This window comes from Hyperoodon ampullatus, assembly GCF_949752795.1.
Source record: "Hyperoodon ampullatus genome assembly, chromosome: 1".
Lineage (NCBI taxonomy): Eukaryota > Metazoa > Chordata > Mammalia > Artiodactyla > Ziphiidae > Hyperoodon > Hyperoodon ampullatus.
Window position 1 is genome coordinate 41,655,829 of NC_136914.1, and position 72,089 is coordinate 41,727,917.

General features: G+C 40.3%; 2 protein-coding genes across 2 annotated transcripts; one reads left to right on the forward strand and one right to left on the reverse strand.

Annotated features, from left to right (window-relative positions):
* Positions 1-12,031: 12,031 nt before the first annotated feature.
* On the reverse strand, positions 12,032-12,496 carry LOC307057341 (peptidyl-prolyl cis-trans isomerase A-like; the record flags this gene model as incomplete). Its single annotated transcript, XM_079710510.1, has 1 exon — positions 12,032-12,496. One exon carries the CDS (start codon positions 12,494-12,496, stop codon positions 12,032-12,034), a length of 465 nt encoding a protein of 154 aa, XP_079566636.1.
* A 41,782-nt stretch (positions 12,497-54,278) lies between these two features.
* On the forward strand, positions 54,279-62,106 carry CCNG2 (cyclin G2; the record flags this gene model as incomplete). Its single annotated transcript, XM_079713435.1, has 8 exons — positions 54,279-54,333; positions 54,434-54,571; positions 55,229-55,366; positions 57,048-57,298; positions 57,496-57,574; positions 57,678-57,776; positions 60,290-60,495; positions 61,983-62,106. The coding sequence occupies exons 2-8, from the start codon at positions 54,434-54,436 to the stop codon at positions 62,104-62,106; spliced, it is 1,035 nt and encodes a 344-aa protein (XP_079569561.1). The 5' UTR covers positions 54,279-54,333.
* Positions 62,107-72,089: the final 9,983 nt, after the last annotated feature.

The window sequence follows — 72,089 nt, forward strand, 5'->3', positions numbered from 1 at the left end:
CTGTCGACAAAGAAGTAGAAACATAAAATTCTATTTACAATAAACATAATTATTCATTCATAGACTTATTAATGTAAATAGTACTATGACTTTTCATTTAATATTATGGTTAGCTAAGACAGAGATGAAGAAAAAGCATTGTATCTGAAGATTACATTTTTTTTCACTTTCATAATTTTAATTGGCTTTTTAATTTTGAGATTAAATTTGAAATCAGTATTATTCAATTTTCTAAGTTTTTCTTTTTCTTATGAGAAACATTTTTGTATATAATTTTGTAAATACAACATTTTTGAATTCAGTTAGATGGGACAACTCAGTTCTTCAGAGTTACCTGGGTTCTTATAAAATGTTATTTACTATCATTCCATAGCTTCTTTTGTCAAGCCTCTATTCTAAATAAGACCCTCAGAGAAGCTCCTGGGAAGAATTATTTCCTGGGATGAAGTATCTTGGCCAGAGCAACATCTTTCCAGGTTGTATTTGCTGGTAAGTCAATGAAATTATGTCTTTTCAGTAGAGTCTCTCTTTCTTCCACGAGTAGACATTTTAAAAAGAGAATTTTAAGTAACTTTCAAATTCTTTGAGACTCAGAGTGCAATCAATTCTCAAAGGCACATTTAAACACGACATGGTACATTGTATGGTACAGACCGATGCTGGCGTCAGTTGATTTTGCCAGCCACGGTTACTAGTAAAAGCTGGAGTTATGTGAGACTCTATCTGACTCAGTAAACAAATAGCCAAATGTTTACTGAGCATCAGCTGTCTACAAGGCCTCGGACTGAATTGAAATATCAAGCTGACCACAAAACCAGGAGAAAATGTTACAAAAACACGTATGCCTTTTGGAAAATATGCAGTAATGGTAATTTTATGGGAAAATTGGGAACAACTCTACAAATATTTTGTGCAGCAAAATTAGAAATTTCTGTATACGTCTGGAATGAAATCATCCAGGAAGTCATAGAGCTCTTAATTTGGAGGACATTTTTGATCTGGTCCTACATTGGTTTAGGCTTGTACTTACTATTCTTCAGGATTGGAGTAGACCAGATGAAAGGAAGCAAATGCCCCAAAATTCACAGGCTAGTCTACCATTTTCCAGTGGTCTGGTGTGAAATTTTTCTGACATAAGTAAAACAAATACTTCCTATTGCTTTTCTAATAGCTAGAAACTTGGCCTTATGCTTTACTAGATTGCACAGTTTGGGAGATTCCCAAATTATTTCTTCCCTTAGGGAAAAATCAAAGCACTATCATCATCAGGAAACTCTGTCTCTTGTCAGCTATTTTGTGCTTTTATTCTCATTTCCTTATTCTCCTTATATAGTCATACTGAACTTACAGTTGTATATCTCATCACACTTTTCATATATATTCTTAGGAAATACTTAGAGTTCCCATTTTCTTAAGTATTCTTAAACACTCTTTTATTCTAAGATCCTGCTGAGAGCTTAGTGGATCTGTCTCACTGCCCAGACCTCTGTTTACTGCCCTTGTTTATTGCCCTGCACAGGTTCACTGTGCAGCAGGATGTCTATCACCTCTCCAAAAATATGCTGTGCTCTTCTCCTAGATTTGTGTCAGGTTCCAATATATGTGGAGAGAATCACCTGAAAGGTCTGCATAATGATGGCCTTATTTAGGATGCTGGCTAGGCTGTTGAAACAACAGACTCAAAAATACAGACACCAGGGGCTTCCCTAGTGGTGCAGTAGTTGAGAGTCCGCCTGCCGATGCAGGGGACACGGGTTCGTGCCCCAGTCCGCGAAGATCCCACATGCCGCAGAGCGTCTGGGCCCGTGAGCCATGGCCACTGAGCCTGTGTGTCCGGAGCCTGTGCTCCGCAGCGGAAGAGGCCACAATAGTGAGAGGCCCGCGTACCGCAAAAAAAAAAAAAAGACACCAAAGTGGTGGCCCTATAGTATAGAGCCTTGTCTATCTTGTTGTTTTCCCATCCTTAGGGAGTTGGCTTCATTTTTGTGTCTGAGAATAGCTAGCTCACCACCACTCCTGATGCCAGCCCGTTTGGAGGGAAAGGAGGGAAGGAAGCACCTAACCCAGAAGTTGCATACAACACTTCTGCTTACATTCTATTTCCTATGCAGTCTTTAGCTATATTTGGATCCAGGTTAAAGTATTATTAGTAGTATGGGAAATAAAGGGTATTGAGAAGACAATTAGCAAACTCTGCCCCACACTAATATGTTCTAGATCTCTTAAAATATTGTTTTTTAAAAAGCAACAGCTAGCATTTGGTGTTTTGGCTGATGCATAACTTCCATCTTAGTTCCCTTGATATTCTTACTAGTATTTGGAGCAGGGGCTGGGGGGTGGAGGTAGTAAGAAAAAAGTAAAGAAAAACTTTTTGATTTGATCTTAGTCCACTGTGCCATGGTCATACCTATGCTGACTTCCCTGTAAAAAGTGTAACCTCTGTACTGCCACAAAGAGCCAGATTATCACTCTTTAGTCACCATACTTTGAATGTACATTAACTCTATAACATATTAAAGATATAACCAATGCAAGTAAGACTATGAAGCTGAATGTGCCCCTTTGCTAATGTAGCTAAAATCTCCATACATTTGAATGCCCTCCACTTTACTTTTTGTAGGTATAGAGTCTTCCTGTTCAGGGTCCTCATCATCCTAGCTGCATGCCCTGTTGACCCTCAACCTTCTGCTTCTTCAATGCCCACCAGGCTGAGCTTCAACACTCTACTTGCATCCCACAGGAAGCCTGAAGTCTTTAGCGCGTTCCACAGGATGTGTACTTCCTTCCTTAACTACTCAAAAAACTGCGGCTGATGAGTACACCATGTCTCCATTAGGGATCTCTGCTGAAGGGAACAGAAATTCCCTCAACTCAGCATTATCAGTATAGGTGGAAAGGATATTTATTGGGAAGTAGAAAGTCATCCAACGGCTACTCTTCCTGGGATCAGATGATCTCTCATCTCTGCTTCTCTGCATGTGTCCACTTGCTCCTCCTCCTCTATCCCATCCATTTCTGATGTCTCCAAAGCTTTTTGAGGTTCACTCTCCCACAGTTCTCACCTGAGGCTTTGATTTGTCACAGCCTAATGTCTGCACCGTTGTTCCCACTGCTGAGAACTCCTCTGTACAATACGAACAGCTTCAATCTCTGTATTTTGGTTCAACTTCTGAAATGAGAACATCTAAGTGACTCAGCCTGAATCAGGTGTTTACTCCTGTTTTCCTGGTTGTGGCTAAGAAAGTGGAGTCACCTGAAACAGTCATGACCAAAGCAAAGAAGGCAGATTCTCTGAGAATGGGTGGAAAGATGACCAATATACCTAGAAAGACATAATCTTTTTAATATTTTTAACCCAAGTCCAAAATTGGGCTGAACAGAGTCAGTCCTGTGATGATGTGAGAGTTAAACATCTGGTTAGTTGTGAAATATCATCTGACCAAATACTGTACCATAACTGGTACCAGGGGGTGATCCTTCAAAGGATACTATAGGTCAACTTCTCCCCTGACCAGATAACTTGCTGCCTGTTGCCTTCATGCACTCATGTTCAAGAATTGGCAGCTGTAGACCCTTCTAAATTGGTATCAACTTCTGGAAATGTGGAGCACTTAAATCCCTGGATTATTTCTTATTTTGGATATTGCTTCTTCATATCTCCTTTTGAAATCTTCCATGTTTTCCACCATGTTCCTTTAAATTATCTATGGGTACCATTTAGAAACACAAAAGTATATATTACAAATTTATCTACAGCAGGAATAGATTGAGGTTTCTGTGGGGCTTGAAGTTTATATAGTTTGAGACTTTTTTTGAAGAAAAAATATAAAATTATCAAGACAAAATTAAGTATGAAATTGATTCTCTATTTCAAATGACAAAAAACCCCCACAACAGGTATCTTTTAAATAAATGGTTCTTAAATTTCACTGGGCATAAAATATGGTAATTTTATTAAAATACAGATTTCTAGACAAAGATGCCCATTCTCACTATTTTTTTTTTCACAGTACGCGGGCCTCTCACTGCTGTGGCCTCTCCCATTGTGGAGCACAGGCTCCGGACGTGCAGACTCAGCGGCCATGGCTCATGGGCCCAGCCGCTCTGCGGCATGTGGGATCCTCCCGGACTGGGGCATGAACCTGCGTCCCCTGCATTGGCAGGTGGACTCTCAACCACTGCGCCACCAGGGAAGCCCCATTCTCACTTTTTTTCTCATTTTTATTCAACATAGTACTGGAAATCCTAGACAGAGCAATTAGGTAAGCAAAAGAAATAAAAGGCATCCAAATCAGAAAGGAAGAAGTAAGATGGTCTCTGTTTGCAGATGACATAATATTACATATAGAAAACCCTGAAGACTCCATCAAAAAACCTGCTAGAACTGATAAATAAATTCAGTAAAGTTGCAGGATACAAAATCAATATACAAAAGTCAGTTGCATTTCTATATATTAAAAATGAACTCTTGGAAAGAGAAATTAACTATCCCATTTATGATAGCATCAAAAAGAACAAGATATTTAGGAATAAATTTAAACAAGGAGTGAAAGAGCTATACACTGAAAACTGTAAAACACTGATGAAAGAAATTGAAGAGGACACAAAGAAGTGGAAAGATACTTTGTGTTCATGGATTGAAATAATTAATATTGTTTAAATATCCGTACTACTCAGAGTGATCTACAAATTCAATGCAATCCCTATTGAAATTCCAATGGCATTTTTCACAGAAATAGAATAAAGAGTATAAAATTTGTATGGAACCACAAAAGACCCCAAAGAGCCAAAGCAATTCCGAGAAAAAAAGACAAAGCTTGGAGGCCTCAGCTGATTTCAAACTACATTACAAAGCTATAGTAATTAAAACAACATGGTATTGGCATAAAAACAGACACACAGATGAATGGAACAGAATGGAAAGCCCATAAATAAACCCATGCATATTTGGTTAATTAATTTTTTAAAAAATTCTATTTATTTTTGGCTGTATTGGGTTTTTGTTGCTGTGTGTGGGCTTTCTCTAGCTGTGGCAAGTGGGTGCTGCTCTTCCTTGCAGTGCACAGGCTTCTCATTGTGGTGGCTTCTCTTGTTGTGGAGCACAGGCCCTAGGCACGTGGGCTTCAGTAGTTGTGACGTGCAGGCTCAGTAGTTGTGGCTCACGGGCTTAGCTGCTCCGTGGCATGTGGGATCTTCCTGGACCAGGGCTCAAACCCATGTCTTCGGCACTGGCAGGTGTATTCCTAACCACTGCGCCAGCAAGGAAGTCCCAGGTTAATTAATTTTTGACAAAGGCACCAAGAATTTATAATGGGAAAAGAATATTTCTTTAATAAATGGTGTTGGGAAAACCGGATAGCCACATGCAAAAGAGTGAAACTGGACCCGTATGTTAAACCACACACAAAAACCAACTCAAAATGGATTAAAGACTTGAATGTAAGACCTGAAACTGTAAAACTCTTAGAAGAAAACATAGGGGGGGAACTCCTTGCCGTTGGTCTTGGCAATGATTTTTTGAATTTGACACCAAAAGCAAAGGCAAAAAAAGCAAAAATAAACAAGTGGGACTACATCAAACTAAAAAGTTTCTGCACAGCAAGAGAAACCACCAGCAAGATGAAAAGGCAACCTACAGAATGGAAGAAAATATTTGCAAAACACATATCCATAAGGGATTACTATCCAACATATACAAAGAACTCAGTTCAATGTCAAAAAAACCCCAAATAGTCCAATTAAAAAATGGGCAAAGGGCCCAAATAGATATTTTTCCAAAGAAGAACTACAAATGACCCACAGGTACATGAAAAGGTGTTCAGCATCACTAATCATTTGGGAAATGCAAATCAAAACCACAATGAGATATCACCTCACACCTGTTAGGATATCTATTATCAAAAAGATGAGATAAAAAATGCTGGTGAGGATGTGGAGAAAAGGGAACACTTGTACACTGTTGGTGGGAATGTAGTTTGGTACAGCCACTATAGAAAGCAAAAATGGAGGTTCCTCAAGAAATTAAAAATAGAACTTCCATATCCAGCAATCCTACTTCTGGGTATGTATGCAAAGGAAACAACATCATTATCCTGAAGAGATATGAGTACTCCCATGTTCATTACAGCAATATTCACAATAACTACGGTATGGAAACAACCTAAGTGTCCATAAAGAGATGGTGGATAAGGAAAATGTGATGCGCACGCGCACACACACACACACACACACACACAGTGGAATACTATTCAGCCTTTAAAAAAGAAGGAAATCCTGCCTTTTGTGACAACATGGATGAACCTGGAGGGAATTATGCTAAGTGATATAAATCAGATAAAGACAAATACTGCATAGTATCACTTATTTGTGGAATCTAAAACATAATTAGAACCCATAGAAACAGAGAGTAGAATGGTGGTTGCCAGGGGCTGCAGTATGGGGAAATTGGGGAGAGTTTGGTAAAAGGGTACAAACTTTCAGTTATAAGATGAATAAGGCTTGAGGATCTAGTGTATAACATGGTCACTATGGTTGATAATACTGTATTGTGTAATTAAAATTTGACGAGATAGTAGAACTTAAATGTTTTCACCTCTCCTCTGCCCCCAGAAAAAAGGTAAATATGTGAGGTGATGGATGTGCTAATTAACTTGAGTGTAAGAATCTTTTCACAATGTACACATATATCAAATCACGTTGTGCACTTTTAATATATTACAATTTTATTTGTCAGTTATACCTCAATTAAGCTAGAAAAAACCCCACACATGTTAAAAATGATGGAGAGTGCTACTCACTTGCTACACTGAGAGACAAAAAACAGAAAACAGGTTCCTGGGTCCACTCCTGACTTACTAAATCAGAATTTCTGAGGTGAGATCCTCAAAATTTCTGAGGTGAGGATACATGTTAGCACCTGCATCCTCAGGTAGTCTGAAAACCATGTTTTGAGATGAATGAAATGACTACTGTAGTGAATTAAATAAGATTTTAATGATATATTTTTGTGTGTGCATTTACTAGGAATTTCAGTTATTATTGCTGTATGAAAGAAAGAATACAAATTTTGTATACAAGGTTTAATGGGAATTCATCATAAGTTTACATTTTTATTTAGCTGTTTTATAACCAGAAAGAATAAACCAATGAAGAGAAGGAAAATCAAAAGCTGAAAAAGATAATAATGAATATCATAATATTTCCAGGATATTTACATTATTTGGAGGAGAAAATGCCCCAAGGATGTCATTTTTCCATATCAAAATAAGAAGTAAACATATGAATACTAAATGTAACTTTTAAAAAATGAGACTAATTTTTAAAAATTACTCCAAATATTACTATGATGATTGTATTTTATGAAATAAGTGTTTCACAATGTGGTTATGTACCTGTATAATGCATACACACACAGAGAGCAATTTACTAACAGTATAAATAAACTTTGGTTAATCTCATGAGTTAAGAACACTTTTGTGAGTGAATTAATGGTCTTATCACATTAACTGATTTTTAATATGTGTAAAGTTCAAAACATATATATCTGAAGAGATCACCTACATATTTATTATTATATTATATCTGATAGAAAAATATCAGTTAATGGAGTTTACTGAATTAAATTGCAGAACTAATTTGACCGCCTAAACTGTAGTACTCAAGCACAATCTCTGTAGAATTCACATTTACAATTAAAACATTCTCGTGTTAAGGAAAAAAATATAGCCTGACTTTATAGCTTTAGGGAGACACAATACTGTTAAGTAAATTTAGGGGACTTTCAGAGGTAGCAAAATGAGATGGGGAAAACTATAGAATTATCACACTTTTCTGATAATTAGAGCTCAAACTCTTGGGACATAGCTGCATAATTTCTACCCTGAAGACTGGTTCCTTCCTGGCCCTCGAAAATAAAGGGCAGAGCTATCAGTTGGGAATCAGATTCTAAGAAGGTGGTGGGGCGTAGGGCAGCCAAGGATACAGAGTTCTCTAGAACGGAGCTTTCTTATTTATTTTAGACAGAAAACTTTCTACCTCCAAATGGAAAAAAAAGAAAAAAATCTTTCTTACTTTATAAAAAATGTTTCTCTCTGCCAGAACATTAGGAGACAACTGAGCCATCCAAGCCCTGAGGCTCTGTGGCTCATTTGCAAAGTTCACCTTCTTAATCTGCTCTCCGTGCCTCCCTGGTCCTGGGCCAGACCCAGGTTCTCAGTCCTGCCTTTGTGCTAAGGACAAAAGCGAGTTCGGAGCCTAGGCTGCTTTCTCCAGTGAAACTGTCTACCTACTCCAGGTAAGTCAGGGTGTCCCAGGAGAATCCTTGGAACACAAAAAGCATATTGTGCCCAATGAATGCAGCCCTGTTGCAGGCCTGCTTCAGAACCTGTCATTAGACAATACCATAGCTCTCTGCTGCCTGGAAAAGTTCCTGCATGAGTTTTAAAGCTGTAATGTGATTTACAACCTTATTAATTTCAATTGCAAACTTGAGCACATACAGAGTGCTCTATTTAAACAATGAATAAGCCTGCGCTACACTGAGTGGGGCTGTGTCTGTTTGCACAGTTGCACTTTGCCATAGTGTCGTCAAGTTCCACTCTAGGCTTTCAAACAAAAATTTCCAAAGGTAGTGCCTCTGCTTGCAGAGCCTATTTGGACAGTACCCATATATATGCCACTGTCGCTTTTAAAATTGGTTTCCAATAGAGTTTGAGGCCCTGGATCTAGAGTAACCTGATTTGTCTTCTAAGACAGAAACTGAAGCACGAGGCAGCCTTCATACAGAGAAGGGTTTCTCAGCTTCAGCACTACTGATGTTTTGGGCTGAGTAGTTCTTTGTGAAAGAGTTGTCGTGTGCATTGAAGGATGTTTAGCAGTCTCTGGTTTCCTTGAGGCCCCAAGCATGCTAAATGTAGCCCAGGCAAGCAGTCAACAATAGTTTTATTTCCACCTTCAAGCAGTAAGAGCTGACCTCTGGCCCCTTCCCTTCAATGGAGGGCTTTGAGCCCATTTTCCCTTTAGGAGCTCTAACCAATCACTGCCAACTTCCATCCTGAGCTCTCAGCAGGCCAGGAACTTCAACTTGCTGCTTTACATTTCTGCCTTTTATTCCATTCTGTGAACTACCCCATATCCTTCTAATGAATTCATTTTACACTATTGATTTCTTCCCCAATTCAGTAAATAGCAGCCCTATTCTTCCAGTTGCTCAGACCAGAAACTTCGGAGACATCTTTGACTCTTTTTTTTTTTTCTTTCCACATCCTGTGTCACTCAGTGTCCCGGCAGGATACAGATAGCACACTAAAAGTGGTATCTGAGAAAAATTCAATGGATTATTTACAAATGTGTGGTCAGGTTAAGGGAAGGTAATAAGAAATGGTGAAGCACCCAAGGGGGAGTCACAGTGAGAAGCCACTACCCAAGGCTGGCAGGAGGCAGGGGTGAGAAGGGTTTACCGGAACCAGCAAGAGCTGTGGTCATAGAAGGTGGCTGCCAAACTGTAGCCTGGCAGGGCAGGCACCAGGAGAATAAATATTTCTGTCTTGCTCTCCTCCTGCCCTCCAATTTCCTTTCAGTTCATTTCACTGTCTGAACCCAACCAAAGGAGGACAGGAGATTCCAGATGTGTGGTCTGCGGAGGTCAGGTTTCCAGTCCCCAGGAAGGAGTAGGGTGGATCTGAAGGGGCAATCAGAATCCCTGTGTGCCCTCATCAGCAAATCTGTCAGCTCTGCCTTGAAATACATCCAGAATCCAACTCTAGCTCTCTACTTCCCTTATTACCTTCCTAGTCCAAGCCGCTGTTTCTCACCTGGACAACTGTATCAGCTTCTATTCCTTTACCAGCTTAATTTTCTTACAGCATTTATGACCCCCTAAAATATTATGCATGGTTTGTTTATTTGCTTATTGTCTGTCTCTCTCCACTAGAGTGTAAATTCCATGAAATCACAAACTTAATCTGTTTTTTTAACTGCTATGAAATTCCTTATACATGGTAGGCAGTCAATGAATATTTAATTAATTAATTAATACTTAAGTTGATCTGATTTGATTTCTGTTCCTTATTATTTCCAAAGAACTTTAGATGATTTCAGGGTGTACACCCCTGAATGTAATGTAAAAACAAAATGTAATCTCATTTTGTTTTTAAAAAATTTTTTGTGTGTGTGCATGTAAAAAAGAATGGGAGTATATTCAAAAATTTTAGAAGTGATTACCATTAGAGAGTAGGATTTGGGGTAGTTTTCATTTTCTTTTTTGATTTTAACACTTCTGAAATTTTCTACAATGGCTACATATGATCCTTGTAATAAGATAAAAGTACCTTTATTTTATTTTAAAATTAAAAAAATTATTTTTGATTTACAATGTTTTGTTAATTTCTTCTGTAGTGCCTTTATTTTAAAGTACTGACTAGCATCAACCAGATCTTCTAGAGAAACTTGGCAATTCTTTTTCATCCCTTGGCTCCCCGTCCCTGTTCCGACAGTGACACTGCCAAACCTTTCCCACTCTTTGTAAGCAGTCATGCTGGATCCATTTCCCTCGGTATCTATCCTGCTCTGTGCTGTAGGAAGCTGATCCATGAGATTGTAAGAATCTGGCCCCCTGGCCCTCTAGCTTCCAGCTTGGTTCAGCTAATGGCTTTACCTGAAATCTAGAGGGCAAGAGGAGAGTGAGGTCAGACCACTTATTCCCCCAGCTCCCTCCTTACCAGTTCCTGCAGGTTGGCTATGTCCCTTTACCTAAAGGCCACAGCTCCTGCCAAGTGGTCCTCTCCAAACAGCTTTCTCTAGGTCCCAGCAACTGCTCTCTCCTCTCTCTTCTCCAGGCCCAGGGATGGTAATAGTTTTCCCAACTACTAGCCCTGGGGTAATGCACCATCCCTTTCTCTTCCTAATCCTTGCTCACAACTCTATAAACTCTCCTCAAATTACCCAGTTCAAGAATTTCATATCTTTTCTTCCAAGGTCCCAACTAAGCACTCAACTCCATCTTCTTCCATCATTCTCAGCAAATGACCTTGCCTCATTCTTTATTTTTTACTGAGAAGGTCTTCTTGTATCAGCTTTCTTCTCATTCCTCAGATGGCCATTCATCATCACGTTACTAAAAGTAGTCTGTATAATGGCCTGCTCTCATGCCTAATATTGCCTCTCAGAACACATAGCATATCTTGCTCATAGCAGGGCTCTACCCTGTCTTCCTCTTGCCTCTGAGAACATTTTCCCTTCATTGGCTCTTCTTCTTTCTTCCATAATTTAACTCTGGATGTTCCCAATGTGTCAAACTTTGGTTTTGCCCCATGACATAATTTTTTTAAAGAAGAAAGTTTATCGATTTTTACTACTTTAATTACCTTTATTTGGATAATTTTTTAAATGTATACTTGCTGTCTTATTCATTTAACTAAACTTCAATCCTTTATCTCTTCAATCAGATTAGATATTTTCCATGGATTTCCAATTGTCTCCTCCTCCTCAAATCCAGTATCATTTTATTCCCCTCAATTAGATTTTCTCCCATTGTCTGTATTTTTTCCAATGGAATCTACATTTCTTGAGCTCAAGAGTGTAAAACACTGAAGTTATTTTTTAATGCCTCCATTTTCTGTGCCCCTCAACTGCAATTACTTTGTGAATTCTATAATTTTTTTTCTTAAACTCATTTCTCAGAGTTACTTCTTTCCATTCTCATTGTTGTAATCAAAAAAATTTTTTTAACTATAGGCCAAGATTATTTCAATAGTCCCCTAACTTGTCTTCAAGTTCCAGGTTCCCCCATTCCTACAGAAGGATTAAGATTTCTAGAATATTACTAATATCATGTGGTTCTAGAATGTGGCTCCCATTAATAATATTCAGTAATTACAACATTAACCACTAATATATACTGAGTATTTGCTCTGTGCTGACTGTTACACTAAGTTCTTTTTTACATGGATTAATTATTTTAATCCTCAGAAGAGTCCTGTAAATATTCAATTGTACAACTGGAAGATTTTTTTTTTCCTACAAGTCAAATTTATTAGATTTGTCCACAGTCAGCAATGGCGATATTCTTGCTGGTCTTGCCATTCCTGGGCCGCAAGCACTCTATGACTCCCAAAATATTCATGTCCTCTCTCACCTTGCCAAAGACCACATGCTTGCCATCCAACTGCTCAGTCTTGGCAGTGCAGATGAAAACCTGGTAATCGTTTGTGTTGGATCCAGCACTTGCCATGGACAAGGTGCCAGAACTGGTATGACTCAGGATGAAAGTCTCATCAAATTTCTCCCCAGAGATGGACTTGCCACCAGTGCCATTATGGCGTGTGAAGTCATCACCCTGACACATAAATCCCGGAATAATTCTGTGAAAACAGGAAGCTTTACAACCAAATCCTTTCTCCCCGGTGCTCAGAGCACAAAAGTTTTCTGCTGTCTTTGGAAATTTGTCTGCAAACAGCTCATAAGAGATGTGGCCCAAGGGCCCACCATCCATGGCCATCATCTCTGAGGTGGTGGTGTCTTCAAGGCCAGAAGAATTTTAGAACATTTAGGAAACTCCCGGATTACCCAGCTACTGGTGGTTCTGGAATGCAAACTCCACATGAAACCAGAAGTCATGCTCTTAGTCTTTTCTTCCATGCTATCCAAATCCCTCAACATGACTTCCAATATGCTCTGCAAATTGCCCCCACCCTTCTGATCCAATATCAGCCTTTGTTTCTCTCTACATTATACTGAGGGTGAGTTCACTAATGCACCATACACACATCATGTTCATTGCAGGTTTTTTTGCCTTGACTTTTGCACCTATATCTTTTTTCCTGTTGTCAGATCAAATTCTCTTTTTGAGTTAAGGTCTGGCTCCAGACCACAATGAAGTCTTCACGAATGCTACAGTACACATGGATCTTTCTTTTCTCAGAGCCTCTAAGACCACTTATTGTCTGTACCATTACTTTCATATTCAATCAGGAAGTCCTTTGATTTATATTTAACTGCTATCTGTACAATTGCTATTTATTCACCCCAGAAAAAAAGTACTGAGCACTTATTATTTTCCAGGCACTGTGTAAATGCTGAGAATACAAAGGTGGGTAAGATTCAGTCTCTGAAAGAGTTTTATCCAGGGAGGCAACATGTATGCAAACTAAAATATTACAATACACTCTGATAAGTGATAATATTGGAAGGATATATTGCATAATGGTTTAGTACATGAGTTTTGGAATTGCCCAGGTCTGGGTACATTTTCCAGCTCTGCTCTTCAATAGCTAAATGAGAATTACACAACCTAAGCTTCTGTTTCCTCATTTGCAAAATGGAGATACTAATTGTAGTAGCCACTTATTAAGGTTTTTAAGAATTATATAAAGAATTTTATGAAGTATATAAGGTATATAAAGTATAAAGCATATAAAGTATAAGGTAATTAGAACAGTGCTTGAAAGTTTATAACTACTTATCCCTATCCCCCCCAAAAAGGAATTTGCATGTATTCTATACATTTTCTTCTGTGGGAATAGAGAAGATGGAGAGAATAACTGTGCCAGGGTTGTCAGGAAAAGCTCAGGAAAAAGGATAGAATTTGAATAGGGTCTTGAAGGATGAGAAGGAATTTGCCCGGTTATTCTGATTTGGTTAGACTGTAGGAAAAATGTAGAGAAAGTCTTGTGAAAAGAATCTGGAAAAGTCTTGTGAAAGGAATCTGGGAAGATAACACAGGCAGATTGTAAAGGGCATTATGTCTATGCAAAGGTATTTGTACACCACCTTCTTGACTAGCAATTCCCAAAGGCTTTGGTGTTGTGCCAGAGATTTCCAAAACCATAGGCTCACCAAATAATATTTGTCTATTAAAAAAGCATAGTGACTCAGACATGTCAACATATTTTAAGGTATTTCTGAAGTTATAGTTACTCTTTGGCACTTTATGCTCTATTAATTAGTGAATCCTAAAAGAATTACTATAGACCCTATGCTAGTTATTAATTTATTGTCTCTCAGCTCCAAATTCACCCTTCATAGCCTGCTCCATGAAAATGGATCTGAATCTCTTAAATATTTTCCCTTTGCCTCTGGCACAATGTTAAGCTTTGTAGAGAGCCCTAGAGAGACATTTCAGGAGAAAGAAGCATGAGTCACTCTGGCTATTCCACTGAGAATGAATTGTGGAGGAAGGACTGATTGTATTTGTAGAAGACCAGTTCATTTGTTTATTTATCCTTTGATTTAACAAAGATTTATGAGAATCTACTCACTGTCAGACAATGAGGATTGTTGGATAAAGAAGACACAGTCCCTGTCTCAAGAAGCTCAGAGGGGAAAAGAGTTGAGTACATTAATGACAATAAGAGATCTGTAAGATCAAGAGAAGCCCCAGAACCTGTGAGAGCTGGAGGGACAGCTAATCACACTGAGAAGAGAGAACCATATTCTAGGGGAAACTTTTGAATCAAATCTTGAAAGAAAATAAAACATTCAGGTGCATAAAGGGACGAAATATGGTCTAGCTGAATTGAACTACACTGTGTAGGGTGTGAGAACATTGACCAAGCAGATGAGCGTTGGGATGGGTGCCTGGTGGGTTGGTGACAGATGAAGTTAGAGAAGTTGGACCCAGATTATGGAAAGTCTACTAGGCTATTTGATATTTAGATTGTTTCTATATTTAAAAACTTTTTATTTGGAAACAGTCTCAAGTCTAGAGAAAAGTTGAAAGAACAGAACAAAAAACTTTTCTTCCCCGAATCATTTGCGAATAAGTTGCCAACATGATGCTTAATCCTCTTGTCTCCCTAAATGCCTTAGTGTGTGTTATCCAGAAATGAGGACATTTTCCATAATACAACCACCAAAATTAGGAAAGTAATGTTGATCCTCTACTACCCTCTAATCCTCAGAACTTATTCATGTTTCAGTAGTTGTTCCAATAATTTTTTTTATAGTAAAGGATCTAGTCCAGAGTAAATCATTGTGCTTAGTTGTCATGTCTCTTTAGTTTCCTTCAATCTGGAACAGTTCCTCACCCTTCCCTTGATTTTCATTTCCTTGATCCTTTTGAAGATTACAAGTTAGTTATTCTGTAAAATGCTCCTCCGTGTAGGTTTGTTAGATCTTTCCTCATAACTGGATTCAAGTCATGTGTCTTTGGTACGTGTATTCCAGAAACAATGCTGTGTTCTTCTCATTGTATCCTATCAGATGACGCATGATTTCAATTTGTCCCATCAATGGTGATGTTAACTTAGATCACTTTACTAAGGTGGTGTCTGCCAGGTTTTTCCAGTGCATGGTTACATCTTTTCCCCCTTATAAATAGTAAATATTTTGTAGGGAGATACTTAAAGACTATTTAAATAGTCATTCCTTTTCAAGCAGTCAATTCATCCATTTGTTTATATCATTTGAATGATTATGACTCATTCTATTTTAGTCAATGACTTATGTGTCCTTTAGAAATGTTCCCATTACTCTTTGAACCCACCCTTACTTTCTGGCACAAGATGCTCCAGCTTTATTGTACATTCCCTGCCCCATCACTGGAATCATCTATTTCTCTGAAGAGCCCTGGTTCCTTTTAGTGGAGAAGAATATTTAGAAACGAACATCTATGCACTAGTGGGCTCCTTGCTGTAGTGGTGACACTGCTCCCAAACCCTGAGAACAGACATATGTACATATACATACATGTGTTTATATCTGTGTTTGTTTTTATTTTTTATATCTATTTTGTTATATTGACAGCCATGAGTTTACACCAATATCCCCAATTCTAAGCCAATATCTCATTCTTATTTTCTCCCTTTATATAACTGTAACTTGTTTCTGTAGAAGTGAGAAACCTGGCTCCCTTAGCCTCAATATATTTACTTACTTGACCAATCCCCTATATGTAACTGTTTCCCCTAATGGCCACCACACTCTCACCTCTGCAAATGCCCTCCTCACCTTGATTGGGCTATGACACCCTGCTCTGGGCTACCCCTCTACCCTTCCACAGAGGCTCTTCTCTTACTGCTGGGGCTCCTGCATCCTGAGTTGCATCAATCCCCTGCAGAGACACTTTTCTCCAGTGGTGTTCTGCCATCCCACATAGGCTACCGTGGCTCTTCCCCCACTCACCTACGGGGACACCTGCTTTGCAGAGCCCCAATCTAATGGGTTTGGGGTTGAATTGCTCAAGAAGTGAACAACTGAATGGAAGGGAGAAAGAAGGAAAGGGGAAGAGAAAGAGAAGAGCATTCCTATCTTTTAACAAATATATTATCAATAACATTCCCTTTTTGTACTTGAATCTCTATCATTAATTCAAATTATTTTCTGGGATAGATTCCCAGAAATGAAATTACTGGGTCAAGTGTTATAAAGGAAATAACTTGTTTTAATTTTTTACTCCCACCAGCAGTACATGACAGTGTCTATTTTATCCTAGACAGCTTTGGGTATTAGATTTAGTTTTAAAAGAATTTTTTGTTAACTTTATATGAAAATAATGTAGTGTTTTATTTTCTTTGCTAGTGAAGTTGAACATTTTTCCATTTGTTTATTTAGTCATTTTTAGCTTCTCTTTCATAAATTATCATTTTCATGTCCATTTTAGAATTTTAGTATTTTTCTTAGGTCAGTATATTTATTAATGATATTAACGCTTAGTCATATTCATTGCAAGAAAGATTAGTTTTTAAACCATAACTGGCCTCCTCTGGCCACCTTCTACATTTGTACTTGTCTTTCTCTGCTGCCAACCAATTTCTTCTCAGGTAAATGCAAACCAAGGGTTATATTACTCTAAGAAAACATAAAATTGGAAATATAAACAGCCTGTCATAAAGCCATTCAAATGTATAGTGTACTTCTTGAAAACAAACTCTTATCCTTAGATCATTTTTATCTTTTTTACTCGCTATTAGTTTGAAAGATTTATCTAATTCTCTCAGTTTTTTTCACTTCATGTAATTTGAGGCTACGGTAGTAATGCTGTATTACTGATGAAGTGAATTTTTCATCTTATATATCTTTTATCTCTAATATTGCTTTTTAATCTTAAAGTATATTTTAATGTAGTGGCATCAGCTTTTGGGGGGTTGGTATTTGCATGCTATAACATTTTCAACCTTTTATTTTCAATCTCTTAGTATCCTTATGTTTTAGGTGTGTCTCCTGTTGTGAGTCAGGATCCTGGCAGGAAATAAAAAGGCAGTGCACTCAAAATGTTAACTGAAGAGAGTTTAATGAAGAAATTCTTTATAAAGGTGTGGGCAGCATTAAGGGAACCAATAAAATATGGTGAAATACTCAGGTACTAGAAACAGGGGAAAACGTGTATACCCTAGCACTGAACAGTCAAAGAAAGGAAATAGTGTTACTGGAACCCAATGTAAACTGCTGCTGGGAGAGGGGGCACCTGCAGGACCAGTGGTCTTAAGTAGAGATAACACAACCACTGAAAAACTCAGGCCCAGCAGGGAGGGAAACTAGGGGAACTGATATCCCTATTTTCTCCTCCTGCCTTGTGATCTATTGCCCCTATCTGCTATTGGCCAAACCCAACCAGAAGTTAGAAAGCAAAAGATCTCATGGGATGCAGAGCTTAGACTTGGGCCCAGAGCCAGGCAGAGAAGAGTAGGGAAGAGCCAGCACACATGTAAACAGCTCATAGATGGATTTTATTGTTGTTATCCAGTCTGATAGGTTTTTTTTTTTTAATGGAGCATTTAGCCCATTTACTTACATTTGTTAGATTACTAGGGTAATTTAGTTCTAAGATATTATTTTATGTCTCCTGTTATATATTTTTTTCTCCTGTCATGACTATTTTTGATTATCTGAGTAATTTTTCTTGTTTTATTCATTCCATTTCTATTATTTTAGTGGTTACTTTAGAAATTTATCATGTAGTATCTTTAACTTCTCCTAAATAAGAGGAGGATCTTTGAAACACTTTTGCTCTTGATTATTCCTTCCTGATTTATGTGCAATTGTTGGGTATTTTTAACCCAATAAGATATTATTGCTATTGTTTTATATGTAAATATATTTATATATGATATAAATATATATTTATAATCTATAGTCAATATTTATTTAGATTTACCTACTTTCTTTGCTCCCCATTCATCCTTGCATCTTAGACTTTCCATCTCAAATCACTTTCCTTCTTTCAATCTTTTGGAACATCCTCTGTTGAGATCTATTGGTGATAAACTCTTTCTGCATTTTCTTGTTTTTGAAAATGTCTTTGTTTCATCCTCATTAATGAATGATATTTTTTCCAGGTATATAATTTTAGGATGACATCTTTGAAGATATCTACTGCCTTAGGGCTTTCATATATTTGTTGAGAAGTCTGATGTCAGCATAATTGTTACTCCTTGGAAGGATAGACTTTTAAATATTTTCTTTGTTTCTGGATTGCTGCACTATGTGTCTAGGTGTGGATTTCCTCTTATATATCCTGCTTGGGATTCATGGATAATTCTAAAACTGTCAGCTGATATCTTTTTCATTGGTTCATAAAAATTATCAGATCTTTTCTCTTCAAATATTGCTTCTACCTCATTCTCTCTCTCCTCTCGTTTTTCAACTCTAGTAGGTATTAAACCTTTTCCTCTACTCTCCATGTTGTTTAATCTCTACTTCATATTTGCTGTCACTTTGACTCTCTGTGCTGTAATCTACATAATTTCCTCAGATCTATAGTCCAGTTCATGAGTTTTTTTCTTTAATGTGGCTAATCTGCTGTTTAGCTTGTCAATTGAGTTTCAAATTTTATTTCTTATATTTTTATTATTAGAAATTCTTGCTGGTTCTTTTTCATATCTGCATGGTCAATTTTAGAGTCATTTCTTCCCAATTCATATTTTTAAACCTTTATTCCTTTGGACATATTAAGCATAGTTATTTTATTTTCTGTGTTTCATAATTCCAATATCTGAAGGTTTGTGAGTCTGGTTCTTCTGTTGGTTATTTTTGCTGGCTCTTGCGTAAAATGCCTTCTTTCTTTATGAATTTTATGTATTTTGTGATTCTTGTACTGCTATTCTTTGAAACTTTATCTGGTGAAAAACTTTGAAAACTGAGTTGAAAAAATGCTCTTCCAGAAAGAATTTGCCTATGCTTCTGGATGGTGGATTGTAGGTTCCAAACATGGCAACCACAATATCCCCCATTCCACATGTGTTTCTTACAATGTGGCTTTGACAATCCTCCCATGGGGAAGCAGGGTCTTTGTTCCTGCTCCTTGAATCTGGGAGGGCTCGTAACTCTATGTGACTTTCAAGGATGGGAGATAAAAGGCAATACAGTTTAACCCTACTTCTCTTCAGATAGTTTGGGCTTGGAAGCAGCCACCATGCTGTAAGAAAGCCCATGCAGCCACATAGAAATGTCATATGTAGGTATTCTCACCAATAGCCTCAGCTGAAGTCCTAGACAACAGCCTGTATCAAACACCAGACCTGTGGGTAAACTAGCTTACAGGTAATTATAGCTTCCAACCCCTGAGTCACCTCCCGGTCTTCAAGTCTTCTCAGATAGCCACCAGATACCTTGGAGCAAAGATAACTTGTCCCTGTTTTGCACTTTCCAAATTCTTGACCCACATAATCCATGAGTATAATAACATTCCTGCAGTTTTATGATGCCGAGTTGGAGGGAGTGTGGATTTTTGTCCAGCAGTCAATAACCAGAACACTTCTGCCAGATACCTGGGGGCAAGACCAACCTAAGAGTACTTTAAATTAAATTCTAAGCTTTAGGGGTTTGGGGGCAACAAAAGTAGCATAAATTCAGGCTACAAACCTGCTTGAGGCTGGTTTGTAACTGTGAATGATTAGGAGGAATATTTTTCCCTCGACCTAATGCCATGGTTCAAGAGTGACAGTTTTCCTTGCGGTCCCATGATTTGGTGGCATGAGTAGGGGACAGGCTTATTTCTAGCTTACCTTTATACTGAGTGTTTATCCCTTTGGTTTTGGGGAGCTCTAATTAGATTCCTCACTTTGGGTACGTTTTGGGTTTCATCTCCTGTTCTCTGGTCCCTGCAAATTAAAGAAAAACAAAAATGAAAACAAAAAAATCTTAAGGTGATTAAGGTCACTGGATTTTGACAAGTACCCTCAAAGTGAAACCAGTTTCACTGCCACACAAAGACCAAAACCAAGTTAAAATGGGAACCAAGGTTCCCATTTTAACTTGGTTTTGGTCTTTGTGTATATCTTTTTTTCCCCTCTCAGCTCGTTGATGCATTTGAAAAGGTGCTTTGCATATTATAAATGGAATTTTGGGGGTTTTCAGCAGGTGGCTTGGTCAGGACCCTGTTATGGGCTGAATTTCAGGACCCCCTAAAATTTATATGTTGAAGTCCTAACTTCCAGTACCTCAAATGTGACTATATTTAAAGATAGGTGACTTTAAACAGGTGACTACATTTGAATGAGGTTGTTGGAGTGGGCTCTAATCAAATATGACTAGGTCCTTTTAAGAAGAAATTAGGACACGGACATGTACAGAGGCAAAATGATGTGAAGACAGAGGGAGAAGAAGGCTATCCACAAGCCAAGGAGAGAGGCCTCAAGAGAAACAAAGCTGCTAACACTTGATCTTGGACTTCCAGCCTCCAGGACTACGAGAAAATAATTTTCTGTTGTTTAAGCCATCCAGTCTGTGGGACTTTGTATGACAGCCCTAGCAAACTGGAAACCCTCGCCCCATTCATTTATTTGCTTAATCAATAGTTGAAAGTACCATTAATACCAGTTTATTAAGGGACTGGCTATTCAGTCTGTATTCCTTGCAACTTCTACGTTTTTCCTGACTTCTGCTGTCTCCCTTTTGACCATTTCATGGTTCTTCAACACTCACAAACAACATGAGAGGAACACAGAGACAATAAAACCCCAGTTCTTCTGTTGTACCTCCTAGCTAACATCCCAGGTTATTAGTGTGATATTGGAGGGAAGGAAACTGTAGGCTAAGTAGAGTCTTTGCATAACTCTATATATTATTCTGTATGACCCTAAACATTTTAATAATATAGCCTCTTGCTTTAATGGTTATAAATGTTCATAGATCAACATAAACATAGGGGCTTCCCTGGTGGTGCAGTGGTTAAGAATCCACCTGCTAATGCAGGGGACACGGGTTCGAGCCCTGGTCCAGGAAGATCCCACATGCCGCAGAGCAACTAAGCCCGTGCACCACAACTACTGAGCTTGTGCTCTAGAGCCCGTGAGCCACAACTACTGAGCCCATATGCCACAACTACTGAAGCCCACATGCCTAGGGCCTGTGCTCCACAACCAGAGAAGCCACCACAATGAGAAGCCCGTGCACCGAAACGAAGAGTAGCCCCCGCTCTCAACAACTAAAGAAAACCTGCGTGCAGCAGCGAAGACCCAGTGCAGCCAAAAATTAAATAAATGAATAAATAAATAAATTTTAAAATGTATATACATAGATCAATATTCAACCTACAATACATGGCATGTTGCCCAAGGCTTGTAAAGATTTCAAGCTACTCAAACAACATAACAACTTAAAGCTGCAACAGGAAAACCATCAGGGTGTTTATATTCGGTAATTTTATTATTAAGATATTTTATATTAAAAAAAACACCAATTAGTCCATCTAATTTTTGGAATTTTAGTTCCAAAAATAAAACTTAGACAACTTGAAGGAATCATTATTTGTTGCTCCAATTAGTTCAATATTTACAACATAGTCAATGAATCAATTTTCCTCAATGGAAATCTTAAGACTTTTCTAAAAAGTTCCAATTATTTTTGGAGAGAATAAGATGTAACACAGAAACAGATGGAGAATCAAAAACAAATACTTGTTTTATCATAGTAACTTGGAATTGGGTTTAAGTACTGAGTGAGTCACAGTTTCTGTTCTTGCAGACCAATTTAACTTCAGTATAATTACGCAGGCTTAATGAAAGAGTCCTCACAATATATAAAAAAAACTGTGATGATATGTGTATGCATTTGCTTGGGGAGTTTCAGAATTCTGGGGGCCTCTAATAATGAATGGATGCTAAAATGAGGCTTTAAAAGGTAATAACAAACCCATTTTCTTATATCAAGTAACCTAGGGCATTTCCTTATTAAATCAGAGCATTGCAAAATTTCAGAAAAGGGGTGGGATAAAAATATATTTCTATAATGAAGACAAAACCAAGTTTCCTAGAAAGAGTAAAGTATCCACCTCCATTCTTGAAAGCATAGGAAGGGGAAATGTTAAAATTTGGAAGTAGGGAGGGGGCTCCGAACTCCTGCTCAGGAGGCCAAGACAGGGCGGGGCCCGGAGATAGAAGAAGGGGTGTTCCAGAGAATCCATGCAAAGTCAAGGCCAAGTCCAGGGCAGGGAGAAAGCAGGCCACCACTGAGAGCTCATAGAGACAGGCCTTCTGGAAGCCTTCTAGATCTTCATTTAGGAGAGCAGGATGCCTTTGGAAGAGGAGAGACTGGCAGAGCTGTGAGTTTTTGACTTTGCCCCAGTGGCATGAAATGATCTTGATCAGTTTCCATTTCTAGACCAACCTGCTAATAATCCTCATGTGACTGCATAAGCCCTTTATCCCCCAAACATTCTGTCTGAGTGTTGATGTGTGAAATCCCTTCAATGGGTCAAATAGCCACGGCTCCACAATGAGAGATAAAAGGCTTACAGGGAAAATTCACTGAGTTCTTGCCCATGTGTGAACAGTTGATCACTGAAGAGAATCAGTGACTAATGAGAGAGGTTTTCATAGTTTTGGGAAGTGTAGGCAGCAGGGAGGTGGAGGAGTGGGGAGAGAGAAGAGCTCAAGCTTTTCTTGTTCATCTTGGCCTCTTTCTCTTCAATATTTGGTGACAAATAGAAGTTTCTATGAAGGTATATTTATGTGGCAGACTTGCTGGGAGCATCTAAGCCCCATGGTGCTACCAAGGTTGTGAAGCAGAATTTATGAAGCTGATTTTTATTGTCTTATTCAGTTCCTGGTGCCACCGACAGCAGGAATAAAGAAGCTCGTTTTCTCAGAGGGCAGTGAACTGATGTTTCATGGATGTGTGTAAACCAGCATCTCTGATTTCTTGTGATTTATTCAGAAGAGTGGTCATCCTGCATTTTTTACAAGTCAGCAGCACTTAATTATTAAGTACTATCTTATTTTACTTTATATTCTTCTACAAAGCATTTCAGGCTACTTGCAGGAAATACACTTCATCAACATAAACCATCCCATTTTGCTGAAAGAGTTTTGAGTATTGTTGCTCATCATTGTGAGGGGACAAAAGTCAGGCTTGACCAACTGGAGCAAGTTGGCATTCTACACCATCAACCTGCCAAGTGAAGCTGACCCAGGCTGTGTCTTCAGGCAGTAACCACCAGCATTTGTGATTGAAATCATACCAGTGCAGGAATTCACTCTGTTTACGCTGCCTCACTGAGTCATTTTTTAAATGGACATTTGGTAACCCAAATAAATCTTTCTATAAATGAAAGAAACAGTTTTGAGGAATGTGGCGGTCTTCCAAATTCCTCATCAGAAACCCTTCTTCTCAAAGTTGCCCAAAGTATTTTTCTTCTTTTTTATTTTTTAAATGACATGAGAAGTACATTCCCATTGTAAAAAACAATACAGAAGCATACAGATATTAAGGTCCACCTTCCCCGAAGATTTTTAAATGCCTCCTTTTTTAGAATAGAGGTCCTTTCTTTGAGGCTCTGGGAAGTGGTGAGGAGAGCAGGGCTGGCTCTGGGCCCCTCATCACATCTCTTTCTGTATCCTTCCCTGTATTAGTCAGGAGAGGCTCTGCTGTGTTGCATCAATAAACAGACCCTCAAACCTTACCCAGCTCACTCTTGCAGAGTTTACTGGAGGCTCAGCAGCTCCCTTCCAAGTGATGACTTGGGAATCCAGGTTGCTTTCACCTTACAGCTACTCTATCTGGAACACAAGACTTCCAGTGACACTGAAGCAGGGGATGAGTGAGAATTCACATATGTTCTCAACTGCCGTAGGCTGGAAATGACACACATCACTTCCATTTCTAATTCATTGGCTGGAGCCTGAGCATGGCCCCAAATTAACTTCAAGGGAGGCTGGGAAGTGTTCCTGTGTGCCCAGGAATGAGAGGAAAAATAATTAAGATGAGCACTGCTAAATTTCTACATATTCCCTCTCTCTAATGTTCTTTCTACCCCAGCACCCATGCACTCAGCAGTCACGACCCAACTTGTTTGTAGATATCTCTATACCCATTCCTGAGCAGTAAGCTCTGAGGCAGGTTGGAGGCTAAGAAAGGAGAAGGTTTGGATAGGGGTATGATATATGGAAGGGAACTAAATCCCTCAATGGATAAGGTTCCCATGCTTGAGAAGGGACTAGCCAGCAGAAACCAACTTTCCTTTCCCCAAACCTATTTACCATCTGGCCCTACCATGGTATGATAGATGGGGTAGTAGAGTTCTCCATCCGGTCCTGCCACTGTATAATGAGGGGGGTTGTGCAGTTTTCTCCTGTGAGAGTCAGTTTCTAGAGAGGAGAATCTGATTTCTACGTAGCCCTTGAGAACAGACTAGATAATAATGTAGGAAAAATTTTGAAATACTCAAGATTTACCCTTAGAGGTCTATGAACTTTCTGTTTACTAGCTTTTAAAGTATCCTATGGGACTTCCCTGGTGGCGCAGTGGTTAAGAATCCTCCTGCCAATTCAGGGGACATGGGTTCAAGCCCTGGTCCGGGAAGATCCCACATGCCGCGGGGCAACTAACCCCGTGTACCACAACTACTGAGCCTGCGCTCTAGAGCCTGCGAGCCACAACTACTGAAGCCCGCACACCTAGAGCCCGTGCTCCGTAACGAGAGAAGTCACCGCAGTGAGAAGCCTGCGCACCGCAACGATGAGTAGCCCCAGCTCGCCGCAAATAGAGAAAGCCAGCGTGCAGCAACGAAGACCCAACACAGCCAAAAATAAATAAATTTATTAAAAAAAAAAAAAAAAAAGAGAGAGAGAGAGAAGTAAGACAGACACAAGTAGCTAAACGGAAGTAAAACAGACCATGTTAAGGTCTCCTTCCCCCAAACTGGAGGCTTTGAGAGGGTCAGTGACTTCTCTTGGGTATCCAGTAAGAGGTGAGGCTAGGTCTCCGGGTTCTCAAGTTACTCTTCCCACCACAAGACCACACTTCCTTCCGCTCCTATTGATATGCAGAGAAGACTGTAAAATGTAAGCAGCCAGGGTGGTGACAGGGCAGGAAGGAAAACACCACAGTGTTACTTCACAAGACTACAAAATCAAATCTGAATTTAGATGACCCTTTTAAGAAATTGCTTTGTAAATTCAATAGGAGGCTCTCAATGTAATTTAAATGAAGGAAACAACTTATTAAAAGCCTACCATATGCTAGGCACTGATAAGTACCAGGGATACAAAGAATGCACAAAATGAAGTTCCTTCCATCATGTGTTAAAAATCATCACTGAACAATGAACAGCGGTAGCCCAGCCCAGATCCCCTTCACAGGCTGGGGCAGCCATCCTCCAGCTGCTGCGAGGGCCTTGGCTAACAGCTCATACCCATGACTTTCTCCAGAGTCTTGACCTTGGCTAAGTGGAGCCACTTCACTGGAGACTACTGAGAGTCTCCTCTGTCCGAGGGTAACTGAGGACTGACTAACTTCCACTCCTTTGTATTCCTTCCCAGACTCTACCTAGGAAGATATCCTGGCTCAGCTCTTTCCCATACTGCTTCTTCCCTTCCTCCAGCTTTTCCTAAAGAACATTAGCTCAATAATACACACACTCAATAATACACACACTAGTGTACACTCTAGTACACACACTAGAACCCTTTTCTCAGGAACTTCGTCTACAAAACCCACCTTGAATAGGTGTTTCTTTAGGTTACAGAGTAATCTCCTAGATGCATTGTCTAGGGTAGGATTAGTAACATTATGTAGGTCTGTACACATTTTAAAAGACCCCAACATTTTCTGCTATCTATAGGACATTTAGCACGTTACCTTATATCCCCTCCATTTTTTTTTTTTTTTTGTGGTACGCGGGCCTCTCACTGTTGTGGTCTCTCCCGTTGCGGAACACAAGCTCCGGATGTGCAGGCTCAGTGGCCATGGCTCACGGGCCTAGCCGCTCCGCAGCTTGTGGGATCTTCCCAGACCGGGGCACGAACCCGTGTCCCCTGCATCAGCAGGCGGACTTTCAACTGTGGGAAGCCCCCATCCCCTCCATTTTTGTTCTAAAGCCTAAAAATCTCATTTTTCAATATGAATTTCAGTGAATATTTTTTGGCACTTAAGAGATATTCTTTGGGAAGAAATACAGACGGCACATGAAAATATGCACAACATTGCTAATTACTAGAGAAATGCAAATCAAAACTACAATGAGGTATCATCTCACACTGGTCAGAATGGCCAGTTAAAAAGTCTACAAATAACAAATGCTGGAGAGGGTGTGGAGAAAAGGGAACCCTCCTACACTGTTGGTGGGAATGTACATTGGTGCAGCCGCTGTGGAAAACAGTATGGAGTTTCCTCAGAAAACTAAAAATAGAATTACCATATGATCCAGCAATCCCACTCCTGGGCATATATCCAGACAAAACTATAATTCAAAAAGATACATGCACCCCTAAGTTCATAGCAGCACTATTCACAATAGCTAAGACATGGAAACAACCCAAATGTCCATCAACAGATGAATGGATAAAGAAGATGTGGTACATATATATAATGGGATATGACAAAGCCATAAAAAACCAGAAATATTGCCATTTGCAGCAACACTGATGCCACTAGAGATTATCATACTAAGGGAACTAAGTCAGAAAGAGAAAGACAAATACTGTATGATATCAGTTTTATGTGGAATCTAAAATATGGCACAAATGAACCTATCTATGAAACAGGAACAGAATCACAGACATAGAGAAGAGACTGGTGGTTGCTGAGGGTTAGGGGGTTGGGGGAGGGATGGAGAGGGAGGCTGGGGTTAGCAGGTGTAAGCTTTTATATATAGAATGGATGAACAACAAGGTCGTACTGTATAGCACGGAGGTCTATATTCAATATCCTATGATAAACCATAATGGAAAAGAATATTTAAAAAAAATAATGTATATATGTATAATTGAATCACTTTGCTGTACAGCAGAAATTAATACAACATTGTAAATCAACTATACTTCAATTAAAAAAAAATATTGACCAAAAACAATATTCTTTGGAGAATGGACTAACATAATAGGACAGTAAATATGTATGTATCTATATGAATGATATATGTTTTAGCACTTTCCCATAACTGTGTGGTCATTAAAAGCCATTTCTATTATAAACAAAAAGGTTTTCCATGCTCACTATACAATAATAGAATAAAAACTACCTAGGTGGAAACTGGTGGTCTTACTGTTGAGGCAGTCATCCTCAGCAAACCTCCAACCAGGTGTTGCATAAGACATTCAGCTATTGTGTTCCTTATCCATGCATTTCAACAAATGAACTGCGACTGCAATGCCAACCTTATTAAAATTTAATGTACTTTTATTATAATACCAGTCTTTATGGTGGGTGTAACTCCTGCTGTCCATTCTCCTAACACTCACAGGTTGGTGCCTCTACTCACATTCTCCTTTTCAAATCTCCTAAGTAGTTAAGGCATAAATATCCCACCACCACCACCTTAAATATTAATAAATGAGGTTAAGTTATTAGAAACAAGATTAAAATATGGAGCCATCTCCAAAATGTGCCTCTCCTCCCACTCTGCCTCCTAACCATCAAGAGATGATTGATTAGTTAAAGACAAAGACAAGGCAATGTTAAAGAAAAAATTATTCATGACACTTGTTAGAGACAGTCAGGCAGGCAGACTTCATTCAAGGGAGACTACCTCCGTGGGGTGTTGTGGTAGCCGACAGAGATCTGACCCAACTGCAACCCCAAAAAGGACAAGAGGGGATTTAGAGCCAAGCAGACGGATAAGGGTTAGTGGATGGAAAATTACTGAGAGAAATCATCCGAGGTAAGAAGGATTCATGCTAGAACACTCGACAGAATTCTTGCTAAAGGCAGGTCAGAGTGATAAGATATTGAGGGTGGGGGATTTTCACTAAACTGATTTAGCAGGATTGTTGCTCAGATGGATTCTCCAAGGACAGACAGCAAAGCTGCAGGCCTGGCCCCGTCCAGCAAAGGACTCACAGGAGGTCAAGGAGAGACCTCTCCTAGGTCAAGGAGAGAGCCATAACCAAGAGTCAATGGAGGTTATAAAGTTAGTGCAATAATAACTAACCATTAGTATGGACAGTTGCTCTTCTAAGAGCTCCACAATATTAATTTGTTTAATCTTCACAATAAGATATGTGCAGATACTATTATTACCCCCATTTTACAAGTGAGGAAACTGAGACACAGAAAACTTAAGCAAATTTCCCAAAGTCTCCCAACAATGGCTGAAGGATTTAAACGTAGGAAGTCTGGTTACTAAATCCATTGTCCCAATAAGACATACTGCCTTTTTGTGTGACAGAGAAGAATTTAAAGCCTAAGATCTGGGGATAGGTTTTATAGCTGACAGAGTGAGCTGGAAGTTCTGACAGAATAATTTATAATCTCATCTTGCTGGTTACTATACCATAGTTACAGAAAGAATCTTAGATTAAGTAGGTCAGTTTCTAAGATGATCTGCAGCCCCTTAAATGAAGAGAGCTGAAAGTATCGGTAATATTTTTTTTTAATCGAAAATATTTTAATAGTTGGGTAATACTTATTCAAATGCAGGTGTACACCAATGTTTCCTTTTAAAAAAAAAGTTCTTACTGGACATTTGTATATTTGCATTTTAAGAGGACAGGAACTGAAAATTTTAGAAAACTCTCTTCCTTGAAAACTCTCTTAGAGCTCATTAAAAACTGCATTTTTTCATTCTTTAGGGCATTAGTAGATGTTGCACCAATGCAGTCGCATTAGGATTTTGTATTTAGTGCTTCTGGTTTATAATGTCGTTTATTATACAAAGAACACAGTATTATGGCTATTATCTGAAAACACAGAGACAGCAGTTACAAAGTAAGTCTGGAAAACAAGATTACCAGTTTGGAATGGAAACAGAAGGAAACATCAAGCCTCAGATTTTAGGAGAAATAGGTTGCATTGTAAATAATACATACAGTGGGCTTCCCTGGTGGCGCAGTGGTTGAGGGTCCGCCTGCCGATGCAGGGGACACGGGTTCGTGCCCCAGTCCGGGAGGATCCCACATGCCGTGGAGCAGCTAGGCCCGGGAACCATGGCCACTGAGCCTGCGCGTCCAGAGCCTGTGCTCCGCAACGGGAGAGGCCACAACAGTGAGAGGCCCGCGTACCGCAAAAACAACAACAACAACAACAAAACATACAGTGATGGATCTTCTTTCTTAGTGTATCTTTTTTTTTTTCCCCAAATTGGTCCGAGGTCATGCTATCATCAGAACCACTCCTCTAAAGTAAGAAATTATCTCTAATAAACATTTCTTTTATTTGGAATGGTTAACAGTATTAGACCATTAAAACTCTAACACAGGTTACTTTTCCAGCTGCTATCATGGAGCAAAAGACTACAATATAGAACAGATAGATTTTGCTTGAGTGAAAGGGAAGAAAAAGAACAGGTCTGGAATGTGGGGTATTGTGTGGGAGATAGTCTGCCCGTGTTGAGTAATGAAGTGGCTCTGAGATGTAAGGCACATGGTAGGAGGAAATCTTCAAAGGGAAGGATTTCTCAAAACACATTTTGGCTTTGTTGGAGATCAGCAGGCTTTTTTTTTTTGATGGTAGTGGATCTGGAATGTCCTTTTCCAAGGTCATGAGATGGAGCCATATCCATTTGGAATCATTTAAGAGTTGTTTTGCTTAATGTGGTACAGATAAATGGTTCACCTTTTGTAGTGGTCATCCTTTGGAATCATTCAACTAATAATAAGAACCCACCCTCCACCCAACTGTCCCAATCTGGTGATCCATGGTTATAAGACCAGACCAACCATGCCCCAACCCCCATGCTACTCCACCATCATTTCCATTTCATATAAGGTGGTTCCTTCATTCTGCCTCTCAGCTGCAGTTCACTGTACGAATGATGACTATTTGATCTAAGGTGGACCAATCAGAGCACTTCCCCTACGAATATGGAATTGAGGTGGATGAGGAGTAGAGGGAAGAAAAAAGAGAGGGGAGGAGGAGATTGACTCAATTTCCCTGTGAGGTAGAGTGGTGACCTGCAAACTCAGTAGTTGTGGGTAGCCTTTCTGCCAGACAGACAGGGGAACAGAGAAAGCTAGGGTGCAGGAACAGAAGAATGCAATGGTTACACAGAGAGAAAGAGAGAGACACAGAGGAAATCCAGGTGTGGCTCTTTCTGAGGCTGAGCATCCCTTTATGTTTCTGTGAGTTACCTCTGTAGTGATATAATAGATTCTCCTTGTTTGCTTAATTTAATTCACCTGGATTTGTTTTTAATAACTAAAGAAATCTCAACTGGATACACCTTCTTCTCTTATCACCATAATGCTATGCAGTTCAAGTGTTTTTCTCTTTTTGAACCAGGAGGAAAAAGCAACAAATTCTTCAACACAGGTCCTTCTGGCTTGTGGCCTCTGTATGTATTTTATGGCTTGTGGAACATGAAAATCACATCAACTTTGTTAGCTTCTGTCACACCCGATGTGTGGGAGCATTGTTGGTACTTAGGCTTAAGTTGAGAAATACGGTTTAAAACTGAGATAATGATGTGAAATCATCTAGCATGATGTCTTCCCAGTAGTTAGGAAGTAATTATGTTCCATTGGATACAAAGAACAGAGACTCAACCATTATTTTTTTAAACAGTGGGGTCTTGGAAGGATATTCACAGACAAAAGGAATCTCTGCTAAGAGCTAAGGCCTGGCTTGGCAACTCTAAGAACTGGATTTTCTAGTTAGCTGCTCAGTAGCAGAAATTTGTTGACCTTACACAGTGATGGTGACTTTGTCTCTGCATTTACTGCTTCTGCTTCTACTGACCTACTTGCTCACCTTCTCTTCAGCCCCCTTTCTCTCCCTCATTGTTTCTCCTCACGCATTATGTCTCCTTTCTTGTAGCTTCAGCTTATTTTATAACTTTTGAATGCCCATGACCTTTTATAGCCCTGACTACCATTTCTTATCTGGGTGGTTTTTTTCCCCTCCCACCTACACCTGGCTGATTCTTTTTTTTTTTTTCTTTTTACATTTTAGAAAGGGAGTCTGATTTGTCTAGTTAATCTCTGTTTCAGAGGAGCGCTTGTATTACTGTCCTCATAATATCTTGGCTTCTATGAGCCTCTATATTGGGTGCCCTCAGTTCAAAGTCAGAGCTGGATGGTAATAGGGATGACAGGTGTTATGAAAGAGCTGAGTGGTCTCATGGTGATCGTGGCGGCCCAGAGCTGCCTGCTCAGGAGGGACTGTGGACAGGATTCACTTATTTAATGTAGCTCTCAGTAAGTCTTTCTTCCTTTTTTTTTTCTCTTTCTTTCCCTTCTTTTCTTTCTAGCATAGTGACCTGGGGAAACACCTTTCAGGACATGTTCCATCTTTCACATTGGTATAGTCCTTATGTATATGGAAAGTCCCCGGAAGATGACTTGTGCCTAGAGATTATTTCAGTTGTCTTGTGTAGTACTTCTCAAAGTGTAGTCAGTGGACTACGGGGAGATCCTCCCTGCAGTCTTTGAGGTCAAAATTACTTTTATTATAATGGTAAGATGGTACAATCTTATAATCTTGTCTGTGTTGACATTTGCGCTAATGGTGTAAAGCAATGGTGGTTAAAATTGCTGGCATCTCAGTGTGACTCAAGGCAGTGGCACTAAACTGTACTAGGGATCATTGTTTTTCTCACTGTCATGCACTCACAGTAAAAACCAAACCACATACACACATGCACACACACACACACACAAAGCCACTTTCTCTTAAGAATGTCCTTGAAGGAGCAAGAATTTATTTTATTAAATCCTGACACTTGGTTATACATTTATTCTATGTTTAAAAAAATGGGAAATATACATAAAGCATTTCTGCTGCACACAGAAAAGTACAATAGTTGTCTTTAGTAAAAGCACATGTGTGTTTGAGACAGAAGCTGAACTACCTGCTTTTCTCATGGGACATCATTTTCACTTGGAAAAAATGACTGACAGAAAAACTATGGTTATTCAGACTCAGGCATTTGGCAGATACTTCATTAAAAATGCATGAAGTGAACCTGTCACTTCAAGGAAAACAACTGATAGTGTTTATTGCCAATGAGAAAAATGGGAGCGAAAATTAGAATTGGGGGAAATTTGTATTCACCACTGTGAGCTTGATAGTTTCCCAATACTTAAAAACTTTACTAATGAGATTGGTGGTGATATTAGTGAATATAATTTTTGATATTATATAATGAAATATATTAACATTTTGGAGATCTGCGTAACTCAGTGAAGCAATCCTTTCCAAATGACCGATGCTTTTTTTTTTTTAATTTATTTATTTTTGGCTGCATTGGGTCTTCATTGCTGTGGGCTTTCTCTAGTTGTGGCGAGCAGGGGCCACTCTTCATTGCGGTGCATGGGCTCCTCATTGCAGTGGCTTCGCTTGCTCTGGAACACGGGCTCTAGAGCGCAGGCTCAGTAGTTGTGGTACGCGGGCTCAGTAGTTGTGGCACCCGGGTTTAGTTGCTCCACGGCATGTGGGATCCTCCCGGACCAGGGGCTTGAACCTGTGTCCCTTGAATTGGCAGGCAGATTCTTAACCACTGTGCCACGAGGGAAGCCCGACCGATGCTTTATGTTACAAAATCATGCTGGGTAAAAGATCCACGCAAAATGCAAGATAGACCAATGGATTTTATTGTGATAGAGTTTAAAATCTCATTATATGGTTTCAGATTTCACATTGTAACTAACCTTTAGGATACTGCCCTTGTTGAGTTTTAGTATAGCATCAATGAAAAATATCCACAATTATCTAAGAAGTTTATTAAAACCCTTTTCTAATAACATATCTGTTTGGGCCAGATTCTCTTCATATACTTAAAACAACATATGACAACAGAATGAATGTAGAAGGAGATATGAGAAGTCTTCTAGTAACCCAGACATTAAGAAAATTGCCAAAATGTAGAACAATGCCTCCTTTTTGCGCTAACTGGTTTTTGTTTTGTACAAATGTTTTATAAAAATAGCATTTATGCTAACAAGTAGTAGCATTGTTATTTTTGATAGAATTTATAGATAAAAATTTAAAGAATTTTTCAGTTCTAAGTTCTAATGCTATAAGTATTTATTGATATAATCCACATAAAGTTTTTTGAGGTCCTCAATAATGTTTAAGAGTGTAAAGCAGTGGTGTGCAGGCTGGCTGGCACTGGCTCATGACAGTCAAGGTGAGCATCTCTTTCCAACTCTGTGTTCAATGACATCATATTTATGGCTTGAAATTGGACATGGAGAGAGTATTTGCGAAACAAAAATCAGCAAATGTACAGAGATTTTAAAAAAAATGTTTATTAAACATTTACCAGTATATTACTCTGTAAAGGACTCCTGAGACCAAAAAATGGGCGAGCCACTGGTCTAGTGGCTACCTCTCTCTCTCCTCTGTCATCTTCCCATGGGGAATCTTACTGAATTATTCTGTCATTTGTTCAACAATATTCACGGAATGTCTCTATTTTCTAGGTACTACGCTGGGAAAGGGAGAGGACAAGATGAGTAGTTTAGAAATAGAAAGTTCTCCATTTAGCAGGGATATTAGAGAGCAATCACAAAATCCTGTGATGATTGTTGTGCTAGGGAGTTGTTAATGATAGCAAAATGGGAGAAAAATTTCCAACCTAGAGTGGCGGATGGGAGCAAGTGAAGGAATCCTAGGAAGGTGTCTGTATCAGTCAGCGTTCTGTCAGGAAACAGAAACTGCACCAACATTTAACACAAGGAATTGTTAACCAGGTACAAGGTCGTTAACTAGGTAATGGAAAAGACAAAAGGAAAATGCTAAATTATTAGGGAGGCAGCAATTGTGGGAAACAGCTACCACTCCGAGGCTGGTGAAATAAAGAGGTTGGAATTATTAAATCTTGGAAACTTGTGTGGGGCTCCATTGAGCTGAAATTGAGATGTCAGAGCTTGAGGTACTGCTTAGCTGGTGCTGATGTCTCTGAGTTTGGAAGAGGAGCCCTTTGGACTGGGAGCCAGATCTCTGAGAGGGAGGTGTCTGCTAACTGGTGCCATTGTCTCTAAAGTGGGACAAAATGAGGATGGTTTTACAAGTATAGGAGAAACGGGCAAATTGAGTTAAGCTGCTGCTATGGAGGGAAAAATTGTCTCCTAAGGTAAAGAAATGATGCTAGAGTAAAGCTCATAGGCACAGAAAACAGATAGAAAAAAACACACAGCAAGTCCATTCATTATCCTCCAGCTTTGTAGTATCCTTCTAGAGCACCCTATTAGCCTAACAGGAAGCCAGCTGCGAAGCATAAATGTGATTTGGGGATTTCCTGTACTAGCATCATTAAGCAGAGTATAGAAGTGTATGTTTGCAGCTGTGAGATAATAGCTTAGTAACTGACACAGTGTACTCCTTGGCTACTCAGCATCCATACTTACCCTACTACACATATCCATCTTCTGACCACCAACAAAAAGAACTCTGTATTTCCACACAACAAGATTCAACTCTCCCTTATATAAATGAAGACATTTTTACCTTCTCACTAGTAATCATTGAATCAATTTCTGGAAGTCAGTCACACCACCCACTTCTGGACCATGTCTATTACTCAGCAAACTCAGCCATTGTCTTGCCTGAATATTCTTCTACTAAAGACTAAATTGTAATGCTAACCTCCAGCAAAACTTATGTAAAATAATAAGAGGGAGAAGGAGAGAGAATGAAATCGTTTTCTCTCTCTATCTGTATACATACACAAACACACATTCATAATAATCGAGGAAGAAAATATACAAAGCTTCTACAGCCTTTATTTCTATAACTGGTCATAAGACCATAATTGATATTTATAACTTCTCTCTTCCTTTCTATTTTTCATTTGTCCTCAATCAGGACAGAACCCCTATCAGCTGATAGGTGTTCTTTACTTGGTAGTGTAATCTAAACTTTTAATACTGAAGCATCTGACTGTTGAGTTGTCCTGCCTTTAAGGCTATAGTTTTCCATTATATTTCATTATTGTACATGGAAATACTGCGAGGCTCCTTAGAGAACCTCCTGGGTTCTAGATGTAGTCCTCCCTGCACCCATTGTATAGCAGCAATTCAATTTTTCCTCAGTAACCTGGATCAGTCATTCCAGTAGTATAAAGTATACTGCCAGTATACAAAAAGCCCCAAAGGGGCAGGTGTCAGTCTCAACTTCTAATTCAGTGGAGTCATTGTTGTAACTCCTGGCAAAAATATTCTGCCCTTTGGAACCAAAATCTCCACATCAACAGAACTGAAAATTGCAAGTATGGAGGCAAAACTTCTGTGAGTGGTCATTAAGTGTAACGTTGAGGGGATCCATTTACCCTTCCCCCTTGATTACTGACCCCATTATTTTGGTTACAGAAGAGATAGCACCATATACCGGTTGCTGATTCAAAGAGCATTTTCATCTTATATGCTAGAACCCCATCCCTCACCTGGCATTGTGAGTCCAGGAGGCAATTCCATCCTTCTATTAAGCCAACTGTTTCTGGGTGATGGTGTGTATGACAAGAGTGGTGAATTCTATGCTGCACTTCTTTCGCTGTGAAATGAGCTCTTTGACCAGGAGCGATGTTGTGTGGAATGCCAATGATGGTCAGTAAAGCATTCTGAAAGTCCACAAATGCTGGTACTTGCAAAAGCATTTACAAACAGGGAAGGCAAATCCATATCCAAATACATGTCCATTTCAGTGGGGACAAATCTCTGTCTCCTTCATGATGTGGGGATCCACTGTCATCAGCCTGCACCTGGTAGCTGGCTTGTCCCCTGAGGAATGGAGCTTTATTGAGGACTCAGTTTTGGTCTCAGCTGTTGGCCAAGTAGGTATTCATCAGTAACAGTAGCTAGCTCAGTCCATGTTTTTGTTGTTGTGGTTTTGTTTGTTTGTTTTTTTTGCCCAGCTGTGCAGTTTGCAGGATCTTAATTCCCTGACCAGGGATTGAACCTGGGCCCCAGCAGTGAAAGCATTGAATCCTAACCACTGGACTTCCAGGAACTTCCTGGTCAGTTCATGTTGTTAAGCCCATGAATAACCTCCATTCTTGGGCCGTGACCACTTTATACATAGGCCCATTGAGCAAGCCTTCCAGTGGCTGGTGAATTAAGCTGATTGACATATACAGAATATGTCACTTTTTCCTACCTGCCTGATTATTATTATCCTCTGCAATGGGTACTCTTTGAGGGTATTCACAGATATCTTCACCCTCTGTGCCCACTATGAGAGATCCATCCACACAGCTTTTCCCCAGACCCCTTCTCACCAATATTTCAATCCTGTTTTTTATTTATTTTTATTTACCAAGTCCCTGAACATCCAGCAAAACTGTTGGTAACCACCCATGCATCAAGGTAAATCCATATTTCTGGCCATCTCTTAGTTCAGAAAAAGTGGGCAACTAAATGTATTGCTTGAAGTTCTGATGTCGGGGTATATTTTCCTTTACCATTGTCTAGAGACACTCCTGAGAAGAACTGTAATGCTGGAAGTGACCACTCCAGTTTGTCCCAGAACATTGTCTTGCTCTCTGTAAATCAGGACTGAGCTTCTCCTTCCTCATTCAGCTGGTAATAAGAAACTCCCCTATGGGGAGTTTCCCCCAGGGGTTGACTGCAGGAGTGTAAGCCACCTGCTTAGGCAACTTAGTTGTGCCTTCTAGACCTGCTTGAGCTCAACCTTATACGTACCATTTCCACTTGAGGATAGATGGTTTCTGTGCACATTCAACCTTATAGCTAGGAAGGTCACCCAGTTCATAGTAGGAAACATGGTTTACATGTAACGCATTCAGTATCAGTATCCAGCTAGAAGCTGTTTCTGAAAAGGAGAATTGTTATCTGCAGAAGAGACGTAGATTTGCTTCGAAGCCCTGAGTTCTATGCTTGATTCTCTGATTGCTGCTTGCCAGAGACTTCCTGCAGCCCCACAGATCCTCCACTTGCTCTGGTCTCTTTCAAAACAGGCAGCTTTACAGATTACTTGTAAATGGGATCTAAGGAGCACACTCGCATGTGGTAAATATTACCTCTAAAATCCAAAAAGGCCCACCCAGTGCATCTTCTTTAGTGGTAGACCGTGCAAGGCACAGCAATTTACCTTTCACTTTGGAGGAGATGTCCTGAGATGTTTCATACCATTTGACTCCCAGGAATCTCACATAGGTGAGTCTCTGAATTTTCATAGGGTTTTATCTATTCTCTGATTGGCATATGTCTTACTAAGTCATGAGAAAATACTAGCTACTTCCTGTTCAGGTCATGATCAGGTCCAATCAATATAATGTCGTCAAAGCAGTGGGCCAGTGTGATTTGATGTGGACTAACAAGGTGATCATAATCTCTGCAGACTATATTATGGCAGAGAGCAGGAGAGTTGACATAGTACTGAGGTTACATCAGGTAAAAGCAAATGGCTCTGGTGGCCCTTGCAAATTGGTGCAGGAAAAGAAGCACTTTCAAATCAATAGCTACATACCAAGTGCCAGAGACTCTTGATTTCTGCCAGAAAAGAGACTACGTCAAAATAGCAGCTGCAGTTGGAGGCACCTGATGAAGTTTACCATACTGCACTGTCATTCTTGGGGGTCCATCCAGCTCCCCTATAGGCCAGACAGGCAACTTAAATGGGGATGCAGTAGGTATCACTACCTCTGTTTTTTGTCAGATCTTTGCTGGTAGTGCTCATCTCTGAGGTCCCATCAGGTATGAGGTATTGCTTTTGGTTTACAATCCTAGTCAGGACAGGAATTTCCAGGATCTTTCACTTGACCTATTTTTTACCATCATGGTCCTCAGTGGGCAGAGATTCAATGGGACTACTGCAGAGAACATAACAGAATTATCCCACCTGAGTCAGGAAAGAGCTGGGTTATGTATCCTCCACTCAGTCATTGGTTGAGGGCTGTTCTCACATACAGGCAGAGTTGACTCTGGAGGCCAGATAAAATGAACAGGGCACCAGGCAGCATCTGCTACAAAGTTTTTTCTTTGTTGTTGTTGTTATTAAATTTTTATTGAAATATAATTGATTTACAATGTTGTGTTAGTTTCAGGTATACAGCAAAGTGATTCATTTATACATATACATATGCATATATTCTTTTTCAGATTCTTTTCCCTTAGACGTTATCACAAAATATTGAGCATAGTTCCCTGTGCTATACTGTAGGTCCTTGTTGGTAATCTGTTTTATATACAGTGGTGTTGCTACAAAGTTATTTGAATGGGATTTTCTGAGTTCTGTTTTGAACATGTTGAGAAGTTAAGGATATCCAGTCGACTATTGAATTAGTGAGTCTGAAATTCAGAAAAGAAGATCTAGCTCCTCCTCTATACCCTCATGGCCCTGTGCTCACCTCTATCATACTATTTACTATGTTTCATTTGAATGACCTATTTACGTGCTTGCTTGCCTTTTGACCAAACTGAAAAGAGCTGTGTCTTTTCTTTTCTTTTTTTTTTCATTGCTCATTGTGGTACCTGGCACACAGTAATTGTCCAAAGTGAACGTTTTTCTTCTCATCAATGTTTTTGTGCTGTTTTAGAAAACTCTTCCAGAACTGGCACAGTGAGAGCTGACATATAATCAAGAGAGTATCACTTGCATTTTGGATACTGGCACCACGCCTAGCATATCTCAATCAAGCTCTCTGTGGGCAGTGGGGAAAACCTTCTCCCAAGGGAAAATTGGAGTAGTCAGAGTCTATAATTAATTTATAGTGTGCATATTATATATCCTCTGTTAGGATATGATGTTATGTAAATGCATTTAATTGACTGTCTTGCATCCCAAAGGAATGCTGTCCCTTATTGAAACCATACAAATTCTGAAAACTTGGCTGATAACATTCATACAGAATTTAGATTGTTTCCTGAGAACAATAACAAAAAAGGAATTATCAGTGTTATATTAATCACACTGTCTTTTTCAAATAGGAAATTATCACCAAAAACCCACGTATGAAAGGAAATATGTCTGGTCTGAAATACAATGCGTGTGTAGAGTTTAGAGTCATTGAAACCCAATGATCAAGTTCCCTCAGTTGCATTAACAAATAAACAGGTGTGCGATTCCTAGTACTTGTGCAACTGGTTGGAATAAGATCAGAAGTTGCCATGATTCAGTGACTTCTGGGAGCACACAGTGCTATTATATACTTATGCAGAAATAAGATGATAACTTGGTTTACATTACTCTTGTTCTATATGTCACATGCTACAATATACCAAAATTTTATATTTTTCAGTTGTGTGTCACTTTAGGGTTTTTTTTTTTTTTTTAATTTGGAGCCAGAATTGTCTCATATAGCTGTCTGGTTTCCCTGGCATGTTACTGATCTGTATTTGGGTCATAAATATCTTGGAAATGTCTGACCTCTAGGGCAGTGGGGGAAAGGGAATTAAGCTTGTGAGAAACAGCACATGGCTCTTTTCCATGGTGACCCACTTTGTTCACCTCTCAGAAAAACATGAAAAAAGACAGCTGGGTGGAGAGAGTCAAAGCCACCATTTGGTTGTAGAAATGGATAATAAGGAAGGACAGAGTACAGATTTGCAAGGACAGGGCAATATAAAAACAACAGCAAAGAGAAAGAAATAATTGAAGTCTCCTTGTATGAAAGAAGCAATATTAATTCTTATCCAAACATGTTATGGGTGTAATATTCAGCACATTATAGTGATGCTGATTTCTTGGGCGTTGCAACATGTGAAACTTCTTGGCATGTGAAATTTGTTTACATAGTTTGTGTCCAGGTTGGTTCACCCAGTTACCTAATAAGGCCAAGGGTTAGTTTTCATATTGGCCAGTTAGCTCTATAGACAGAAAAGATCTGTTCCTTTGCTGTAGCTAGTGATATCCAATTCAGACCTCTCACAAGCATAGGCCATTGATTTTGTGGGCAACTCAAAGCAATTTTTCTCCTGATATAGGTAACAAGGTAAGTAACAAGAAATAATAATTAGCCTTACTGAACCTTTAGCACATAAACTATGTTTAAACTCTCTATTTGTATTGTCTCATTTAATCCTCATCAAACTGCCATGTTCAGGTAAAGAAATAGGCTTTAAAACGTTAAGCTTACCATATAAGTCATTCAGATATTAAACAATAAAGCTGGAATTTGAACTCCCCCCAAAAATAATAATTTACCTTTGTTTAGCATTTTTTGGTTTACTAATGGCAATTTACATACACGCATGCACTTAATCTTTTCAGTCTTGTGAGATGGGAGTTATTATCCTATTTAACAAATGTGGGAATGAAGACTTTGAGAGATCACTCAACTAGTAGGTGTCAGGGACAGTATTCAAAGCTGAGTCTGCTACTTCCAGGTTTCAGGATCTTTCAACCCTCAGACAGCTGAGGTCAGGCATATGTGTATTTATGTTGAAGTTAAAGTCTGTACAGTACAAAATGCAATGTAGATTTCATAATTATCCAGATTATTCAGGTCCTATAGGGTCCAGCCACTTCATTTTTGCTTAATGAAGTTAAAAACATGAAGTGTTATCAGTGAAAATAAGCATATGTAATATTATAAGTATTCGATCCACTAGAGTACCTCAGGTGTGATACTAGAAATCTTATATTCTCTACTACTTATTTCATTATGTGTCCTAACTGGTGGAACACAACTTCTCTGCAATTGAATTATCTGAGAATTGTTCTTCTAATAATTCTCAATATTATTAGATAACAAATGCATTTGTGTTACCCTTTTTAATGTATTGATTTGGCCAAAAAGTTCGTTCAAGTTATGGAAAAATCTGAACGAACTTTTTGACCAACCCAATATCATTTAGCAACCATTCACAGTTTAGATAAAAATTATGTATTTGACTAGTAAGAAATGACTTCTTTCATTCCTTTCTTAGAACTATAATTTATATTTTTATATTCTGATTTTGAAATACATTGAAATTACACAAATATACTATTTTTAGCTTAAATCTCAGTTTGTTTTGAAATTGATTGCCTTGACAAATGAATACAATGTTTATATTTTAAAACAAAAGTGGTTTGGGCATTCCCTGGTGGTCCAGTGATTAGGACTCCACGCTTCCACTGTAGGGGGCCTGGGTTCAACCCCTGGTTGGGGAACTAAGATCCCACAAGCTGCATGGTGCAGCCAAAAAAATAAAAATAAAACAAAACTGGTTTAAGTTGCTGGGGATGGTAGGAGGATGAAAATCTGTTATAGTTGGGAAGAAATAAATTTAGAGTTTAAAGTAACTCACCAAAGCCCTATTTCTGCTTGGATAGGTATATATTTAAGCTGACTTCAAACTATGTATTTTAAAAAAATTTTTATTGGCCTATAGTTGATTTACAATGTTGTGTTAGTTTCAGGTGTACAGCAAAGTGATTCAGTTATACATATGCATGTATCCACACTTTTTTTTTTTTTTTTAAGATTCTTTTCCCATATAGGCCATTACGGAGTATTGAGTAGAGTTCCCTGAGCTATACAGCAGGTTCGTATTAGTTGCCTATTTTACATATAGTAGTGTGTAAATGTCAATCCCAATCAAAACTATGTATTTTTAATTGGATTTCTACACAAACTGACAATTGAGAACCTCTAATCAGTGGTTCCAAATGGTGAGCCTCTGAATTAGATTACTGTGTTCAAATGACAGTGTTTTAAAACCCATTTCATTCACAGATGCAAATATTGAAGGCAGTACACACACATATATACATGCACAAACACATGCCTACACACAGTGCACATAAGTGTGAGTGTGTGTGTGTGTAAGGTAGAAAGATTTCAGAATTCTCTCTTTTTAGAAGAGATACTAATTCCTTCCTTGTTTTGTGTTACTAAACAAGCATTATTTTTGTGTCTCTCTGTGTTCGTGTCTGAATAAATATTTATATATGTATATATTAATCTAAAAATAAAAGCAAAGCTTTCTCCTATATATGAAAATAATAATTGTATGTTTAAGTACAGTCATCTTTAACTTTACAGAATATATTCTCCAAAATCAAGAAACTAGAGCATTTTTACTGAGCATCTGCTCTGTGCTTAGTTTTATGTAAAGAGGAGGATACAGAAGTATAAGTCACTCTGGTCCTTGTTTTAAAGTTTTATGAAAATAGGTAACACATTTTGTTGAGAATGTGTTACAGCAGAAACTCCCAGAGAACTGCTAGAAACCGATTGATGCTATTCAGCTCAGTCCAGTTGAAGATGCACATACCCTGAGACCCAGAAATTTCATTTCTAGCTATCTTTTATGGAAAAACCCTTGGATGTGTGCACAAGGAGATGGAAGGGAAACATGAATTGCAGCAGTTTTTGTAAAAGCGTTAAACTGGAAGGATTTCCAAAGTCTATCCACAGTAGGAACAGATAAATAGAGTGTGGTATTTTCATACGGTGGAATATTATGTAGCAGTAAAAATTTCTATGGCTATAGGCAAACATGGATCAAGGTCAAAAACATAACATTGAGTGGGAGAGGGTGGAAAAAGCTGACAGCACCTGGTATTCGCAGGCAGGCTCCCACTCAGGTCCTCTCCCAAGCAAACAAACAACAACATCAAAAACCTTAATGTGGGCTTCCCTGGTGGCTCAGTGGTTGAGAGTCCGCCTGCCGATGCAGGGAACACGGGTTCGTGCCCCGGTCTGGGAAGATTCCACGTGCCGTGGAGCAGCTGGGCCCGTGAGCCATGGCCGCTGACCCTGCGCGTCCGGAGCCTGTGCTCCGCAACGGGAGAGGCCACAACAGTGAGAGGCCTGCGTACTGCAAAACAACAACAATAACAAAAAAACCTTAATGTTAAGGAAAAAAAAGTCACAGAAGAATATATTCAGTGTGATTCCACTTATACAAAACTCAAACACTAAACAATGTATTATTGGGGGATACATGTAAAGTAATCTATTTTAAAAAGGAAGGGAATGATTAACTGAAAATGTTACTAGTGCTACTTTTAGGGAGAGAGAGTGGGGATGTGGTCTAAGTAAGACATCCAGAGAGTTCAAGGTACAGATTATATTCTATTTATTAGCTTGGATGGTGGATACACAATCACTTGTTTCATCAATGGTCTTTAAATTATGCATATACTATATATGCTCTCTTGTATGTATATTTCACAATACAATAAAAAAATATATATATAACAGAAAAGAGACCAGAAGATTTTACATCATCACAATAACGTTAGTTGTATTAGATTGTTTGGCTATAGGTAATTTTTTTCTTTTTCCACATTTTCTGTAATGTATTTTAGTAATTTTATAATTAAAATATATTAAATATATTATATATAATACAATATATTAAATAATCTACTTATAGGGAAGTGGCAATATTCTGACTTAGTCTAAATAAGTCAAAAAATATAACTTGCAGTGGTTTTAGTTAGGATAATGAATTTCACAAGTATCTGAGAAATACCAGTGTTAAAAGAACATTCTGAAGGTGAAAGTTCTACCAACATGTAGTCTTGGGGAGCTCAGATGCTGCTAATCTGTTCTGAGAGCAGGAGCTGCTTCCTTTTAAAAATGAATATCGGACTTCCCTGGTGGTGCAGTGGTTGAGAGTCTGCCTGCCGATGCAGGGGACACGGGTTCGTGCCCCGGTCCGGGAGGATCCCACATGCTGCAGAGCGGCTGGGCCCGTGAGCCATGGCTGCTGACCCTGCGCGTCCGGAGCCTGTGCTCCGCAACGGGAGACGCCACAACAGTGAGAGGCCCGCGTAAAAAAAAAAAAAATGAATATAACATTCTGAGTTGAAGGGAGAAGACATAGTCATACAGTAGAAGCAATTTTTCTAGAAGCAGCCAAGAATCTCCTCCTCTGAACAGATTTACCCAATCTCTCTCCCCCTCCCGAGAGAACTATTCTCTCCCTATCTTTCTGCTTTGTACACACTCCTGTGGTTGCCCAGATCACACTGTAATATTGTTATTTGCCACCTGGGCTCTCCCCACTTAGGCTCTAAGCTCCCTGTGGGCAGGGCCTAACCATAGTCACTTTATATCTCCAATTTTCACTACTGTGCCTCAACAGAGTAGCTGCCTAGATAATGTTTATTAAACTAAACAAAAGAGGCAGTAAAAAATTTGAAACATGGCGTGGCCTGCATTTATAAAACACATGGCTACGGAAACCTGAATATTCTAGGAGGCTAATCTTCATGCAGAATTAATCAATACTTTTCTACAATATTTACATAGAAGCTCTAGAGATAATATTATTATATCCATCATAAAAACTTACAAATATTGCACAACACTATAAACACAATAAATTGGTAACTTCTGGGTACACATCAGTATCTTCTGCATATTGTGTTTGTGCCACCCCTCCCCATCTCCACCCTTCTTCTGTCTAGCACAGGCTGTAAAGCTCAAATCTGCTATTTTTAGCAGGGATCAGAGGGCCTTGACCTCCACCTAAAATGACGGTATGCAGGTGAGAATATAACAGCAGAACCAGCCATGATAGGGCAAAGTATTTTTTGGTTATAATCTTCGGTTGTAAAGACAAAAAAATGCTTCCATGTCAAAAGATGGAAAACAGCTCAAACACCCCCAGGAGAACCAGTAGGAACACAGCAGCAGTTTCCCTCTGGCACCTAAACATTTGTAAACTACTAATATGACATACTCACATGATGTTCAAAAGTCTTAGACATCTTCCTGCAATGTCTAAAGGCAGGCAGAAAAGAAAGAACCTCTTTTTTCTTTCCTACTGACTTTCTTGGGATTTGAGTGGTAGCACTATGCTGAAACAATTGGCCTGCTTTGTTAGAAACATGTTAATTCAAAACTTCAGGGTGAGGGAAGTTAATCCTGGTAGGTCTGGTCTCTATCTGGACAGTTTCTTTTCAGATTTGTTTGGTAGAGAGAAATCAGATTTCTCAAAAGTGTATTCACTTGTTATTGAAAAAACAAACAAAGAAACAAAGAAAAGAAACACCTACAAAAGCATGCAGGTGGATAGTTTATTGATTAAATTTCCTAATAAAACATCCAAATCCAAATTGCCTTGGTTTAGGCTAACCTAAACTACCGATGCAACCATTTTGTATGAATTTAATAGCAAGTATAGGCCAATGGATCAAGCTTATGTCCAATTTGCTCCTTCTTCCTGGATACCAGGATCACTATGTAAAATAGTGGTTAAGACTGTGGGTCCTAGTATCAGATTGTCTGCTATTGAATTCTGACTTCACCACTGTCTGGCTGCGGGATCAAGTTACTTAAACTCTCTGAGTCTCTATTTCTGCATCTGTATGTGTTATGGGCATTACAATTATGTCAGTATGTATAAACCACTTAGTACAGTGCAAGACAGTTAATTATTGATGACCAAGTCTGGATTTATTGTGAAGCTAATGACATTTAGCTTCAGGCTCCTCACTTGCCTGGGTTCCTTCAGAGGTCTCAGGATGGGCCCTAGCAGAATGTTCACATATGTGGTTTTTTTTTTTTTTTTTTTTAGTTTTCCAAAAGTAAGACGTTTTAACTGCAGTCAGTTAAGGCTGCTGTCTTTCTCCACGTCAAATAGCACTGTACCATTTTCCCTTGTGTTTGGAGGTGCTTAGGGTCCACCAGTATTTTGGGGATCTGGCTAAGGGGAAGCTGAGTTGTGGGACACATCATTTTAATTGAAATTTGGAAACACATTTTGGAATGTTTCAACAAAAAATTGAGAAATTATAAACCTCTAATTTGGATGTAAAAGAAAAGTGCCTTCTTTGTCATCTATAAGTGTTTTTATTTAAGAACTAAGATAAAATTCTGATTAAAAAATTAATGAGATATGAAATAAAATTGATAAAAATGCATGATAAAATCAATGGAATGCGCTTGGATATCAAGAAACGAATTTGAACAGATTTTTTTTCCAGATCATTCCAAAAGTGGTAGTCCCCTAAAAGGAAGAGAGAATATTCTAGTAGAAGTAATAGATAGGCTCTTGGATTGTTTCATACTCTTATCAAAAAAAAAAAATTATCATGGCATTTCCTCAATTTTTAAAAATAAATAAATTTATTAATTTATTTATTTGGCTGCATTGGGTCTTTGTTGCTCTGCAAGGGCTTTCTCTAGTTGCGGCGAGCGGGGGCTACTCTTCATTGCGGTGTGTGGGCTTCTCATTGTGGTGGCTTCCCTTGTTGCAGAGCATGGACTCTAGGCACGCAGACTTCAGTATTTGTGGCGCGTGGGCTCAGTAGTTGTGGCTCGCAGGCTTAGTTGTTCTGTGGCATGTGGTATCTCCCCAGACCAGGGCTCGAACCTGTGTCCCCTGCATTGGCAGGCAGATTCTTAACCACTGCGCCACCAGGGAAGTCCATTTTCTCAATTTTTGATGCTTGTGTGGAAGATTTTACTTTCCAGAGATGATCCCAACAATACCTCCCATCTCACACGCTCTTCTTACTGTGTGATCAACATGCCTCTCATCAAGAGGTGGAGTCTCTGTTCCCTTGCCCTTGAACCTGGAACATGAGCAGACTCTTGAATGTGGCTGAAGGAACGCTGATTAAGGCAGAATAATGGCACCCAAAGATGTCCATGTCCTAATCCCCAGAACATGTGAACATGGCATGTTATATGGTGAGGGGGGGATTAAGATTGCAGATGGAATTAAGCTTGCTAATCAATGGACTTTGAGATGGAGAGATTATTGTAGATCATCCAGGTAATTACCCAATGTAATTACAAGGATCTTTATAAGTGGAAAAGGAAGACAGAAGAGTCAGAATTGAGAAAGATTTGAAAAGGCTACGATGCTGGCTTTGAAGATGAAGGAAGGGGCCATGAGCCAAGGAATGCAGTTGTGTCTAGAAGCTGGAAAAGGCAAGGAAATATATTTTCCATAGAGCCTCCAGATAGAACGCAGCCCTGCCGACACCTTGATTTTAGCTCAGTGAAACCCATTTCAAGCTTGAGACCTCCAGAAGTACAAGATAGTAAATGTGTTGTTTTAAGTTGCTACATCTGTGGTAATTTGTCATAGTAGCAATATGAAACTACTATAGAAGCTATGTGACTGCCAAGCTTAGTTCTTAAAATGAGGTAGTGTTCACCCGGTTTTCTTTGAGCATTGTCACCATGCCACAAAGAAGTAGAAAGACCACGTAGAGAGTCTACCTATGTAGGGGTCCAGACAGCAGCCTCAGCTGAGGTCCCAGCCCACAGTCAACGTCAACTGCTGACACGTAAGGAATGAGCCACAAGGTGGCTCCAGCTCCAGCCACCATCTGAATGCAACTTCGTGAAAAACCCCGAGTAACGACTGCTAGCTGAGCTTAGCCAAACCCAGAACTGTGGAAGATGATAATACATTTATTGTTGCTGGTTAAGCCACTAAGTTTTGGGTGATTCATTATCCAACAATAGATCACTGGAACATGAATATATGTCAACTCCTAAAAATTTATGATTTTTCTGGACTTGTCCCATTTAAAATAAATATTCACTTTCATATCTAATTTGTATTTCTAAATTCTACTTTTTCCTAGAGAGAACCCCTCCAAACTGTAAAGTTTCAACTCCCCCTCCCCCATCCCCACAAGGGAAAAAAAAAAACCCAACTAGTTCCTGCATGTAGTCATAATTTCTTGTTCAGAATGTGGTTGAAAAACATAATATGTGTAATTAAACAGACTTGAGAATATTGAAATAAAGAAATCTTTATTTTTAGAAGTTAAACCCTCATTTTGAAGACACTTAAAAACAAAAGCAAAATTTAAGCTTATATTACTTGTTCATATCACTTTAAATGCCAATTGCCTTTTCATTTGAGATGAACATGTAATACTTTCACAGAAAATAAAAACTTCCTTTAGGAATAAGACAATATATTCAACAGATGTCTTCTAAGTGATTCTTGCTGACAGTGTCAATTTCCCGTAGCACTGTGATGTCAAGACAAGACTGGAAGTATTTGACTTAGGTTATGGTTCTTGGGATAAATCATAAAAGAGGAATGTGTTATGTAAATAATAAGGTACAGTGTCCCAGAATGCAGCCTGTGCTACTTCAAATATATTTGCCTTGGAACAGACCCACCATTTTGAGATAATCAGCTCTGATTTCAGGAATCGCCATATTCTCAGTTGCACCCCGCTTTGCAGGTCTTTCCGGCAGGGGCTACTCCATTTATTCCAGTTGACTTTCAGCATAACAGAAAGAGGTCTGGATACTAAAGTCAAGAGTCAGCCTCAGAGGCAAGTGAGCTTTGAGTTCTCGGGTTTCAGAGATAGTTTGCACAAGACTCAGTTGCAGGCTAGCAGGGCTGGGAGGGCTAATCTGGCTGGCTGGAAAAAGCCTTGCTGTGGTCATTCAGAGGGCCTCTACAGTGAAGATAACTCCCTCAATTCCAAAACTGAGTACATCAGCATGTGGGAACGAATATCCCTAACTCTTGCATAAATAAACTCCCTGAAAGGCGCAACATGCTTCTATCTTTAACAATAACAGCAACAAAATATCTATACCAAAATAGATTAGAATGTTGGATTTGCTATTTCAGATTTGAAGTCTTGTCCATAAGAAAGTCAGAAAGCAGAATATATGAGATATTCCCTGATTTATTCTCTGATTGCTTGAAGAAAGGAATTCATTGTCTGCCTATAAATTCGCATTCTTTCAAGTTCACATTCAAAAATGAACCCTTGGGGGCTTCCCTGGTGGTGCAGTGGTTGAGAGTCCGCCTGCCGATGCAGGGGACACGGGTTCATGCCCCGGTCTGGGAAGATCCCATGTGCCGCGGAGCGGCTGGGCCCGTGAGCCATGGCCTCTGAGCCTGCGCGTCCGCATCCTGTGCTCCGCAACGGGAGAGGCCACAACAGTGAGAGGCCCGCGCACCGCAAAAAAAAAAGACAAAAAACAAACAAACAAAAACGCTTGGTTAAAAAATCTGAATTACTTCAACCCCTGGTTAGGTTATGCTTTCCCTGTTTCTCTCTCTCTGACAAGAATTCCTGTCTCCTTTACAGGTTCTGCTAGTAAGGTTACTCTAAGCACAAGACGTTTGGGGCTGCAAACCACACTTAAGAACAGAAAACAGCCTAGGCAGAGAGCTAGAAATAGTGAGCAGAGGGGAAGAGGAAGTGTGGCCTTTTGTCAGCTTTACCCATCCTGATCTTGAGCTTCTTTCCCTTGTAGGGCTGCTTTCCTTTGATGAGGTTAGGGATGATCCCTTCTTGAAGTCACAGCATTGTGAAAGCCCCATCAGCCCAGGAGTACATAGCAAAAGTGCTTTTACACCTGTTTGTATTTAATCTTTACCTCAGGTAGAAACAACTACTCCCCGGGGTCTCCTCTCCCCCAGCCATTTGTTTATTTGTATGTTTGCTTTTTCAGATTAGAAAGCTGAAGCTCCTGGGACTTCCCTGGCAGTCCAGGGGTTAAGTCTCTGCCCTTCCAAAGCAGGGGACATGGGTTCCATCCCTGGTCTGGAAACTAAGATCCCACATGCCGTGTGGCTTGGCCAAAAGAATTAAAAAAAAAAAAAAAAAAAAGCTAAGGCTCTGGATAAATCAAATTATTCAAGGTATTTGAGGAATTATCTCCAGTGAGTAGGAAAGCTGGGACTCAAAGTCAGGTATTTTGATCATTTGCCCTACACCTCAGATACACCAAGGCATATTCTGGGACTGTTTTATTTATCAATTTTTGTGTCTGTGCCTAGTACCATGCCTGGCATCTAGTGTGTGTTCATTAAACGTCTGTTGAATAAAAAGCCAGGGTTTATTATCTAAACCTATCATTTGTGAGAAGGAAGATGATACCTGGAAACTTTTGTGGGAATTTTGATGCCTTACAAAGTTCAGGGAGGTTGAGTTTAAGGCATTTGGGGCAGCAGCCACTTGGGAATATGCTATTTTCTTTTCAAGGTAGAAGCTTAAGTGTGGGTAGGTTTGAAGGACACTCCTTGGGAGTCGAGGATTTGCTGAATGAAGGCATTGTTTCTGTGTGGCTGTGCTGCTGTTTATTTCCTGCTCTGTGCCCACCTTCTGGTTTCACAGATTCAGATGTCACTGAGGACAGCTGGTTCCCTGTCAGGCCGCCATGGGGTTATGGGGGGCAGACTATCACCCAACCCCACTGCACCTCCATCAGTGTGCTGCAGAAGACCAAATATAATGAGATAAGTCCCCTCCAAGCCCTTCTTGAGGACTGCCAGATTTCTGATTCCCTATTTTGTATGTGGACGTGATGAAGGAAAATTGCCCTCAAGAGGGCTTAGCAAAGACTGAAAGGCAGCTGACAGGTAAAGGCTGATTAGCCTCGGGGAGAATGTCTTTTTAATACCTAAGACCTACAACTGCAGCAAAGTGAGCCAACGTGATAAGGACAAATAGAGCCTGGAGGAAGGCTGCCATTAAAAAAATTTTTTTTAATTTTTGAAATTAAAAAAATTAACACACATCCAAAAACAAAAAAGAATCAGCAGAGTCAAAAGAGAAGACTTGCATCATTTTCTCCCCCAGAAGATAATCATTGTTAAAAGGAGGTGTTTTTTTTTTTTTAAAAAAGGATGATTTAATTACTGGACCAGTTTTTGTTTTTGTTTTTTTTGCTGTACGCGGGCCTCTCACTGTTGTGGCCTCTCCTGTTGCAGAGCACAGGCTCCGGACACACAGGCTCAGCGTCCATGGCTCACGGGCCCAGCTGCTCCGCGGCATGTGGGATCCTCCCAGACCGGGGCATGAACCCACGTCCCCTGCATCGGCAGGCGGACTCTCAACCACTGCGCCACCAGGACCAGTTATTTTTTAATGATTGCTTTCTTTTATCTTAAAAAGATACGTGGAGTAAAATGAACAAGGGGCTCCATATCAGAGAACTTGATAAGTCTTTTCTATACTGAACAGGATCTGCAAAGAGGAGGAAATTCAACAGCATTTACAAAGCTTTCTTGAGAGAGAACTGCTCATCATTCAAGAGGCTGCCTGTTAGAAGATACATCAAATAACAATTTTAAAAGAAATAGTATACATTTTGTAGACCTTTATAACAGTTAATGATGTAGGCAAAGGCCAATTTCTCCATTTCTTCCTTTTTGTCTTATATCTTCTCTATTATTTAAAAAATCTTCTACCACATAATTTTACATTTCCTTCTTCACATCACTTATTCTATAACTTATGTTCCTCTTCTACCTTTGCCCTTTTACTTGAAAAAAGTCCCCATTTGTTAATGTAATTTTATTAAATTTCCAAAACCCTGAACAAGGCCACACCTCTCTGAAATAGGAGGATTAGTTCTTTGAGCTGCCTTCCCACAAGTTGCTCTGTGCTCCAGACATCTATGTCTAGTCCCAGCTAACAAGCAAAGGGATCTATTTCTAAAATTCCTTAGCTGCTCTGGAAAAAAGAAAAAGCTGTTGTGAAAGCTATGTTATGTGCATATTTTACAAGTAACCAAACAATTTTACAAGTAACGAAACATGCACAGAAAACATACAGAAGGGCAGAAAAGAGAAATCAGTTCCTTAGGGCTAATTATTTAGAGTAAAACTCGAGAAAGTGCTATTTACCGATTTGCATATTTAGCAGATGGCCAGCGAGGAACTGAAGCAAGAGAAAGTAAAGAAAATAACTATAAACGTTGGGGGAGAGCCTCTTACATCCCCCAAAAGATATTCCATGTGAAAATTTCTCCGGCCTAAGGCACTCTTTGCTTTGCTTTTTGTCCCGCCTCAGGAGAGGTGTCGCCTCTTAATAACAACTCTGTAATGGACAATAAATGATAATTTATGGGTGACCAAGGACCAAGAAGCCTCTCTGAGTCTTCATTAAAACAACAATACAAGTACAACCTCAGGAGGTAGGCAATTATTAGATGTTTGCTTGCCATTGTCAATGTGCACAGGTAATTTTTTGTTTTTAAAAGTCCCTTTATTGAATATTTATTTTTATTACGGAAAAATTTCAAGGTACACAAAAGTAGAAAGAATAGTATAACAAACCCTCCCGTATCCATCACCCAGTTTCAACAACTCTTTTTGCCAATCTTGTTTCATAGTTCCTCTCCATTTTTTTTTTCCTTTTGGTGTAAACTTTAAAGCAAATACAAAGATGATAGCATTTTACTCGTAAATATTTCAGTAAGCACCCCGACAATTTTACAATAACTTGACTGGTTATCGCAAAATTGACCTGCAGAACAAAATAAAGAAGGAACGTAGAAAACCCTCCCGTGGTGGAAGAAGTTGTCACAAAGGTTATCTAGCTATTTTAGCTCTTCGGAGGTGAGAACCATGCGTGGTATTCCCTTGGGACCGGGCCGGGGGCGGGGGGTGGGGCGGGGTGGGTCAGTGTTGGTGATGGCGGTGGGAAGGTACAGACCCCAGGGCAGGTTAGTGAATTTCTCCGAAGTGGTCCACCCAGGCATGCGCAATCCAGACACCAGAGTTGCTAAGGCCCTGAGGCAGATAGAAGCGCAGGATACAGTGAAAACCAATCAGAGGGCTCAAAGGATAATCAGTTAGCCAATCCGGATTCGAGACTAAATCAGAGCTTCAGCATCCTGCTCGCCCCCCACCGATATCCAATCGGGGAGTCCGCTACTTTGGGCGGACTTTTCAAAACAGCGAAAACAAAACAAATCGGGGACCTTTAAAAGGTGCAATGCGACCAGAATCTATCTCCTTCCGCCCCTCACGCCCATCATTCCCTTTCCGTCCTCCGTAGGATCAATCGAGGATTAAAGCCGTGACCAAATTTATCCTCCTCCTTGGGAGGGAGGAGTGGCTCAGTAAAGAAAAGGCGAGTTGAGGAGGCCACAAATCTGGCTGGAGACGTACACTTAGGGAGGGACTCTTTTTCAAAGTCTGTTGAGAAGGCGGCGGATCCCTCCGCGGGGAGTCACGTGCCCCGCCCCCTTGGGGGCGTCGGAAACTCAAAACAAAAACAAGGGGTTTTATTGGGGCCTCCGCGGTGGTGGCGGCGTCAGCGGCGGTGGAACCCATAGTGGGGCAGGGCTTGAGGGTCAGGCACAGCGCCCCAGCCGGAGGGTGGGCGCGCGGGGAGTGGGATGAAGCCGGGGCTGTGAGGCCGAGGCGGCGGTGGCAGGGGGGAAGGGTCGGATGCCGGTCGGGGGCACCACTGAGGCGGCGGGTCCCTGACCTCGGAGACAGGTCCGGACGTCCCCGCCGCGCCCAGTCCCATCCGACCGTGACGCCGCGGGCCGGTGGAGGCGCGGCTCCAGCACGGTGAGTGGGCCCACCCGGGATCGCGGAGCTTCTTTGTTCATGGTCGGGACTGCGAAGAGCGATGTCAGAGTGCCCACCCCTCAGCTTGGGGAGCGATTCCGGTCCTGCCCTCAGCCCTGAGGCAGTGGGCGCCCAGAGGCGGAGAGATGCTGATGGGATGGATGGATGGAGGGTCGAGGAGGCTGAAGACAGTTCTTTGGTGTCCCCCCACTCCCTCATTTTGTCACGGTGGCTCGCTGGGGTGGTTCTTCTTGGATTGACAGCCCCGGGTCTCCGCAGAGTTGCGGAATCAGGGCATCGGTGGATGGAAGGGTATTGTCTGGGCACGGGGCGGGCTGTCGATCGGGTGGGCCGCGCCACCCCAGCGCTCTCCGGGACCTAGGTCTCTGCCTCTCGGGTTTTGTTCAGAGGAGGCGCTGGCGAAGCGGATGGGGAAGGCTTGGGGGCTGGACTCCAGCGAGAGGGGCTTCTGGAAATGGGCTCCGCGGGAGGGGCGGGGCTCGGGAGTCTCCTCCCTCCGGTTCTTTGTTCAGTCGCGAGACTTTCCCTCCCCCCACGTTGTGCAAAGCCCCTACCTCCCGGACCCGCTACCCTCGGAAACCCCGGTGCGTTCCACTGGGCAGAAACCCCTCCGCCCGCGACTTCAGGTGGGGCGGACCGTCCGGACACCGCCGCCAGAGGACAGTTTCCTGTTTGTGAAACGGCTGGGAGAAGGGGGCTGGCCGGTCTGACCCAGCGCTAGCCGGCGGACGTGACCACGGCCCCTCCCCCTGCCACACCTCCCTGGCGGTGGGGGAGGATTGCTCCGGGGTTCGGCTGGACGTGACTGGTGCCCTCACCCGCTTTTCTCTGGGGTGTGCTGGGGCGCCCCTCGCTGGAGGTATTGGCCCCAGCTCTTTTGTGCTTCCCCCCTCCCCCTCCCCCCCTCCCCCTCCCCGCTCCAGGATACATTCTAACTGTGTGTGGTGTCTTTGCTACAGATGAAGGATTTGGGGGCAGAGTACTTGGCCGGTCGTGAAGGGGTCCAGCTCTTCGGATTGTTGAACCTCTACCTAGAACAAGAACAGAGATTCCAACCTCGAGAAAAAGGGCTGAGCTTGATCGAGGCTACCCCGGAGGTAAGTCCCAGGAAAGATAACTTGCTCTAGTCGCTGACAGGGCTTGGGGAGATAACTTTAATTTTTTTTTTTTTTTTTTTTTTTTTAGTTGAATCTAGACTAAAGGCTGCAGAGTTTCTTAAGACCACAAGTGGTCGTCCTAGAGTACTAAGATAAATCTTAATACAGGGTCATGCTTTTGTTTCTTAGCAAGAATGAGAGTGATACTAAATCTAGGGAAGTGTGGCTTCAAATGTGGCACCCCCCAGCCTGCAGCTTCAGGATGGGAGACTCCCTGGGAACTGAGCAGGTCATTAGTGGAAATATCCTCTGCCTATGTAGGCTCTTAAGTGATTTTTTTTTTTTTTAAAGAAAACAAGCAAGGAAACTTCTAGATGTCCATTACAAGGGAATTGAATTATATTTGCGCTTATCCTCTGGAAGTGTGGCAACAGCTTGCTTTATATTGAATTGCTGAATGTGTTTTATGATGTATATTTTTAAAAAGCAGTGTTGTATACACATTTTGTATCTGAAAAACTGTAGTGCTTTGGTTAACTGATAGTCCCCCATATTCTTGAAGATTCAGGGGAAAAAATTACCTTATTTGAATCTGTGTGTATTGTCCATTCTAGTTCTAAGACAGTCATAAACTTTGGCTCTTGGTTTTTGTTGCAGAATGATAACACTTTGTGTCCAAGATTGAGAAATGCCAAAGTAGAAGATTTAAGGAGTTTAACCAACTTTTTTGGATCTTGCACTGAAACTTTTGTGCTGGCTGTCAATATTTTGGACAGATTCTTGGCTCTTATGAAGGTATTTCATTGTTTTTATAAATAAAACTTCATTTTTTAATATCCAGTGCCTAGCACGATGCCTAGAATACAAGGATTCAGTAAATATTTGGCAAATGAATGTAATTATGTCACTATACATAAACATTTTTAATATTTGGAATTGTGGGGCTTCCCTGGTGGCGCAGTGGTTGCGAGTCCGCCTGCCGATGCAGGGGACGCGGGTTCGTGCCCCGGTCTGGGAAGATCCCACATGCCGCGGAGCGGCTGGGCCCGTGAGCCATGGCCGCTGAGCCTGCGCGTCCGGAGCCTGTGCTCCGCAACGGGAGAGGCCACAGCAGTGAGAAGCCCGCGTACCGCAAAAAACAAAAACAAACAAACAAAAAAAATATTTGGAATTGTGATCTTTAGTCCAGACTAAGAGACTACAAAAGAAGGCATATTATTGTATCTTAAGTTAGGTTTTCCTGTACCTCTTACATACCTTCTCTTTAAGGATGTGAAAAAATGAAGACAACTGTTTTTTTAGGTGTTTCTATATACATAGCTCTCAAAATAAGGTTTTCATATTTTCATCTTCCATTATGTTTCTGTTGAGCCTAGGTGTTTTTAAACACCTGAAACATGGCAAATGGAAATAAAGCAGTATGTTAAAGGTGACCTATTGCCTTCACTATGAGAAATCTTTTCCAAGCAGGGAGCCACACTCTTATTAACAATTACCAGCAAGTCATATGATATCACTTATATGTGGAATCCAAAATATGACACAAATGAACCTATCAGTGAAACAGAAACAGAATCAGGGACATAGAGAGTAGACTGGTGGTTGCCAGGGGGAGGGGAGTGGGAGAGGGTAGGAGTGGGAGTTTGGGATTGGCAGATGCAAACTGGTATATAGAGAATGGATAAGCAACAAGGTCCTACTGTATGGCACAGGGAACTATATTCAATATCCTGTGGTAAACCATAATGGAAAAGAATATGAAAAAGAATGTGTATATATAGGTATAACTGAGTCACTTTGCTGTACAGCAGTAATTAACATTGTAATTCAACTATACTTCAATAAAAAATAAATTAAAAAAAAACCAATTACCAGTAACTGTTAAATGTGGTGATACTTCTGCCAGTAGGATTGCTGTCAGCTGCTGGGTCAGTTTTCCGGGCACTGAAAAGGGAAGCCATCTGTCCATGGCAGCTTGTACATATGCTCTGCTCTGCACATCTGATGCAATATCTCTCTTGGGGAAATTTGCAATGAAGTATGGGATGATTCTTAAATAGATAAGAAGAAACAAAGATGAATGTATTATTTTTATATCCAAAGAAGTATATTTTCTTGGTGTTGGAAGGCTTAATTTATTTTGGGGGAGGTTGTACTATTATGAATTTCATAAGTTTGAAATACAATGTATAACTGTGAAACCTAGCTTTTGAACTTGCATTAAAAATTTTTACCCACATTTAAATTAAGTAATTTAAATGGTGAAAATGTCTTTTTTGTTTTTTAAAGGGAGGTTAAGAGAGCTTAAAATGTAAAAATGATTAAGTATGACTGTGTGCAAGGGTAAGTACGGGGAAGCAGCTTGATTGTGTTCTGTCTTAAGAATAGGGGCTCATTACAATATTCTTTTAAGTGTCTGCTTTGCTAAGTTAAAGTGAAAATTGTTGGAAGAAATGTTTTGTTCTTTGTTTTTCAGGTGAAACCTAAACATTTGTCTTGCATTGGAGTCTGTTGTTTTTTGCTGGCTGCTAGAATAGGTGAAGAAGAATGCAATATTCCGTCTACTCTTGATGTAATCCGGATTAGCCAATGTAAATGTACTGCTTCTGACATAAAACGGATGGAAAAAATCATTTCAGAAAAATTGCACTATGAATTGGAAGCTACTACTGCCTTAAACTTTTTGCACTTATACCATACTATAGTACTTTGTCATACTTCAGAAAGGTCAGTGGGATTAAAAATTAAGATTTTCTACTTCAGCATTGCTATAAGTAACAGTAAAGAATTAGAACGCTAGTGAAATTTATGTTTTTACCTGCTCCAAACTTTCGGCTTGGACTTTTAATGACAAGTCCTTAGAATTGTTTAAATCTTTAGAAGTTTAATAAATAAATATTTTGTTCTTTCTTTTCATTGTATAGGAAAGAAATACTGAGCCTTGATAAACTGGAAGCTCAGCTGAAAGCTTGCTGCTGCCGACTTATCTTTTCAAAAGCAAAAGTAAGTCAATTTCTTTCTTATATATATCTCACAGTTTCTGTTTTTTCCCCCGCAGTTTCTATTTCGAATTAAAAAAAATTATTTTTCTTTTTTTTTCTTGTAGCCATCTGTATTAGCTTTGTGCCTTCTTAATTTAGAAGTAGAAACTTTGAAATCCATTGAATTATTGGAAATTCTCCTGCTTGTTAAAAAACATTCCAAGGTAAATATCTTCAGAACTTATTCTTTAAAGCTTTCTTCCTAGTGTTTTATTTTATCTTTTCCGTGGTGACTTAATCATTAAGTAACACTTTATGGGGCTCTTAACTTTTACTCATTTATTCTTGTATCTTAAGTGTTCATGTTCTACAAATGCAGCTTCAACCCAGACAGTATGAAGCTGGAAGGGAACCCGGTCACTTAGGCTAGCTTCTTTCTGCGTTTAGACATCCCTTCTGTAGTCTTCTTGCCAGTTGGTAATACAGCGGTCCACATTACCCCATGCACGTTGTTCTAAAATGCGTATTGAGGGCTTCCCTGGTGGCGCAGTGGTTAGGAATCCACCTGCCAATGCAGGGGACACGGGTTCGAGCCCTGGTCCAGGAGGATCCCACATGCTGCAGAGCAACTAAGCCCATGCTCCATACTGCTGAGGCTGTGCTCTAGAGCCCACGAGCCGCAACTGCTGGGCCCGTGCTCCGCAACAAGAGAAGCCACCGCAATGAGAAGCCCGTGCTCGCCACAGCTAAAGAAAGCCTGTGTGTAGCAACGAAGACCCAACACAGCCAAAAATAAAAAAAATAAATAAATTTATTTAAAAATAAATAAAATAAAATGCATTTTAAGAAATAGAGTTAGTAAATGCACGAATGGCATCCCATTACATCTGTAGGACTGAGTCATCATCCATTTAGTAGCATTACCAAGATAACATCAGCTACTTTTTTTTTTTTTTTTTTTGCGGTACACGGGCCTCTCACTGTTGTGGCCTCTCCCGTTGCGGAGCACAGGCTCCGGACGCGCAGGCTCAGCGGCCAGGGCTCACGGGCCCAGCCGCTCCACGGCATGTGGGATCTTCCCAGACCGGGGCACGAACCCGCGTCCCCTGCATCGGTAGGTGGACTCTCAACCACTGCGCCACCAGCGAAGCCCTGGCTATGTTTTTCTTTTAAACTCCTTTGTCAGTCCAGCCTGATAAGTTTTTTCAATCATAAAGAGTTGTAAACCAAACATAAGCACAGTCCTTTTTCTTAAACTGATAGTCTAGTTGGAGAAGTATGGAACTGAACACGAAGCAGGGTGTTCTGTCATTTACAGTTCTGTGTCGCAGTCCCGTAGGGTCTGTGTCTGAACAATGGGAATACTTTGGGATTTGGTTAGCAGAGAAGTAGGGTAGACCATGAGAGGCACAATGACTTGGAACCTGGTTCTACCAAAAGAATCTTAGACAGTGGAAGTTTGGGCAGCAAAGGCTTACGGCTAGGAAGCTGGTGGACTAGAAGGGTTTGGGAATCATTTTAGGGTAGGTTTGTAGATAGAATATCTAGGTGATAGGCACAAGCAGGAAGAAGTACACCCAACTCAGTGGTTTTTAGAGGCCAAGCGTGGAAATGAGGCAGGGAGTCACGAATGACCAAGATTTGGACCTAATGGTGGAGAGAATATTGGTACCATTGAGGGAAATTGGAGAGAAGTTAACTGTGATCAAAGAAGTATGATTTTAGGTACTTGTATACCTTACAGATAGGTAGATATCTAGCAGATAATTGGCAGTCTGGACTAAAAACTCCAGATAAATTATAGTTGGAGATTGAGATTAGCAATTTCCCATGAGGAAATAATAGTTGAAACTGTAAGAAATTTTGGGGAGTCCTTTGCTTAGGGGTTGATTAAAACTCTGGGTTTTCAGTGTTGGCGGTTTCCCCATGTAGGGGATGTAGGAGGTGATGTCAGGAGAATAAGAGAGTGGTAGAAGCCAGGCTACCAGGGGATTAAGATGTGACTGGATTAGGTGGAAATGGAGGCCAAGATGATATAAAATCATCATCTGTTTTGTGGTCAAGTACACGCAACGTGAAGCATTTTGTTTTAATACATAACTTCCAGCTTTTGTTTTAATCACGAGTTTACTAGTTTGAATCTAAACCTTTTATAATAATGTCATTTGGAGACATCTTCGGTGAAAATTGATTCCATGAAATAAATCGGGGCACTTCCCAGTGGTGGAGGAACTGTGCCCTTATGGGGGAGTTCCTCTTCTCTCACACTGCCAACTTCTCCATTTGCATATATCTGGTGTCTTAATGTAAATGCGTATTTTAGCAATCCAAGTAATGCTATGTTACAGAAACGTAAATTATGTTAAATTCCTTTGCATTGCGACTATCAAAGTATATACTTGATAACTGATTTATTAACAGACCTAGTGTTTTTAGGTTAGTGTGCTTTCTTAAGATAGGCAGAGTATTCTCTGTATTGAATCCTATGTAAATGATTTATACCTGTGGTGCTCCTCCCCTAAAGCAGTGGTTACCAAATTTTGACTGCACATTAGAATCACCTGGGGAGCTTCAAAAAAACCTTGATGCCCAGATGACACCTCATATCAATTAAATAAGAGTATCTGAGGGTGGGAGCCAGGCATCAGTATTTTTTTAAGGATCCCAGGGTGATTCCAAGGTGCAGCAAGGTTTGGGAACCGCTGTCGTAACCTCTTCATTTAAATATTTTTTTCAGGTTAATGACTCCGAGTTTGTTTACTGGAGGGAGTTAGTTTCTAAATGCCTAGCTGAATATTCTTCTCCTGAATGTTGCAAACCAGATCTTAAGAAGTTGGTTTGGATTGTTTCAAGGCGCACAGCCCAGAACCTCCACAATAGCTACTATAGTGTTCCTGAGTTGCCCACAATACCGGAGGTGGGGTGTTTTGATGAAAGTGAAAGGTAAGCAGGTTCCTTGACTAATGAGACTTCCCCAGACTAAATGCTACTGATTTTTGTGTATCAGAGCCCCTACCTCTGATAGCATCATTTCTTTGGGTAAGAAAATTAACCAGAAGTAGTTTTATTAAAATAGGCAATAGTTTGGAAGTGTACCCCCTCTCCCCACTTTTTTTCTTTATTAAAAAACAACAACGGGACTTCCCTGGTGGCGCAGTGGTTAAGAATCCGCCTGCCAATGCAGGGGACACGGGTTCGAGCCCTGGTCCGGGAAGATCCCACATGCCGCGGAGCAACTAAGCCCGTGCGCCACAACTACTGAGCCTGCACTCTAGAGCCTGCGAGCCACAACTACTGAAGCCCTTGCTCCTAGAGCCCGTGCTCCACAACAAGAGAAGCCACCGCCATGAGAAGCCCGCACACTGAAACGAAGAGTAGCCCCCGCTCGCCGCAACTAGAGAAAGCCTGTGTGCAGCAACGAAGATCCAACACAGCCAAAAATAAATAAATAAAGTAAAGATTAAAAAAACAAAACAACAACAACAACAAAAACCAGCATCCTATATGTCATTACCTCCCCGGACTTATAACTGGAAGTTTGTACCTTTTGACCACCTTCACCTACCAACCCCTCCCCCCAACTCCGGCAACCACCCATCTGTTCTCTGCATCTGTGAGTTCTGTTTTGTGTTTTCAGATTCTACATATAAGTGAGATCATACAGTATTTGTTGTTCTCTGATTTATTTCACTGCTCATGTTTAAAAAAACTGGTTGTTTCCCATCTTTGCTTTTTGAAGTACAGTTTAGTTAAAAAAACAGCATTCTGGGCTTTTTAACATTAGTATGGATTTCTAAAATGGTCCTATGGAAAGCGGCTGTGGGTTAAATGACTTGAAAGTAAAGGGAACTACCACCACTGATGTGGCAGAGTTCTGTAGAGATTTTTAGTTCTGTCAAATGCCGTTGTCTTCTTCAGAGTTTATTTTTGTTAGTAAAGTGAATTATTTAATTTTATTGAATTTCATTGTTTTATGCTGTAGGGAGAAGAGACCATAAGTTCCATTTTCCTAGCTCGTTGGTTTCTTAGTTTGATATTTGAGAAGTTCAGTGATGCAATTATTGATGCAAGAAAGACATCAAAACCATGTGATAGGAGATCTTTGTCATTAGTTTGCATTTACTGGATTTAAAATACTTAGAATTCTGTAGTTAGTTGCTGACAGAGTTATTACTTGGTACAAGAATAATAGTTTGGCAAGTGGTAATTTGTTTAAACCTCTTAAGCAAATCTGTATTTTCTAAGGAGATTATAATACACTTCACTTTAGGAAGTCCTCCTAAGTTAAATTTTGTCTCTGTAGAGCTCAAATTTTGAATGTAGAAATCCTGAGACTAGAGCTACTTGTTCAGCAGTTTAATTTTGCGTGTACGACATTTAAATGTGTTTTAAATGATGGGATCCTCTTCTCTCTGTCTTTTTCCTTTTAGCGAGGACTCTTGTGAAGATATGAGTTGTGGAGAAGAGAGCCTCAGCAGCTCCCCTCACAGTGATCAGGAGTGCACTTTCTTCTTCAGCTTCAAAGTGGCACAGACACTGTGCTTTCCGTCTTAGAAATCTCATTGTTCTGGGTCCAAAATTAAAGTGTGTGTACAGGTTTCAAAGCAATAAATGGGGGAGTAGGTAGTTTCCTGGTGCAGCCCCCATCTAGGCAGGAATTGCATAGACTCTGGAATACCTACCTTCTATTTATTATTCAGATCAGATCTGGCCTATTTTCATATTTAATCCTAAGCCATCAAATGGGTTAGTGCCTCTTAAACAATTAACAATACTTCAGACATTGGCACTTTATTTTTCTCCTTGATCTTTAGCTATGTGGGGGAGAAGGGAAGGTGCTGATACCTTCAATTTATTACTTTTCAAGAAGATTTTTAAAGATGAATAGTGTAGCTTCAACTTTTTTATTAAGCCTTCAGGTGTCTTTATTGAAACAGATTGGGAGTGTGCAAGTGCTTCCTTAGCAGGGACAGCGGATAATCCTTTAATGGTTTATCTTAGATCTCTTCCCCCCCCCCGCCATTCTCAGAGCAGAGAATATACTCTTAAATGTCAAAAACCTTTTTTTTTGTTTTTTTTTTTGATTTTTTAAATGATCAGTGTTCTATCTGATGCAGACTCTAGAAACTTAGGAATTATAATGTTGACATTTCTGTGAATTTTAGTATGTAATATCTTCATTTCTTTGAGGTTTCTGCCAAAACAGAAATAAGCAACAGACTAGGGTTGTTGGATAGTTGCATTCCTAATGACTGTTGTCAGACTATAGTATTATTTTAATGTTTTTAAAACAATCCATAATCTAGTTTTGCATGTACCTGTATGAGAGCAGTGCAGCAAGTTGAACAGAACTAGGTAACTATGGAATTGATAAATGTTGATCTAGTAGCACATTTTGTCTCATTTTCTTCTATTAAAAAAGTCTGCATGATTACATTGTATTTCCTTTGTAATTCACGTTTCAAAAATAATGGTATTGTACATGGGTGCCAAGACTGAATATGAAGTGTAAAAAAAAAAAAAAACCTAAGTGTTTGTAGTATTATAGTTTTAAGCGTATCTGTGTGGTGGTACAGCCATAAGAATAGGGATTTATAAACTCTGTACACATGAGATTTTGTACAGAGAATTTTTTTAAACTTTATAAACTGTATATGAAAATGTAAATCTTTAAAAATGTACATAAAAATCCTGTATTTTTTTACCGTGTGTGTGATAGTCTAGTCATTGCATGTAAATATAATTTATTGTGTATTCTGTATTATAAATCATATAACGATGACTTACTTTTTTATTGGTAAGTCAGCATCCATTGGATGTTTTTTGAAGTGAATCTTTTTGAAGTAACAATAGATTACAACTCAAAATAAAAATATTAATGAATTGTACTCCTTGTTTGCAGTCACATTTTAATTTTTAACTTTTTGGTGAAAAAGAAAAGGTGCTTGCTGTATTTCAGAGGGGAGGCTTGAAGTGAGGCTGGAGCGCCTCCAGGGTAAGCCCTGTCTCTGGTTACCAGAAGCCCTCCAGGTAGTATTTCCTCACTGCAGTTTGGCCCTGAGCCTTGGAGATACTGAAAGTGAATCTGTCACTGGAGAGTTGACCTCTCTCTGGGGTGTACTCATATTAAAAGAGTGACATATTTACCTGAATGCCTATTAGTTTATAGCAAAAGCCCAAAGGTATCAAGTAGACCAGAATACTCACGTTGGCAGGTTAGTACAGTTTCTCTCTCTGCAGACAAGCCAAATTCTCTTCAGAAGGTCTCTTGGTGAATAAGCTCTAGGGGAGCTAGCTTTGACTGGACGTTGCCAGCCTCTAGCTCTTTGGATTTTTTTCCCAAGCTTTAGGCTTGATCTGCAAGTGGTGGCCTCCACAACCCTTTTTTTTTTTTTTTTTTTTTTTTTTGCATGGGTTTCCCTACCTAGTTTGGTTTCGTAGACCTTTGTTTGCTCTAGTTGGTTAGAAAATGAGATATACAGAATATGGTTTTCATGTAATACCTCTTCTCCCCTGGCAATAAGGACATGTTTTCCTACCCTCCTAGTGGAGAATCTCTGCTTGAATGACCCTCCCTCTCTTATTAAGCAATTTGGCAAATAGTAGACAATATATTCTGCTTTCAGATTTTGATTTGTTGAGCTGTAAAAGTTATTTGTGGCTTTGCAAGTCTTGAACCCTCTTCAGTTCTTCTAGGGTTTTATTGCTTTTCTTACTACATGGTCTTTCTGTGTGAATCTGTCCACATGTGACTTCATCTGTTCTCCTTTCTGGTTTTCATTGTATTTAGACCCTTTTCCCGAACTCCCAACCTATTTGTTCAAAACTGGTCGTCCCGCTTGGAAGTTTCTGATTACGCCCAAACCTGCTCTTCCTGTGTGTCTGTTTTGAGAGTAGGTATTCCATCTACTCAAGCTGGAAACTTAGGTGATTTCCTCATTTCTTCTTGCCTGCTACCTCCGGCCTGGAGGTCACCGTTTATCATTTATACTGTGTATCTACTCTGTCTCCACTTTTCTGCCACTGGCTTGGCTCAGACCTGTTCTCTATTAGCAGGGTTACTATTGTACAATATCCTAATCATCTCTCAGTCTCCAGGCTTACTTCTGATACCCTTGCTGCCTGGATATCCTTTTGAAATATGCAAAACTTTAAAAAATATGCAAATTTGATTGTCTCTCCTGAAAAATTATTCAGTAGGTACTTCTCAATCAGGATAAAATCTATATTGTGACATACAAGTCTCTTCCTAATCAGGACATGGCACCTTTCTCTGGTCTTTCTTTTCCTTGCCATTTCCTAGAGCTATAAAACGTGTATTAAAAAAAGGTAACTGGGGCTTCCCTGGTGGCGCAGTGGTAGAGAGTCCGCCTGCTGATGCAGGGGACACGGGTTCATGCCCCGGTCCGGGAAGATCCCACATGCCATGGAGTGGCTGGGCCCTTGAGCCATGGCCGTGAGCCTGCGTGTCCGGAGCCTGTGCTCCACAATGGGAGAGGCCACAACAGTGAGAGGCCCGCGTACCGCAAAAAAAAAAAAAAAAAAAGGTAACTGGCAGCTATATGGAAGATGGAGCAGATGGAGATGAATAACGTAATAGGGAGACCAATCAGGAGCCCTGCAAAAATCCAAGAAGTGATGAAGGACTACACTAAGGCAATGGCAGTGGAGATGAGGAAGACAGGTAGGATTAGACACTGTCTTTTGTCTTTTTTTTTTTTTTTTACAACTTTATTGGAGTATAATTGCTTCACAATGGTGTGTTAGTTTCTGCTTTATAACAAAGTGAATCAGTTATACATCTGTTCCCATATCCCTTCCCTCTTGCGTCTCCCTCCCTCCCACCCTCCCTATCCCACCCCTCCAGGCGGTCACAAAACACCGATCTGATCTCCCTGTGCTATGCGGTTGCTTCCCACTAGCCATCTACCTTACGTTTGGTGGTGTATATATGTCCATGCCTCTCTCGCTTTGTCACAGCTTACCCTTCCCCCTCCTCATATCCTCAAGTCCATTCTCAAGTAGGTCTGTGTCTTTATTCCTGTTTTACCCCTAGGTTCTTCATGACATTTTTCTTTTCTTAAATTCCATATATATGTGTTAGCATACAGTATTTGTCTTTCTCTTTCTGACTTACTTCACTCTGTATGACAGACTCTAGGACTATCCACCTCATTACAAATAGCTCAATTTCATTTCTTTTTATGGCTGAGTAATATTCCATTGTATATATGTGCCACATCTTCTTTATCCATTCATCCGATGATGGACACTTGGGTTGTTTCCACCTCCGGGCCATTGTAAATAGAGCTGCAATGAACAATTTGGTACATGACTCTTTTTGAATTATGGTTTTCTCGGTATATGCCCAGTAGTGGGATTGCTGGGTCATATGGTAGTTCTATTTGTAGTTTTTTAAGGAACCTCCATACTGTTTTCCATAGTGGCTGTACCAATTCACATTCCCACCAGCAGTGCAAGAGTGTTCCCTTTTTTCCACACCCTCTCCAGCATTTATTGTTTCTAGATTTTTTGATGATGGCCATTCTGACTGGTGTGAGATGATATCTCATTGTAGTTTTGATTTGCATTTCTCTAATGAGTAAAGATGTTGAGCGTTCTTTCATGTGTTTGTTGGCAGTCTGTATATCTTCTTTGGAGAAATGTCTATTTAGGTCTTCTGCCCATTTTTGGATTGGGTTTTTTGTTTTTTTGTTATTGAGCTGCATGAGCTGCTTATAAATTTTGGAGATTAATCCTTTGTCAGTTGCTTCATTTGCAAATATTTTCTCCCATTCTGAGGGTTGTCTTTTGGTCTTGTTTATGGTTTCCTTTGCTGTGCAAAAGCTTTGAAGTTTCATTAGGTCCCACTTGTTTATTTATGTTTTTAGTTCCATTTCTCTAGGAGGTGGGTCCAAAAGGATCTTGCTGTGATTTATGTCATAGAGTGTTCTGCCTATGTTTTCCTCTAAGAGTTTAATAGTGTCTGGCCTTACATTTAGGTCTTTGATCCATTTTGAGCTTATTTTTGTGGATGGTGTTAGGGAGTGATCTACTCTCATGTCTTTTGTCTTTAGGCGTTAGAAGTAGACTCACAGACAAGTCCAGGAGCCTGGTTATACCCTTCTCGGGCCATTCAACCAGTTGGCTTTCCCATAATTGTGATGAATAAAATTGAGAATCAAGCCTCCTGCCCCATTCACAGCAGAGGTGAGGAGAAGGCTGCCATTTTGGTCTCATACTTGATCCTTGATTTGGCAAGAGATTTGGCTTTTCAGGTTTCAATTCTGTCATTTCCTATGATGTGGTGTGCACACTTTGCTGCTTCTGCCAAAGTGCATGCTGGAATACAACTCTCCCTGACCCCTTGGTCCCCACCCATTTGACTCTCAGGAAGCGAGATTGGACAAATAATGTGTTGCATTCACCTGTTAGGCTTGGAGTTAATACTCAGGCTAAGTGTACAGGCATTGGTTCCAGAATACAATTTTAACCATTTTCTTGGTCTAGGATCTGCCTTTTTCCTTCACTTTCTTTCACTGCACACTGGGTTCTAATATGATGTTCCGCACTGCCTCCCACCTTCCGTGGCATGCATGCCAAGTGCCAGCTTATTTAAGCAACCGACTTAATCAGATTCTTACATGGCCAAACACCATGTACTTTGCATTTGTCACTTGACTTGAGTTTTTCTAACTATTTATACCAGAAATGGTCAACAACTTTGCTTTGTGGTTAGCAAATCGGATTGTGTGGTAGATGGTTTCCCAATAGCCAATGAGTCCTCTCATCCCTGTGCACACTTGCTCCTCTTCCTATCAATAGGTGGATTCCATTCCCCTTGAATTTCAGCTGGCCTTGTGCCTAGCTTTGCCTACTAATGTGCAGTGGAAGAAGTTCAGTGCATGTCTAAGCCTAGGCTTCAAGAACTTCCCTTTTATCCCTCTTGGAAGCCAGCCACCATGGTGCAAAGAAGCACGTTGGGTTACTGATAGTAGAGAGCCCATGCAGAGAGAGGCTCTTGGAGATGGGAGCCATCTTGGATGTTCCAGCCTCAGCTAAACTCCCAGATGAACACAGCTTGCATGAGCATCTTCAGCTAAGCCACACGGAGTGGGGGAACCACCCAACTGATCCTAATTAACACACAGACTCTTGAAAAATAATAAATCATTATTTTAGGCCACTAGGTTTTGGGGTGGTTTGTTACACAGCAGTAGATAGATAGCTGTGACAGGTTGCTTGTTATTTCTAGTCAAATGGTGGTTATTTCTGAGTGGTGAGATGATAGATGACTTTTCTTTCTAATTATGCTTATGTGCAATACCCATTTTTTTTCTTCAAATGGATTTGAGTTATTAGTGTATTGACAGAATAAGGAATGAACTCTAAAAACCACATACTGATTATATCCTTTCCTTGATTAAAATCCTTATGGGTTTCACATCACTCCTGAGCATCAAGGTCAGACTTTTTAGCACAGTTTCCAAGACCCTGCTTGATTTGGTCCCTTCTCAGCTTCATCTCTCACGGCATCCACATCCACACGCTTTCCAGCCTGGTTGCAGTTCAGCTCCTTCCACTCACCATGGTTTTGCTCCCTCCTGTGACTCCATGCACACTCCTACATCTGCCTGGAACACCTTTCCTGTCATCCTTATCTGTAAAACTCCTACTTACCACCTTAGGAATCGCTTCATTCTCTCATTCACCACCAGCTAGTTGAATGCCTCTTATGTGTCAGGTACCACACGAAGGGCTTGATATACAAAACCAAACACAACGCACAATGTCCCTACCCTCATGAAACTTACATTCTAGCCCAGAACCAAATAATTTACAGCAAATAATATGATTTTTAAAGGTTGTGATGATGTGTTTTCTTCCAAGAAATCTTTCTGGAACTTACTTACTTACTTCCCTCTCCTTGTCAGTGCTACCTGTTTCCATAAAACTCTATATTTTTCTTTTCCTACCAGTTAATACCTTGCTTGTCCACTTACCTTACTTGTCTGACCTGGGAAGGCAGGGAATGTTTGTCTTTCTTGCTATTGTTGTATCTCCAGCACCCAGCATAGTATCTGGGCCAAACTCCTCCTACTCTGGCTGTTACTGGTAAAAAAAATAACCTCACTGTTCACTTAATATGTTCCAGGCACCTTACATGAATTCTTTAGTCCTTCCCATGATGCTACTAGACAAGTACTGCTTTAGTCCCATTTTTCATATGAAGAAACTGAGGATTAGAGAAGTACTTTGACATAGATCTGGGAAGTGGCAGGGCTATAACTCAAACCAAGGCTGTCTGCCAAACCCTGTGCTCCTAACCACAGTGCTAAACTACTACCCCAACCTTGATGGTACTCATTAAACAGTTGTTGAATGATGAAATAATAAAAAATAAAAGATCTTATAAAGAAAACCCTACGCATAATCCCAGTAAAGTAAACCACAGTATTCTCCTGTTATTCAGTTTTTAAGTGCTCTCCCCCATATAAAGGAAAAGTGGCTAAGATTTACAGTTAAAATGTCTTTAATCACCCAGGAGCCACTTAGGGTAATGTAAAATTCAAGGCAGTATAGTGGCAGAGAAAATGAGGCCTTGTCAAAAGCTGGAAACTTCTTTGCACTCAGGTTTGTGGGCCCTTCCCAGGCTTTGTACATCAAGTTCCTTTTACACTTAGGTTATACTTCATACTTTATTATTAACTTGGGTTCCAAGGCCCACAGTCATTCGGTGTTAATGGGGCTGGGGCTTTGTCACAATAGAGGACTGTCTTGTTAAAGGTTTGCTTGCCCTTTGCCTGTTTTACCTTTATCCAACATAGCAGTCAGCCCCCACTTACTCATTTACTGTTCTGTGATTTTTTTCCAATAATTATTTCATGTGTCTGTGGTTTATCCTCTTGCCTAAACGCTAAGCTTCTCGTGAACCTTTATATCCTTCAAGGTGCCTAGCGTAATGCTGGACAAGAACACGTGTTAACACTTTTCTACATGTATCATACCCAACAGTGTCTTTTCCATTCCCGATTGCAGCAATTCATAGTTCATAAAGGTGAACCTTCATGCACGCAAGGATGAAGTCACCCTCTCCAAAGTTAGGATTTCAAGTCATTATTAGGGCATGTGGGGGGCCGTGGCCCACTGCTACAATTACATGCACCACAATCAAGAGTAAGCTGTAGTGAACAGGAACACAGGCTCCCACTGGACTATCAGAGTCTGATCCTGGTTTCACCACTCACTGTCTGACCTGGATGGCCATTAACTAAAGTGTTTATGCCTCAGTTTCTTCGTCTGTATAAAGGGGTCGATAATGGATGGACCTGTGACAGACACAGAAATGTGCTGCCGAGATGCCCCAGCTGCTGGGAGTGCTTTTGGCACATGGCCTTCTGCTGATGGCCCCTTTGGGACCATGACCCGGAGAGCAGCCTCACCCAAGGTCATGCCCTGCCCAGGAGGGCCAGCATCTAATGACTGATTGAGGGGGGAAGACGCATAAAGTCTTGGTCACTTTGGTTCAGCACAGGACAACTCAGATGGATCACTTTTGTCCCAGAGCTCTCCATGGGGTTGGCTGAGGCTGCTGTTGGGTCTGTGTTGTGGCTCAATTTCCTCCACCCAACCTTCCTTTTTCCTTCCCCTCCCTGCCATGGGTGCGGATCACAGTGGTGTTTCCTATTGAACATCCTGCACCCTAAGCTTTGTCTCAGTGTCTGCTTCCTGGACACCACCATTTGCAAAACTGTCTCATGGGGTTACCGTGTGGATTGAATGACATGACGATACATGATAAAAAATTTGAACAATACCTGATATGCACTTATGTAAATATTGGCTATAATAATTATGACCCCACTTTTGTCCCTACTCTCCCACTTCCCTTAGACTCAATTATTTATTCAACTATTATTGAACTAACATGATGTACTAAGTTTTGTTCTAGGCAATGAGGATGCCAAATAGAATCAAACACAGGTCGTACCATTGAGAAGCTCATCTTCTAAAGGGAGAGGCAGACATATCAGTTACCACGCAATGTGAGAACCATAGTGATTGAAATATGTACAAGGCATGGTGCTAGCATCCTGGTGTTGCCTCTGCATGAGTTCTCTAATCTTTTGGATGGAACTAAAAGACCATTTGGTGTTATTTCAGTCATTCCAGGGAGGCCCTGATGGTCCATCTTTTTTCCAGTGCCCCTCACATCCCTGTTTCCCTCTAGCTCATTCTGTCATTCCCACTTTGGGAAAGTCTTTCCTTTAGCTAAAGATTTTGAATCTGGTTAAAATGTAAATATCTCCAATAGGGTTTTCACCTTCATGGCATTCAGAAACTATGGTTTGAGCACCTATTTGCTGTGAGTGTAGTTTTGGACAAGCCACTTGTGATTATTTGGGGACCCCAGGAAGTAGATACTGTGATGAATTCCGAAGTGCGTGCAATAGTTGTGTTGGGGGATGTGAATGAGAAACAAGGAGGAAGGACGAGGGGTTGGGCAGGGAGAGCCTGGTATTGTGATCAGATCTGACAAGACTCAGCCAACCTGGGCCTTAGGAACATAAGTTGCCCATTAGAAGAGCCCCATGTTGGGTAGCAATGGCCAGGTCTAGCAACCTGAGTGCTCAGTGACTGACTGAGGATTATTCAAGAAGAGTATAGCTTCAGCTCAAATGCCAAGGGGCTTCCTGAAGGGGCTGCAGCTGGAGGCTGTCCTTGCAGGGGAATGGCAGCTTCTTTCTGGAAGGGAGATCCATGGGGTGCATCTCCAAGGGACCATAACTTCTTTGAGAACTACTTTTTTAATCCAAAAAGAGGAGACACTTAGAACTGCAAAAACTCTTGGCAAGAACACTCCATTCAAACCCCTGCACTAAGGGTCTTGGCCGAACTTTAACTGGCTTCTTGCAGCCCAAGGCCACGTTCCTGGGACAACCCTGCTGCCTTTTGAGTTCCTCTCTGGAAAAGCTCAGGGCTGTCTAAAGAATCTACAGTTTGTTCTAGCCAACACCTGACCTCCCTTTCCTAAGGCATTTACTCTAAAGTGTTGACAATTGTGAATCCCTTTTCTGTCCCTTTGAGATGTGTATCTCCTACACCTCAGGAGGGTCTTGCTAAAGGATCTGAAAGCCATTCCTTTGACATGTAATCATCAGGAAGGATTGGGCCTCTGTCTTCCAGTGTCTGTGGGAGGGTAGAATCCTAACTTCGATAGTTGCCAGATAGCAGACACAGCTGCCCTAATCACATTTACACTCACCAACACTTCATAATTTTTCATTGAGCCTCCACTCGCTTCCCCTCCTTTCATCCTCATTCTCCCTTTAAAATCTCCCATTACCTCTGTCCCAGATGGATGGCACTCAGCTCCTTCTCCTCCTGGAGTCTGTTTTCACTGCTTTCACTAACGTCCAGCTTTGCTTATCGTTGACAATGCTTAGATCTGGCTTTTCTACCTCCCAGGGTTTTGAGAACTGAACAAGTTAATGGAGAAAAAAAAGTATTCTGTAAACTGCGAAGCTCTTTACAAA